The sequence below is a fragment of the Lygodium microphyllum genome, chromosome 3 (genome assembly GCF_053477565.2).
Source record: "Lygodium microphyllum isolate KBCC chromosome 3, Lygodium_microphyllum_v1.1.10, whole genome shotgun sequence".
NCBI lineage: Eukaryota > Viridiplantae > Streptophyta > Polypodiopsida > Schizaeales > Lygodiaceae > Lygodium > Lygodium microphyllum.
Window position 1 is genome coordinate 146,392,315 of NC_141137.1, and position 72,089 is coordinate 146,464,403.

Genomic DNA, 72,089 nt, shown 5'->3' on the forward strand with positions numbered 1-72,089 from the left:
TGAGATTGTTTGAAAGCTTATTGAGTGATTTTTGATGGTTTGGAATGGTTTTGGTATGAGTTATGTGGTTCTGATGCTTTCTGTTGACCTTCTGTAACTCTCTGATGAGCCTTTGTAGACCTTCTATATGCCTCTGTATGTGTTCTGATGGATGAGAGTGTATCTTGGGAAAGTTTTCTAGCCTTGGAAAGAGGTGAATACAAGTGCAAAAGAGCTAAAAGAAGTCAAAGAAGTAGCTGCTAAAGACTCGAGTAAAGACTGGAGTGAAGTGACTGTAGTGAGCTATGAAAAGACACTGTAGTGGCTCTAGTGCCTCTTCATATCGGACATACCTCTTGGGAGGTGCATCCACGACCTAATAATGATTATTGAGAGTTATTATTGAGTGATTGTAGTGAGGATATGATGTATTATTGATAGAGAGAGAGAGAGAGAGTCAGAGATAGCCAAATCTATCAAAACAGTGTGATTGTATGTGAGAGATTGAGAGAGAAGACTATGAAGGCATTGAAGATGAATAATATGTGATGCATTTCCATTCAAAGATGGTGTATTCCTTTGATTTCTTTGTTCTATTGATGGATTTTGTGAAGATGTTGAAGAATATGGTTGATTCTATCAAATCCGTGGGAGATCTACATGATGTTGCATGAAGATTTGTTGTGCCTGGTATTCTTTTCTTCATTGTGATCATATAAACCTAATAAAAAAGCTTGTTGATGTTACAAGATAGATTTTCTTGCAAGAGAATTCCCTTTTCCTTGGTGTTCCTCTTGGGGCTCCATGTTTTTGGTGCGCAGCCGGGGAAACTTGCCATCAACAAGCACCAGAAGAGGCTGAAAATGAAGGAAATGGCATTGCCAAGAAGAGAAGAATTCAATGGATGTTTGTAAAGTTCCTTCTTCCACTGAAGAGTTGGAATTTCTCATAATCAAAGCCCCTTTCCACAAGAAGTTCATCCCACAATGGCGGAAACACATCACCATCATGATGCATGCTCTATGTGGTGGACAGTTTCCTCTTCCTGTTGAAGCAGCAGAAACTTGCATCTTATCATCAAGTGGGAGATTGTGAAGAAGCTTCAGGAGTCTTGGTCTGTGGAGGTTCACAAAAATAAGAAGGAAAAGAGTTGGAATTTATTCGTAGACGCTCAACAGCAAGATACGTGGGATGCTTGGTGTTCTGACAATCTTTTGTTAATCTTTTATTTGTCCAATTAGCAACCCACTGGAAGTTGGTAGACAGAGTGTTCTTTACAACATACACTATTGAAACCATCAGAAGCTGGCATTACTATGATAATGGCACCACTACAATGCTTAGACGTATGCATTTTGACACCTTCAGAACCGAATACCTTCCTTTGTGCAGTGGCATGAAAGCAGAATTCAGAGACGTTGAAAAGGAAGAAGTAGAAGAAATGTTGGCAAGAGAGTCCTCCAGAGACTGAAGCCTTCTGTTATCCCTCTGTGGAGCACTAACGACATAGTGGAGCCAACCCCCTGATGAATGACGCAATAAAGAGGCAAGCGTTAGAACGAGTCCAGAGGTACGTGAGAAGAGAGAAAGCAAAAATCAAAGCTGAGAACGAGCTCGCAGCAGAAGCCGCCTTTGACGCCCTTGCGAAACTCTTTACAGAAGTCCCAATGGCACATCAAGCCCTTCCTCCTGGGATTTTTCAGAGCTCAATTCAGAGTCCGGACGGGGAAGGAGCCAAGAAACTGGGCAAGATACGAAAAGGTGGACATTAGAGTGGCCAAATGTAAGTGACCTTTGGGGCCTTGGGGGGCATTTTATGCCACATCAAAGCGTGGCATTTTTGAGGAGAGAAAAACCGTGGAGAGAAGGCGACAAAATGGCGCCAAAATTTGCGCCCACATCTTGATGGGGCAAGGATAGGCTTGTGTTCTTACCATGCCTCGCTCTTTTCTATATTTTCTAGTATTTGCTAACTTTCCCAAACATCATTGGGCTCCCGAAATACCATTGGACTTACCTACTCCCCCAAACACCATTGGACTTGCTTACTATATATCCTCCATGTTGCTGCCCAATTTTAACAATCATTGCATCTTATATCTCGTTCATTAAGCAAATGCTTGTCAATAGAAAAAGAATAAAAAACAATGATAACATGATTCAAAGTAACCCAAACATCACCAAGAGTCAATTGACACTTTGGTTTGTCAAATATATTAACTAACTCTTTTCTGTTGGGTATAAAATATCGATCATACATACGTGAAATCTCTCCATTTGATAACTTCATTGAAAGAGACCATCCATCCCATCTAATCTCATATCTAGGGCCATCTAGGGCCATGCCTATTAACATAATCAACTAATTTTCTCGATCTAATCCCATAAGTAAGCCTTGTAAATAGCAAGCATTCCATTAAGTTTACAAGGCCTAAATTTTCCCAATCTATGAGCTTATGTTATATTGTTACAAAATCTTTTAGTATCTTTTCGATTTAGAGACTCCATCTTGACTTCACATGGGCTCCTTGTTTTCAATAAAAGAACTGGAAGCTAAAACTTACTCACCTATAACTTGAGATTAAGATTTCTTACATGTTTTGCAACAAGTATTGACTTCCTAAGTTCTTGTCTAGTAAGATAATCCATATGAGTGATTATGAGTTGAGTGCAACATTCCTCATCATCAGCGACTTTCCTGCGATTCGTTCAACCAGCTACCTCCCTGGGTGCTGCCGTGTGGTCCCTGCCATGAAGGACGTGTGCTGTGAAGATGCCTTGGTATCTCCTGCAGCAACCGACGCCGACAGTGGACGTGCCATCAACAGTCCACCTTGATCCTCAACAATATGGTCCAAGTTTTTCTAGCTATACAACTTCTGTTTCTCAGTGAAGTTCATGTTTTAAGTGTGGGGACGTTCGTGGTTGGTCTGTTTAGTAGTCCTAGGTCCCTGTTACTCGATTAACCCTATCTGTTAAGGTCTTAAGTGTGGGTACGCGTCCCTGCGCGTCTACATTGCATACCCCTCTGCATATGCCTCAACCTGCTAATGCCTCTCTGCCATGACTTGCTTTTACCCTGATGAGGTCCCTTCCCACCCATCCGTTCATTTTTCACCCACCCTCGGGGCTGTTCCCTTGCAGTTTTCCTTTATTCCTTGATTTTGTTATCTTGCCATCTGCACGTACCCTACGTTCACTGAAATCCACATCCAAACTTATAGCCCTGTTCATCCCTTTGGATGACCATTTTTCCTTTTTACTCACCCCTGTTCCAGTGCACGGTTTTCAAGTTATTAATTTTTGAAGCATTTTGCACACATTAGCTGGTTTTCCATGTGAACACGTTTTTCTTGCCTCGGAACCGTGATCTGACATCATAACCCTGACAATCACTTTCTCCCTGACATTTTTCCTTTTTACTCCGTGTCCTTTCGATGCACGGTTTGTCCAATATTAATTTTTGCGGTTTCTCGAGATTTTTTCGTGCGTCTTTTTGACATTTTTCCATGTGAACCTGCCCTGTTTGCATCGGAATTCCAATTTAATTTGACAGCCGTGTCCACCGGGCCTTCCCCCACCTTTTTCCTTTTTCCTCCACCCTCTTTTGACTTCTGGATTTTTAATTATTAATTTTTAAAATGTGTTTTCGGACGTATTTTTGAGTTTTTTGCATGTGAACCCCTCCTACTTCAATCGGAACTGCGTTCTAACATGACAACCCTGTGTCATCCCTTCCTGCGGACATTTTTCCTTTTTATTGCATGTCATTCTGGCAAGCGGTTCATCCAATATTAATTTTCGATTCCATTTTCGGGTCTGTTTTTTTGGGTTTTTTCCATGTGAACGCATCTTATCCTAGTCGGAACCATGTTTTGACGTGATAGGCTTGTCGGGCATGTGCTTCTGCACATCTTTCCTTCTTCTTGCACCTCGTTCTGAGGCACGGATCTTCCAATATTCATTTTCGTTTGCGTTTTTGGACCCGTTTTTTGCGTTTTTTGCATGTGAACGCCCTGTCTTTCCCCCGGAACCCCCATTGCACATTTCCTTTGTCTTCCCCCTGCCGTCTTGCACAATTTTTGTTTTTATGACATTTCGTTTCGATGCCCGGATTGGGAGATATTAATTTTTCTTTATTTTTACGTGTTTCGCGCGACTCATCCCGCGCGTGAACGCGCCTGTTTTTTATTTCACTTTTCTCCACGTGCCCCGGTCGAGTCCGCGTGCCCCGTACCGACATCCCGGCGCTATTCCGATCCCGTCACGGCAAATTTTTTTACCCCACCTCGTGCACACGCGCGGGACGAGGGCACGCCTTTCTTTTCTAGCGGGTACCCATACCCATGGGCACCCCTCCCATGGGCACCCCACCCACCCCCCGGGCACCCTCCCCTATCCCCCCACCCCACCTTTCTCTCTCCCCGACCCCTTCCCCCCCAACCACCTCTCTCCATCTCCCTGCGTCCTCTCCCTCCTCCACCTCCCTCTCCCTCCTCGTTCCTCTTCTCCTCCCTCCCTCCTCTCCCGCCCTCCTACCGCTGCTGCCCGCCCCTCTTCATGCCGCCCTCGCCTGGCGCTACTGCCCGCCCCTCGTTGCGCCCGCCATCCGCCCGCCTTCGGCGCCCTGTCTGCCGCCCCCATTCCCCCTAGTCCCACCACCCACACCCATCCCCCCACCCAAGCCCCCCATTCCCCCCAGTCCCACCACCCACACCCACCCCCCTACCCAAGCCCCCCATTCCCCCCAGTCCCACCACCCACCCCCACCCCCCTCCAAGCCCCCCTTCCCCCCCCCAGGCACAACCCCACCACCCCCACCCAAGCCCACAGTCACACCACCCCACATCCAACCCCTCATAGGCCCCCATTCCCCCCACATGCCCCGTACTGCAACCTCCAAGACGACACCGGACGACAACCAGCAGCAACCAACCGAAAACCGCAGACATTGCAGCCCTTATTTTCAGCCCCCTGACACACGAACGGGTGTGTGCGCGTGTGGTTCTATTCCTGTTCAGGTGCGGGAGTCCGTTAGCAGTTGTTCACGCGCGCGGACGCGCGTTAGTTGGTCCGTGCGGTGGTGTACACCAGCCGGCTGTTCACACGCAGCTGACACGCAGTCCATTCCTGGGTATATTCCCGGATTTTTAATTCCAAAACCCGAAAACCCTCAAAATACATTGAAAAATTACAAAAAAATCATTAAAAATCACTTAAAATTCAAAAAAATTACAGAAAAATCTTGAAAAAATCCCAATCTTTCTATAGTAAATTGCAATATTTTTCTAAACTGAAAATTTTAGGAAAAAAATTTCAAAACATTTTAAAATTAAAAATTCTTTTAAAAATATACACAAAATGAAAAAAAAATCATTAAAATGGTAAAAATACCAATTTAATTGCAAAAAAAATCCTAAAAATTCCATTAACTTTTTTTCTTATTTTTGGAATATTTCCTATGCTAAAAATGATGTGTCATTTTATTCCATTATTAGTTTATGGTAAAAATACTTTATTAAATGCCAAATTCATGAAAAATCCTCTTTAATTCCAAACACAAACTGAAAATTCTAGAAAAATCCAGATACCTTGGTTCTTGTTGGATTGCTGACCTACATTTTGGGATTAAGAAGTGCGCATTCATTGCATACACATACACCCACTTCTAGGTATTTTTTATTTTTTCCGCTACCCCAAAATCCACGCTTAATTTTTAACATGAATTTTAAACACCACCATGGCATGCGCGCTTGCGCTAAACACATCTTTTTCTAAATAAAATCAACCCGTCGTTCACTTAGCACGTACTATGTGCACTTCAAAGGCACCTTAATATTTTTAATAAAAATGAATCAGCCATCACAAAAGCACGCACTGGCACAAAAGTGCTCCACATTACCTTAATTTTTAATAGATGAATTTGCATTTAGAGACCCAGTCTGGGTATCGAAATCCGGGTTGTGTTAATGCACCGCTCCAACCTAATAATTTGTAATTAAATTTTAAGAAGGAACCGTCGTTTTCTTGTTAAGGTTTATCACTTAATTAAAAATTCACCCATTTCTTAATAATTCATAAAATGAACCTTTCATTAAATTAATTCCCCCTCACTGCGCTTATTTCCCATTTTTAATGAATTCGTTTCGTGGGATGGGTACGTGAAGTCTTCGGAGTTGTCTCCATGGTCAAACCTGATTATCAAAGTTGTGGTCATGATATGTGTGGGTTATTGTTATGTTTTGGTTCAGTTTCTTTGATACGGTTAAGGGTATGGTGTGTAGTTTTTTTCTTTATTGCTTGATACGGGGATTTGGGTGTTTGCATGTTGCATAGCATGAAGCTTTCGGTTGCATATGTGTAGAGGTCATGTCGAATTTTTTCTAGGCTGTGGTTTGCTTGGGGATAGTTGGTCGAGTCACGTTTTACCACCTTGGTTGATATCTTATCCTTGGTTTTTGTCATCTCTTTGTTTGTCTGTGTTTGTGGTGTGTGTGTGTAACCATCTGAATGGTGCCCTCTCGTACTCCTCCCTCGATTCAGTATGTTCCTTTGGCTGTCCATGATTATTCTTTGTTACTGGATTCGGACGTTGTCGCTAAAGCGGGCTTGTCCAAGTTCGTTAGCCTTTCTTTCCCACTGGTTCTAGATGATCCTACCATTTGTGATGAGTTTTTAACCTCTTACAGTAAGAGGTCTCGTCCAGTCCATGGCACTACTGTTCTTCTGACACCGAAGAGTCTAGGCAAGGCTCTTGGTTTGCCATATCATGGGGAGTCTGTCCCTGCCGCCAGACAATTGTTCACCAATGACGATATTTTGAAGCTGTTGCAGAAGCAGACTCAAGATGTTCTTGATCTGAAGAAGGTCATTACCACATCAGGAGTGGGTGTCTCCATGATTTCCAATCCCCTATGGAAACAGTTATGCCAATTCCTTCAGGACAGGTTCATGCCTACAAAATCCCCATCTCATTATCTTTCCAAGGAGTTGTTTACAGCTTCACAAATGATTTTGAAAGGCATAACCATTGATTGGAGTACCTACCTCCTCTCCAAGATGGATCACCACTTTATCCGAGCTACTCAAGGAAATGTGACTAATGTTACATTTGGGTCCTTCCTCTATGTCTTCTTGCTACATGCTGCCCCTACAAAGGAAGTTCCTTTACCTCCAGTTGATCCTCCAAAAGTCCCTTCTCCGCCTCATAATGAAGAAGATGATGTGATAATTGAGGATGATGATTCTCCTCCTCCCCTTGTCATTCAGAGAAAACGCCTCAAGAGGGTGGTTGATTCAGTGCCTATTTCTCCAGTTCCAGTGACAATTCCTGCCCAGTCTTGCAACAGCTTGCCTGCATTCCTTCAGACGCCAAATCTTTTCAGAGCCCATAGAGATGGGATGCTCGAACTTACTATTCCTTCTGTTCACCACGCCTGGTAAACAGGAGATGCTATTCCGTTCCTGTGCAAGGATATCCAGAGTTCTATTGAACTTTCGATGACTGCTTGTATCCAGCAATTATATTCTTCATTTTATGATGAAGTTCAGCAGTCTAAGGAGGAACTGAATAAGACCACTACTGAGTTTTCATAGCACACTATGGTTGATGCTATCATTTTGAATCACCAACAGGTCAAAGCTTCAGCTCATGCCCAGAACACTAACCAACTGAGGGTGGATCTTTTAGCCTATCTTTCCAACAAACCCCCATTTGATACTTCTTTCTTTGAAGCCTATCATCGTAGATCAGCTTTAGGTCCCCGTCCTTACCATGCCTAGCTCATTATCAACAAATGGCTCATAGCTATGATGCTTATATTTCCCTTTTTCAATCTAACCCAAAGGCCATTTTACCCCTTCTTTTCCAACCTCAAGGATCTCCTCAAATTCCTATCTTTACCCATTGTTCTTTTATTGAAGATTGAGTTTTTCTACCTCCTGATCCTTGTCCTTCCCCATCCCCTGACATTCTATCAACTTTTCCTGATTATCTTTTAACGCCTTTCTTAACTAAATCTCCTCAATTTTCAGCCAATCTATCTTTAATCCATTCCTCATTTTATGATTTTGCCTATCCATTGCTTCATCCTCTTTCATTAGTCCCCCTTCCGTCTCCTAACACTTCTATTCCTAATCCTCCTTAGTTGGTTAGTGGGTATCCAGGTTTTGATCAGAAGATTCTTCGAAGACGAGGCTGGAGTTCAAATGATTCCCTTACTGGACCTCAAATCAATTGTCCATTGATCCCAGGAGAATGGATAAGTGCTAGTCAGGCTTATCAGAATTATCTGCATTTTGCTCAGCAGTATTCTCAGTCTGCAGAACCTTCTGTGCGCTTAACTGCTCATTTTACTTAGTACCTGGCGTATATGCATAGGCATTCTCATAATGATTCAAAGCCTATTCCAAAGTTGTGCATGAATGTTAATGTGAGCATTGATTCCCAGCAACTGGATGTATTGTACTTTCATGCCCTCTATTTGCCTAGCAGATACCTTGTCTTGTTGGAAAGGATGTGCTGCCTTCAATTTTTTCAGAATCCTCCCAAGACATTTGTAGATGAATTCTTGTCCATGGATCGTTTTCGAAATCACCAATCCTTCAAAAAGGATCATCTTCATTGATACCTTTGCCATGTATTGTGGATGATTTTTAATGATAAATCTCTCTTTTTGGAGGAGTCATTCACATGGTTGTGTTGTGTGTAGTGTTTGTGTTGTGGGTTAATTTATATGATAAGATCGTGGTGGTTGCCTATTCGATTTGCTTTGGTGCGAGCTATATTTTGGAGAATTGTGGTGATGGTGTTGCTGGTTGGATAGTTGAAGATGCTGATGATGCAGAAGAAGAAACCTCTTATAACCTTTACAAGTTTGTTGTGATTTCTAGTTTGATAAGAAGTGTTAATGTATCAAGGGTTTTCCTTTCGTTGTATTCTTTATATCAGATATAGGTTATAAGTTGGGGTCGTGGTTGGATGGACTGTTTTTGAAGATTTATTGAAGATCAAAGTTGAGCTCTTGAATGAACTTGTATTCCCTTTTTCCTGGGTCGCGAGGACGCTTCCTTATTAAGTGTGGGGATATGTTGAGTGTTGAAATGACCTATTTTTTGGCTGATTTTTGTTGTTTTTGAGAGCTGAATGGTTGATTTTATGAGATGATTGATTGGTTTGGAAGTGTTTTGAGAGTGTTTGGATAGGTTGGAATGGTTTTATTAAGCTCATGATGTTTATTGGTAGAGATGTAAAGTTCTGATGATGTTCTGATATGTTCTGTTTGGTCCTGATAGCTTCTGTTGAGCTTCTGTTTTGTTCTGTTTTCTCTCTGTAAGGAGGGATGGAGTATTGATTGATAGGGTTTGAGATTGTTCGAAAGATTATTGAGTGATTTTTGATGGTTTGGAATGGTTTTGGTATGAGTTATGTGGTTCTGATGCTTTCTGTTGACCTTCTGTAACTCTCTGATGAGCCTCTGTAGACCTTCTGTATGCCTTTGTATGTGTTCTGATGGATGAGAGTGTAGTTTGGGAAAGTTTTCTAGCCTTGGAAAGAGGTGAATACAAGTGCAAAAGAGCTAAAAGAAGTCAAAGAAGTAGTTGCTGAAGACTTGAGTAAAGACTGGAGTGAAGTGACAGTGGTGAGCTATGAAAAGACACTGCAGTGGCTCTGGTGCCTCTTCATATTAGACATACCTCTTGGGAGGTGCATCCATGACCTAATAAGGATTATTGAGAGTTATTATTGAGTGATTGTAGTGAGGATATGATGTATTATTGATAGAGAGAGAGAGAGAGAGAGAGAGTCAGAGATAGCCAAATCTATCAAAACAGTGTGATTGTATGTGAGAGATTGAGAGAGAAGACTATGAAGACATTGAAGATGAATACTATGTGATGTATTTCCATTCAAAGATGGTGTATTCCTTTGATTTCTTTGTTCTATTGATGGATTTTGTGAAGATGTTGAAGAATATGGTTGATTCTATCAAATCCGTGGGAGATCTACATGATGCTGCATGAAGATTTGTTGTGCCCGGTGTTCTTTTCTTCATTGTGATCATATAAACCTAATAAAAAAGCTTGTTGATGTTACAAGATAGATTTTCTTGCAAGAGAATTCCCTTTTCCTTGGTGTTCCTCTTGGGGCTCCACATCTTTTGGAGTAGCAAGGGTACTGGACTATATTCTGCACCTCTCTCCGTAGCAGCAGATGTGTTTCCTGCAGCTGCTTTGATTAGGGATTGAAAAGAGGGTCGTCATTAGCCTCTAGCAACAAGTGGCTATGTCGATTGGCAATAGAGTAGAAATGAGCTAGGGCTGAATGAAGTGGGGCCCTGTAAACCCAAAACAAAAATTTTGCTTGAATGAAATCGTCACTGAGATACGCAGGGGAAATCTATCTCGTTGTCGCTCGAATGTCTTAGGGGGGGTTACTGACGGAGCTAGGGATGGTGGTCATATCTGCAATGCAAGGGCTTGAAAATGGTCTGCAGCAACATCTCCCAATCTGGGATGATCAGATCTAGAAGGTTAGGCTAAGGATGGACATGGTGATGGAGCTTTGAAATGTTGTGGCTACGATTCTCCTTCTGTCTGCGAAACAATCTTATCAGAAACAGAGGAGGAAAAGCAAGAAACAGGGGAGGGCCACAGCCTCACAGAAGAGGCTCATCGTTGTAATCCGATGATTTGCCCATCTCAAGGAAGCAAAATATATAGCCACACATCTCGCAAAATACCCAAAAGGATTCGGATCCCCAGGAAATGATTTGATTTGCAGAGCAAATAAACACTCCCCCTATCCTAAGAATTATAAATCGTTTTATAGCCAAGAATGCCAAGAAGCACCGATGAGACCCATAGAGCAAGTTCGCCATCATTTGTGATAAAAGAAAAGAGTTTTCTCTCTTGGACAGTCGTCATGTGAACAATAATCAAGCGATCAAGTGAGAGGAGGCTCGCTTTGCTAGGCTGCATGATATTGTCTATCTAGAAGGTATGGCTGCTTGAAGGCTTCTTGAGGGAGGATCAATTAGAGGCTCCTTTTGCAGGAGATTATGGTGTCCGAAGGCAAAGAGATATGTATTGTGGTATCATGGTACACGTAATGGAGAATCATGGTATTATGCTAGGAAATGCATGCCGAGTGTTTATGCTAAGTGTGGTGCACTTGGAGAAAGCAAAGGTGTTCAAGGAGCTTCTAGCACTGTGTTTAGTCTCTTGGACCATGCTAATTGTTGGATATGGTGACCATGTACATGTCATTAAGCTTTGAATTGGTTTTGGTTCATGCAAGATGAGGGCCTTTCCTAAAATGTAGTTTGCATGCTGGGAGTAATGGAAACCATAATATTGTGCTAGGTGCTACATTTGTGAGCATGTATACTACATGTGTTGTGCTTGCAAAAGTGTGAGAAGTGTGTGACGCTCTTCCATCACAGGATTTAGTCTCTTGGACTATAGTCATTGGGGCATACTACTGAATACCATTTCTGGACAACTTGTATTGTTGTTTTCTCTGAATTTGCAGCAGTCATAATGTCTGACACGGCATAGATCACTCAGATTGTGGGAGACAAATTGACCAAAGAAAGCTATAGTGTTTGGTCTTACAGGATTGTGAATTTTTTGATGGGTAGAGGTCTATGGGACCTCATAATAGGTGATGATGAATGTCTAGAAGTTCCTGAACATCCAACTGAAGAGCAAAAAAAAGCGTACAAGGATTGGACAGGGAAGAACATGAAAGTTTTGCATTGGATCTCCATATGTATTTCAGAAACATTGATTCCTCATATAAAAAAGGAAAGTACTTGTAAGGAGGCATGGGAAATCATAGAGAAAATGTATGGAACATGTACAGAGGCTCGTAAGATACAACTCAAGCAAAGATTACATGGTGCATGGAGAGGAAATTGCAGTATCAGTGACTATGTGGCAGAAATCAAGTAAATTGCAGAAGATCTTGCATCCATTAATGCACCTGTTGATGATGATGATTTAGTGTCAGTGACACTAAATGGACTTGAACTAGCTTTCAAATCTTTAGATACCTCTATTTCAGTTAAGAGGAGGCTCTATGCTTGACTTTGAGGAGCTTATTGGACTGCTACTGAAACAGAAGAAATCAAGTTGGGATTGAATGCATCCAACAGTGGCAAAAATGCAGGTGAGATAGTGTTTTCTATCACCAGAGAGGTCGTGGCAGCTCATCTAGAGCTAGAGGCTCTTCACTTGGTCATAGTAACTATGGTTTTGCTCGTGGAAGAGGTAACTTTGGTCGTGGTGACTTCATGCATAGAGGCAGGGGGAGATCTTTCCCTAGAGGTAGAGGATGGTCTAGTCCTTCTTCACAAAGAGATGGCACTTGTCATTATTGTGGGTAGTTTGGTCACTTTGAGAGGGATTGTTATCAGAAATAGAATGCCATGTCTAGGGGTTGTGAAAGGACTCAATATGGCCACTATGCAGGCACTTATGGTAGTACAAGTTATGGACCTAGAGGTGGATCACCTAGAGGTCACCTATTTGCTATGGAGCATGTGCTCGGGAGCATGACTCACCCTCTTCATGAGAATGATTGGTTTTTGGATTCAGGAGCTACAAACCACATGACTCATCATGTGAGTGGTTTGATAGCAAGAAGCAAACGTATAATGATGAATATGTTGCCATTGGTGATGATACTTTACACAAAATTACTCATATTGGTAGTGTGCCACTTGTTACTAAAGATAGGATTGAGGACAAGCTTGGCGATGTACTTTATGTGCCCACAATAACTAAGAACTTAGCATCAGTTGGTCAAATGATAGATCAAGGATTGCAGGTGAGATTCAATAAGTTTGGATATTTCATTGAAGAGTTCCATAATGGGAGAACTGGCAGGGTGATTGCTCATGGTAGAAAGAAAGGGAGATTGTTTGCTTTGGATGTAGGTACTCCAGTGATTCAAAACTCTATGTATGTTGAGAGAGGACATGGGCAAGATAAGGATGTGGAATTATGGCATAGAAGGATTGGTCATGTTAATTTGCAAAGATTGAAGCAAATGCAATCGAAACAGATAGTCCGTAGTCTACCACATTTTGGATATGTGAATTTTGATCATGTATGTGAGGCTTGTCAATTTGGCAAGCAGTCCAGATTTCCATTTCCAAAGAGGGGGAGAATAAGCAGCTATCCTTTGGAAATAATACACTTAGATATTTGGGGCCCATGTCAGAATGTTTCCATGAGCGGAAGATGTAGATTCTATATCACTTGCATTGATGATTTTAGCAGAATGACTTGGGTGTACTTTATGCAGCATAAAAGTGAAGCATTTGAAAAGTTCTTGGAATTTAAATCTATGGCTAAAAAGCAGTTTGGATGCTACATAAAACGTTTGAGGTCAGATAATGGTGGAGAGTACATGTCATATGAGTTTTGTGACTTCTTGAGAGATCATGGTATCAAAAGGCAATTGACATGCAGGTACACACCTCAACAAAATGGTATGGCTGAAAGGAAGAATCGGATTATTACAGAGGTTGCAAGGGCAATGATGAGCCAAATGAAGATGCCATTGTCATATTGGGTAGAAGCAATGCATACTGTAGTTCACATTATGAATAGAACACCTACAACCTTGACTCATAATATGTCACCATATGAGAGAATGTATGGCAAGACACCCATTGTTGCATACCTTAGAGTCTTTGGATGTGTTTGTTATGTTCATGTTCCAGATGATTTGAGAAAGAAGATGGAACCTAAGGCTGCAAAATGCATTTTCCTTGGATATCCTAATGAGAAGAAGGGATACAAATGCTATGATCTAGTGAGTAAGGAAGTATACATAAGCATGGATGTCAGATTCAGTGAATATGAATCATGGTACAAGCCCAAAATTGCAGTGGATGTTTATTCCTATGAAAGCAATGATGATGATGGCTATGGAAGGAAAATTTCAGCAAACAACAAGGTTGAAAATCAGCATGTGGAAGATGCTTCAGGACCTCAAGAGAATGTGGAAAGTAGTGGCGGCTACAGTCCATGGAGTGGTAGATTGAGAAATGCACAAAGGAGTGCAGAAGTTGCAAAAGGAAAGAGACCTATGGCTGAAAGTTCAGAAGAGGAATCTATAGATGACGTGTAATATTTTTGCATGAAATATTAATGATTTTTGACCCTACATGCCCCGCGCAAGAGCAGTTTAAAATAATCTTCCCGTGACTAGAAGAACCCTGGGCTAAATGCTCCACCCTCGCGTGTTAATAAACTCTAGCCACGTTATGCAAAAGAGGCCGAGGCTAAAAAACCGTAGGCCGCACGGGAACATATCTTCAAAGGGGAAAAAAGGGGAATAATGGTTAAAATTGAGGCAAATTTTTTTATTATTAACCCCCTCCCCTCAGCCGATGCATGGCGGGGAGAGGGAGTGTGGGAAGAGCATGAGATGGAGTGGTGTGGAGTGGAGAAGCATGAGGGAGGGGAGGCATGCAAGCCAGCCACGTGGGTGGCTATTCCCCCCCTCCACAACCTATATATGACCTCCCCCTTAAGCTTGGGGGGGAGGGAAGAGAGAGAGGAGCTGCTGCCCTGCGCCATGAAGCCGCCACACGCCATCGCCAGCTCGCTACCGCCCAGGCCGTCGCCTCGCCTCCACCTGCACCATCATCATCATAATCATTATCATCATCATCTTCCTGCTCATTGTCATCTTCCCCCCTCTCCCAATCATCTTCTTTCTCCACATAGGCTCCTGACAAAAGCTTAGAAGCTTCTTTGGAAGCTTCCAATTTTAAGCTTCCTTAAACCCTGTTCTTCCGTGCCTTCTTGGGGTGCTTTAAACCCGCAACCGCAAGGCCGTGTCTTGAGCAGAAGAAAAGATCCCGGGCAGAGAGGAGTCAATACATGAAAGTAACCCAAGGAAGAGTTGCTGAATCAAAATATTTACGTCGTCAATGGCTCCCAAGAAAATGGTGAGAGGCGCACATGCGGGAGCTTCCACTCCGAGTTCACGTGTGGATAACACCCTGAACCTCAATGCCCAGGTTCTTAAAAATTGATTCTGCATGGAAAGAATGCACTAGGCATGTCCAATTCTCGTAGGCAAGTTTAATCATGTTTGGAAATTTTAATTGGTCGCTCGCTGATGTACAAGAATTAGTCGCATGATGTGCATGTGAAATTGCTTGCACTTCCAAGTTGCAATCCTAAATGCATATTGCATAAAAGGTGGATTTGTCTAAATTCATCCTTGATTGCCTCGCAAAAAAGAACGGCGCATAATGCATTTAGGTAATAAGTTCCTAGTGGTGATTCGTATGAGATAATCGTTGATGTCCATTAGATGTTGTCCAAGTAGTTGCATTGCATGAAAGGGATTAATGTACCTTGCAAATTGCATGTGGTGAAAATTGCATTCTAGGTTGGGTTGAAGGACAAATAAAATCAATAATGGTCCCATGGCATTCATATATGGACTTTTTTAATCGAAGTGTGTATTTCGGAAAGAATACAATTTCATATTAAAGCTTGAATTCAATACATTAAGTGAAGGGTTATGAGCATAGTTCTTGATGAAATTCAACATAGGTTTTTATACGAGTTAGCCCTAAATTGTCAATCATTATAGTTTAGGCAAGAAAAAGAAATGGTCATTGTACATTTTATAGTTGCATAGAAGGAAAAAGTCAATGAATCACATATTTGCATGGAATGTTATGTCTTACAACTATTTACACATTTTAGGAAAAATATTAGCGTCTCTAAGAAAAGATCACCTCTTGTTGCAAGACAATTAGATCGATTTAGGTAAATCGCTTGTGATGGCATAACCCACATGGGATCCATAAAAGCATAAATAGTTAGTACGACAAACACCTCAAAGTGCTAGGTAGGGTTTGGTTACGTTAAAAATTCTGCCTAGTATCGCACTTGGGATGCCAAGTCAAGACTTTCGATCCCAAAGGTCCTACCCACATTCACCGAATGTTAGGGTTAGCTGAAAGCCCACGCAAGAACGATCTAGGGTGCTCACCCTAATGATCAGACGACCAAATGCCAGATTTCTGTAAGGAAATTAGAAACCCTAGGGCCAAACGTTGTCGGCCTAGTATGGTTAGGGTTGGGTTGGGGTCGAGAGGACTCCCGAACCCTACATCTTGACCAAAGGTATTCTCGACCAAGGAGTACCGTTTGATGAGAGAACTAATCCTGCAAGTCAGATGCGACTCCTATGCAACAAGTTGCAACGTCACTTGGCTTTGTGTTTAAATCACAAGATAGATTTGCCACTCCTTGGAACAAGGTTGGCAGGTTCCAAGTACAAGTTTAATTTGCAAGAGGATGAGTAGTCATCCTGCTACATCACCCTTCTGTGAGGCTGAGTTGCCATGTTAGGGTAACTATGAATTGCCTAGCAAGCAATTGACCAATCAAAACTCCATATTCAGGATTTTGAGAATTTCCCATCAATATGGAAAAACCAAATCAAAATGGATCTCATGAATTTTGGGAATTTCATTAATTTGGAACTTGGTGCAATTAAACATATTACTGCTTATGGTTGTTTCCAAGATATTGAAAAAAACTCAAAAGGTGGTGTTAATAAACACCTTAGTTTTAATATCCTTGAAATATTCAAGGAAAATCTTTAGTCGATGGATTCATGTAGACTTTCTTTAGCCTTCAATACAACCTTTGGGGGAATTTTAAAATTTTTGGGAGATTTTGTACCTGTCTTCATCCAAGACAAGACAATGCTATCTATTGTTTCCCATCGTTCAGGATCTTTTTTGTTGCACATCCAATATTTATCCCAACAATTAAAATACACCTCTGCATCTGTAGCATTTTGATGACTACAAACTGGTGCCCAATATTGTATACGTACCTTGTTGAAGTTTTTGGAATGTCTATTTGTATCGACCTCACTTTGTGCAACACCAATCCATATTGGATATACTGGATCTGAAGGTCTAACAAGCACAAAGTCATCTTTCTTAACATCAAGCATTGGTTCAAATGCATGTTTGGGTCATTTGCTCAGAGGACCACAATAGTGATCATTCAACTCTTCCAATCCAATGAAGTCATCTGCATTATCTACATCTATATTGGTTACATCACTTTGTGTTCTTGGCAAAAAATCTATGAAAAATAAATCTTCTTGGACATTTGGAGTTTGAAGAGCGTAGATCATATGTTTCCAATAATCAATCACTGGTGTTATAAACTTTGTGAACTCTGCTTCAGGTCCTTGTACATTTGACCATCTTTTCCAATACTTCAAATAATATTTAACTCCACTTACTACTTCTTGATGATCCTTAACGTACTCAAACATGGGCAGCAACATTGGAACACCCTTTGGAAGAGTAGGCTTTCCTGCAAGGTCTCTCTTCCATAATTCAATGCCATCTTCTCTTGGTAACCAATCTGGGGACTTTGGATGCATCTTGTATTGCATGACAGGTGTATCTCCTTGCATATAAAACCGAAATTGACAAGGTTTTGAGTGACCAACAAGTGTATCTTTCGAATCACACAAGTATCCCTCAATGTATCTCTTAAAGTCAGGCACATGTGTCAATAAGAAAGGTGTAGGACTAGTCATCTGGCATGATTGAAAATGTTACATAAGATGAGGAAAAGTTGAAGAAGTAAGTTCTCTGGCAATCATTTGAAATGATGATGGTCATCCTGTGGTGTATTATCTTCCATGCATGATTTATTTTGTGCAACACCTTGATGGTGGTCTAGTGCTTTTTTTGAGTTGAGGGCATTTAGTAGCACAAAGGTTGATCTTGGCATTCCATCTACTTGTAGATCACCATTTGCATGCCTGTGTAGTCGCTTCAAGTTCCTAAAGCACAATGACAATGAGGCAATTGTGAAGTTAGGATCATGAGGCCATAGATCGAGTGAGAAATGTCCATATCTACCTTCTCCATGTCCATGTGTAATCATGCCTGTTAAATAAACTGGTAGTTGAGTAGATCTTTCAGTCTCTTTTGATCAAAGCCTTAACCTGGGGATAGCTATCTTTTGCTGGTCCATTTTATCATGTATGATGCACAAGTTTTTATCTAGATCTAATGCTGAGGCCAAGCGCCAAATGTAATATATGTTCCGACAACTTTGTTGATGTAGCATGTGACATTGACGCTTCTTTAGAAACACATTTCGCTCTTGAAGACACTTTGTTGCTGCAAGTTGCTCTTTGATCTCTGAGCAAATACTACATTTGGAGAACTCACTTGTCTTTGGTAAGGTTACATGCTTGAACTCTGTGTTCCAAATACGATTCAAGGTGGACAAGGACATTTGCTTACATCCAATACCACTCAATGTTGTATTTACTTCGGCCCATATATCTACCTGCTTTAAACATCTGGGATGACCAATTGTGTCTCCCTTGATCCATCTTGCATTGTTCTACTCTTGTGTGGCATTTGCTCTGCATTCTTCTTAACAAAGTCTCTAAGGATGGCTCTTCCCATCTCTGTGTGATCCCAAGCTGCTCTTATTACCCCCTTGTTTCCATGCATTGCCCTCCTCACGCCATGCTCAAATTGTGTTTTGTACCTGTAAAAAGATGTCTTTGGGATTCTATGAATCTCATACCATGCCCTTCCACATACCACTTGTCCATTGAAGATAAAGCTATACTTCCTTGTTCCCAAGTAATCAGTCCTGCATGATGATTCAAACTTGTCATAAACATAGTTTGTGTGGTCTTGAAATTGCAATCCCCAAAAGTATTTACGTAATTGTTGCATTGCTTCTCTATCAGCAAACTGACCACTTTTCTTGGCAACAATCAATCATGGAAACCTGTGAAATGGAGTCCATAGAAGTCCTCAAGTTTGCACCTTTAGGGGCAATAATTCGAGGCTTTCTATTGACCATACAATATGATCTCTTCTGAACAAAAATTGATTTTTTTGCAGAAACATAATCTTCATTGGTATCTTCCATGTTTTTGGCACAAGCATTTGTAGAGACAAATTGCATGTATGATTGTTGTTGTAGCAGTGATGTTCCATGATCAAAGGTGACTTGTTTAATAGGCCATCTTTCCAAAGTGACACAGTGGAGGTTGTCATCTATGTATGTTCCTGTGGTTTGATCAAGGGCTTTATCTACCACCACACCAACATCCTCTTCTCCTAGCAATTCAAAGTTTATCACATCATATGGAAAAGCCAATAATATAACCCATGTCCCAACACACACAGTGTTGCCTTCTGTCCATAGCATCACTCTACGTTCTCTCCAACTTTCACGAATGCTAAGCACATCAATATCCTCAGAAGGTAGGACATGGTGTGATTCGTAATCATCTCCTCTGTCATGAATTGTTATTGAGTTTGAAACAACCATCGCATCTTTCTTTCCCCATTTTGCAAAACCACCTATAGCTTCATGAACCTTCATTGCATCAATTGTTGGGAATGGCAAATACGCTGCTACATTTAAACATTTATCAATAGCCACTGAAATATATCCATCTTCAAGTGTTTCTCCATGGCATGTCTCATTTGGATGTATTGCATGCACTCTACCAAGTGCAACAATCTCATGTTCAACTAGCAAATTCATAGTTTCTCCAAAATAAAATTCATTATTCATGATACCTGTACAAGTGAGAAAATGGAGATTTTATCATTTGTATGTTGTCACCTCTCAGAAAGAAGAAAATAGTGATGAAATTGCTAAATACAATGAAGTATCAAATTTCATTGAAACAAAAAAAGTACTTAAACATTAGATAGAATGAGTCCAACTTCCATAATAGAAAGTATTAATGGAAACATCGTACAGAAAGAAGGGGATAGATTTGACCATATGGCCAAAAGCAAACTTTCTCATGAACTGTGCCGCCCTAAAGTAAATAAGAAAAGTTTCTTCTATTATTTTTAGTTGCCTTGATTTTACTTTATTTTATTAGCTACTCTTTGAGTAAGCAAAAACTTCATTGTGTATTGGGAAAAGATATAGCAGATATTCAAAACTTGTACTATATCTATTCAACATGAGAACAATGATTAAAATTATTTATAATGTGTATAGAAAAAGATTTAGCCACCTGGTCAAAAATCTATTATATGTATTCCATACCATAGCAAATATAAAAATTATTTATGATCCCCATAGGGGAAAACATAGTCAAATGATTGAAACCTTTGTTGTATGTATTTCACATGACAAAAAGGATAAAAGCTCATTGTGGTCTCCATAGAAAAATATTTAGCCAAATGGTCAAAACTCAAGCCAAATATATATAACAAGGATAAAAGTTCATTGTGATCTTTATGGAAAAAGATTTAGCCAGATGGTCAAAACCTCTATTGCAACTATTTTACACAAGACTTAGGATTAAAATTTTTTGTGATATCCACAAGAAAAGATTTAGCCATATGGTCAAAACATGTATTTAACCTAGATGATAGCAATAATAATATTTTTTTGTGATGTCCATAGAACAAGATTTAGCCAAATGTTCAAAGCCTTTATTGTATGTCAACAAGAATAAATAATTTATGTGATCTCCATTGGAAAATATTTGATCAAATGATCAAAACCCTTATTTCATGTATTCCACATGACAACAAGGATAAAGATATTTTTGAGAAACTTTGACCTTGTGCTTAAATGTTGAAACCACAATGACCTCTAAAGAATAGGATATTTCATTCACTATGACACAAAGTTATAAATATTGAGGAAATTTTAGCATCAGTTAGAAGCTATTTGAGAAGGAAATATAATTTTTATCATGGTTAAATATTTATAAATCTTATACTACCTACTTGTTGATGATAGTAAAATGTATCATATTACATTTTATTTTTAAGTTATACTATTTTAGTCTAAATCATGTTATATTAGTATATCGTACTATGTGTATATTATGGAATATATTATCAAAATATATATATTAAATTAATTTATTAATAATTAATAAATATAATTTAAATATATTAAATCATATTTTGTAAGATTATGTATATTAAATGTATCTAATATGTAATGTGTAATATCATTGAGGATTTTGAACCCACCTTAGTGATAGTTCGAGAGTAGAATCTCTAGTAGGGTAGGATAGAGAGTATGTAGGAAAAATCTCTAGCTATGGAAATATGGGCAATATCCCAATGGTGGGTTCTTAAGGAGGGGCGAGGGGGGAAGGAGCTAATCTAGGAGAAATGCCCCTAGTAAGAGTTTGAGGGCAATGTCTTTCTCGATGGAGGTTTGGGAGCAATGCCCCCAGTTGGGGTTTCGAGATAGCGCTCGTTGTAGGGATTTGGGGGCAAAGCTCCCAATGGAGGGTTTAAGCGGTAGGGCCCTTGGTGGGGGTATGCGGGCAACATCCCTAATAGGGGGTTGGGGGTAGTGTCCCTGATGGGGGTTTGGGGGCAACGCCCCTAGCGGGAGTCCGAGGGTAGTGCCCCCGGTGTGAGGGTTTGGGGGCAACGTCCCCAACGGGGGGTCCGGGGGGCAACGCTCCCTTGTGGGGGTCTGGGGGCAAGGCCCCCAACGGGGGGTTCGGGGGCAGCGCCCCCGGTGGGGGTTTGGGAGCAATGCCCCCAACGGTGGGTCCAGGGGGCAGCGCCCCCCTGTGGGGGTCTGGGGACAACGCCCCTAGCAGGGGTTCGGGGGCAGCGCCCCGGTGGGGGTTTGGGGGCAACGCCCCCAATGGCGGGGTCCGGGGGCTGCCGGTAGACCCCGACGGCCGACGATATAGCCATTACGTGATTTTTGAAAAAAACGCGACTTGAAATCTTTAATAAAATTAAAAAGTAGACACAAAAATAAGATCTAAATCTACTCATATTCCGTAACAAGTTATGGTTATTCGAATAGCGTGATACATTAAATGATTCGTTTCATGAGTCGGTCTTTACAACTAATCATGACGTTTTTCAAAATGAGTTTCTCTTCCCCTCCCTCTCTCTTCCACGCAACTCTCTAACTTGAGCGTTTTCTCTGTTGCGTTTTTACAGTTGCAGGTTTTGCATCTCTGATCCTCTGTGTTTTTATCTCTGCTCCTGTCGCCCCTCTCTTACTACAGGTGTTGCAGCCCTAATCTTTGGCGGTTCTATCCTCCTTCTCTTCTCTGACTACTCTCCACTGTTTCATTTTGTCAAACTGAAACAGATTGTGCAGTGCAATTTCTGGTTCGAATCAGGGTATTATGACCAAAACTACGTGTGTCTTCAAATCAGAAATCTTGCTCCAAGGCAGCAATTCAACAAGGTAGTGAATGATCACCAGTCCACACCGTGCTTGCTCCTACTTCATGGGTGATTTTTGTTACATTGGCACACATTACTGACCTACTAATTATAACAGGTTTTCAACTTTTCCCTACTTCATTTCTGATTTTGAGTTAAACTACATTGATTATGACCATTTCAATCCATACAATTACTACAAATCACACTACTACTCTTTTGTATGATTAGTATTGAATAATATTAAGATCAAACACCAAAAGCATAATCTAAATAAGAATCATGTATGAAAACTAAATGCAATATGTATTTCTGTAGCAATGAGATTAGGCACTCACTCTTGAGAATTCAATGTCTTCTTCTTCTTCTCAATTGGTTGATTGATCTCCTGGAGCGCTTGTATTTTTGTTGTCCAACCACTACCTTGCAAGTGATAGCTTCACTCTACGTCAATATTGAAAAGATGACTTCATACACTGTTGAAAATACTCTTTTTGTTGTGAATACACTATATAGAACTTTCCATTATACTGTATTTTCATAGTAAAAGTATTACCATCAGATTTTATGGTTACACTCTTTATAATTTTGCAATAAGCATATGGCTATACAATACTTACAAATACTCAATATGATTTTGCCATAGGATGTAATTTGATTTTCTAACAACATATATCATTATCTTTCATCAATTTATAGATTAGACCATATGGTCAAAAAAATTCTTGCAATATAAGAAGTACTTTTTGTTATTTTATTCAATACAATTTGAGATTTGACCATGAGGTCATTTTCTTATAATATAAGAAGTAATTTATGTTCTTTTTTCCAATATACTGTGAGATTTTGCCATGTGGCCAAATCTTCTCCTTAAGGACTCTTGTAGTATCACAATATCTTGTAACCAATCAAGCACTTTGTTCATTTTACTACAAGAATGACATTTTGCCATTTGGTCAAATGCTTTCTTATATTATTAACCCTTGCTTACTTCCAAAAGGAAAGGCTAGTTTCTACTTAGAATTCCTTACTTTCTATAATTTGGCCATGTGGTCAAATCTTGTATTTCAACAAACAAACCACTTTTTTGGAATTTGATCCTAAAAAATTAAGACTAAATCTATGGTGGGTTCAATCACACAAATTTTGGGTATGCTAGATTTGGTTGTATGGAAAAATGTTCTAACGAAAACTTCTTCTATATTATCTCTAAAAAAGGAAGACCATGTTCTACTTGGAACTCCTTGATTACCTACTATATTTATAGGAAGTCTCGCCATGTGGTCAAAACTTGTTGTGCAACAAACAAACCACTTTGTTTCCATAAACCATTTCTTTCATTTCAATTTTTCATAACTTCCTATAAATATCATATCATTTTGCCACAAATTAGCCACTTTTTCCATTCCACTACGCCATATGGTCAAATATTTCATTTTGTTATCAATGCTAGAATCCAAGAATCCCCCATTCTTGTTTTGTTCAGCCATATGATCAAATCTAATCTCATAAATCTTACAAACCATGAGACCACTTTTTCATTCCATTATAAAACAATATTTGGCTATATAGTCAAATCCAATTTCACAGGATATTACAACAAATGAATCACTTTCTTCATATGGTTATGAAACTAGATTTGGCCATATGGTTAAAACCAGTCTATAGAAATCTTCTTATCTTGTAGGTTTTTCCATGAGGTCAAATCTCCACCTTTCAAGTGTTTTTCACTTTATCTTATATTGATATCTATGGGATTTGCTACATAGCTATATTTGTTTATATGTGAATCTCATATCATAATAAACCGCATCCTCTCTTTAACTAGACTTTAAGAACCCTATGGTAAAAAGCATGGCAAAGTTTCTAATCTGATAGATAAGTCTTATGACTAAATAGGATTTGACCACATGGCTAAAACCAATGACAATGTTTCTACAATATAGCTCATTTCAAGGGAAACTTACATGTGCAGTAATTAAAATGTTAACTTTGGGCCAAATGGAATTGTGAGATTGCTACATAACCACATTGATATATAAGTGGATCTCATATTGGACTAAATCTCATTCTTTGATTAAATAGGATTTGACCACATGGCCAAAAATCTTAGCAAAGTTCCTAGAGTATGATCCTTGCATAGGAAATTTACATGGAGAAGAAATCCAATATTAACTTAGGGACAAAATCATCCATGACATTTTCTACATAACCACAATGATTTTTCACTATATCTCATACAACACTTACACTCAACATTTCATTATCACTTGACCATTTGGTTAAGCCCATGGTCAAGTCTCACTATTAATAGAATTTGATCTTCTCACCGAAGTCCATGGCAAAGTTTTTACTATATGATTCTTGCAAGAGAAACATAATTAATGCTAACTTAGGGCCAGGATAATCCATGAGATTTGATACATAAGCACACATATTTATGGTTGGATCTCATACCACACTTAATCTCAAATTTCAATATTTCATTTTATGGAAGAGTCCCTTTAGAGTACATTTGTCTTGTATTTTGTAAAATCTTGTATTGTTGTGTTTTTAATTTTCAACTTAGAAATCTTATACATTTATTTGGGTTTTGTGAATTTTTAATATTTTTAAATCCACTTTTGTCTAACAACCTTTTCTCTTTGTAGAACTATCCAATGGCAAAGAAAGATAGCACATCCAAAAAGGAGACCCAAACCATTGATGGAGTTAGTGGTGGTTTTGTGTATCCATGGTATGTGGATGTTTATGATAGTCAAGGAAAAAGGGCTGACAATGTTCTCTTATTCACTTTGAAGAGTGATATTGCATTTTTTTCAACAACATGGTGTCATAGAGAAGATAACAGATGGATGTGCTGGGAAAGAGGGAATACCATGTAATCTTGTTAAGATCAAGGGGAAAAATGTAGTATACAAACTTGATCCTTTGTCATTTCACTTTGGCCCTATTAAAGAGGATGAAGAATACTCTTTGAAAACAATGGGATGGACCTTATTTGAGGAGGTAAAGGGCACAGAAGACATTATATTAGCATTCCAAGCTGTTCAAAATAGTGAGCTACATTCCCTATCAAGAAAATGTGATCGTCCCAACAAAAGAATGAAGCTCCAAGATAAACAAATAGACTTGAGATCTTCACCTTCTCCTCAAGAAGAAAATAATTCATGGAATCCCACAAGCTCAAAGTCAAAATCACATCAACAAAGTTCCTTGTCACAAGCTCTTGTTGTTAGTATGGATGCTAACACTACTAAGAATGATGCCACTTTACCTTCCATGTTAAAAGTTACACCTGCAAAGCCAATAATTTCTCTTGAGGTCAAGGGAGTAGAAAGAACATTCGATTTTCCTGAAATAGTTAAGAAGAAGAGAAAGAAGAAAGAATCAGGATTTCACATGTTTGAAAAATTATTTCCATTTGGTCCAACAACACAATTTCCTATTCTCGTTGATAGGTGTTATGAGGCACCTCCTTTGTATGCTTATAGGTCACTATGTTGGGATTATGTAGAGAAGCTAACCATGTATTTCATAAAGACTCCCATGAACCCAACAATAGCAGCATACCTTATGCCTTTTGTACAAGACAACAATGAGAAGAGGCCCATGCATCGTGATGAGGTGGATGCTAATAAGTTGGACACTTATAGTTATTGGATTATATCAGGGCTTCACTCAATTCATGCAGCAAAGATATATATTCAGAGTAATACTACACATTGTCTAGCAGCCAAGCATTTATACACCACAAGAAATGCTAGAATATTAGTTGATTGTCCTGCAGAAATGTGCATTGAGCTTTCATGAATGACAAATATGGAATCACATAATGTTATGAAGAATGCACGTTATGTTGAGCAACTTCAACAATTAAGAGATCAGTGGGCTAGCATTTGGTTCTCCACCAAAACCCCAACAAGGGCTTTCTAAGACAAGCTCTCAAAGAGTACCATGGCAGGTAATCACATATAAGCTTACCTTCTTTTTTTGTGAAGATTAGTATGATGCTCTTTCTTTTGTTCTATGCTCACTATTTTGATCTTTTTTTTGCAGAGATTTGTGGCATACATTGGAGAAAATTGTGCATCTAGAGATTGCCATATGATTGTTAGCTCCCAAGAAATATTTGATAGTTGGATCAAAATCATGAAGAGATACTCTAGAGGTGAACTTATAGCCCAAGAGGAGAGTTCGAGAAAAAAGGGAAGGCAACCTTCTCCTGCTGCATTTTGTTGCCTTGTGGGTTTAAAGGATGGAGACATCCTTACACTACAAGAGTAGATCAATGAAGGTCATATCCTTTTTCTTAGAAACAAATGGGATAAGGAAGATATGATTGACATGGAAACAAGGGCTAAGCAAATCAAGCAAGATAGGGTCCTAAAGGAGGAATTAGTCACTCTTTTCAATGCTTCAGTTCTAGAAAGTAGCACTGTGATGAAGACTTGGGAAGAGCTTGTTGATGATTATGATATCAATGATGAAGTTTACACAAAGATTTTGGGCATTTGCAATGATTGGGTATCAAAGAAGCTCACACGTGGAGCTGATGCAGGGTCCCTACCAAATGGAGCAAAAGATATTGTGAACTTCCTAATCGGAAAAAAGCAAAATCCTCTTCAATCCTCCACTACTTCCCCTTGGCGTGTATATGTTGTCGGATGCAATCTAGAAACCTTTGATCTTATACATAATGTTTATAGAGATCCAATTACCATTGGGGTTTTTGTTCTAGATGCAGCACATGGGATTGAGGGAATGAAATGAGACTCTATAAAGTTTGGAAAGGTTGTATCCACTCTACTACAAATGACATGTGAACCTAAACAATTCATGTTGTTATCATTTCTTGATCGAAAGCAAATGGCAGCTTTGGAAAATGCTCTTGAAAACATTTCTTGCAAGTATCGCATGCTAGTTGGTAGTGTTGACTTCCTACCAATGGATAGAACGTTTACTTTTGGATCTATAGATTCTTTTGTGGTCTTAACATTAGTGACCATGGAGAAAAGCTTCATCAATTTTGAACGATATATAAACAATGTCAACAAGCCTTCCATTTTAGACTTTGAAGGCTTGGACAAGGAGTGCAATGATGAAGATCTTGAAGAAGAACAAAGGATTGCAAAGGCCATTTTGAGAAAGAAAATGAAAGTTATGGAAACTACAATCAAAGCATTCAATGATGCTCATGAGGTTGTATTTGATGTATATGCAAGTGGACTTGTATCTAAGGTGGCATTGATAAATCATATGAAGACTATTGCAGTGGTTTGCAACACTCAAGAGCAAAGAGAGGTTGAAGCACAATTGTGGAGGGTCCATGAGCTACTTCAGGTGTTTAAACTCTGTTCCTTCTCCTTTCATCAAGGAAGACACATTGATGTAATTTTGATTTTTTTCTTGAGAAGTTACTTCCATTAGCATTTGCAATATTTTTTTTCTTTGATGATATTAATTAAAGAAACTATGTCTTTGGTTTTTTAATTTTTTATAAAAGGTACCAAGTATGTTTGGTTTAAAAAATCTATTTAAGTAAATATTTTACCAAATCAGTATTAAAGAGCTCATTAAAATTTATCATCCTTTGTAAGGATAACTATTTAATTGTAATCTAGCGTGTAAGAATACTTATCATAATGAAAAGTTTGAGCTAGCTATGCAAAATTTACTTAAATCTATTTTAAATCTTATTTCAATTAAACTCTTATATGTGTTGTGTTATGATCTTGTCATGTTAGTTTTGGTTAGATTTGTCCACATGGTCAAATCTCTTATCTCTTATAGCCTCTTTTACTACATCACTAGTGTATGTCTATGCATGTACCTTAGGATAAGAAAGCCAACAATATATTGCACACCCCAAAAAAGATTCGTTGCACCTCCCAAAGGAGTTTTATCTCAGTAATAAATATTGCAACAAAGATTTCTCTCCAATGTATCTTTTGAGATGTGTATATGGAATATTAAGATAAAATCCTTGTTACAATTCGTGAGTTTAAATATCTATGGGATATAACTAGTTCAAAAATAGAATGGTTAGTCCTTAAGAAGAAACTATGAAAACTTATTCAAATAGAGTATAACTTATCTCAATTAAATTGTCATGTGTCACTTATATGTGACATAGTTTTGGTCACATGGTCAAAAGTATCATGTTTAAATTTTCTTTTAATAATTAGGACTAATAAAAATATTCTTTGTACATGCCATTTTGAAGGCCTTTTTAAAAACTAAGTATGTTAAATATTATAATGATAATATAATTTGTGCAACTAATTACAAGAATCTATTGTTAGTATCTCAAGTATACTTATAACTAGCTAAAAAGTAGGTATGGAAAAATGACTTTATTAGAATAGATTTTACTTCAAAAAAATCATCATATATATTTTTTTCACCTCATGATATTACTTTTGATTAGATTTGACCACATGGTCAAATGTTTCTTTTCTTAAGACCATTTTTAAAGTAGTACCTATTTATGTATTTATCAATTTGAAGTTAAATTGCTTTAGTGTTCTATGCCAGTTTATAGCTCAAACATTAGGTAGAATGATGAGGAAGTAAATGAATCTAATGTGCTTCTTTTTCTTCTTTGTAACTTCAACTAAGATATCTATGGTTGGATATCTAACAGATTCAACAACATTAGAGCACGATGATGTGATTGATGTTTCCTTGATAAGAAATGCAACACAATTATGTGTAATACTTGATCTCAATGGTCTTCTTTTACAACGATGCTTTGCTAAGTCTAAAAGGTTTTAAAGCTTTCAAATGGGAAAGCAATGGCTTGTTCTTCGACCAGGATGTATGGAGTTTCTTGAAGCCTTATTTGCAAGATTCCAAGTGGGAGTTTGGTCAACAATTTTACATAAGAATGTCATGGCACTTATTAAGTGCTTGGAGATCCATGCAAAAAGGAATTATCATTTCTTCATGATTTGGGGCCAAGAACAATGTCATAGACATCGACTCAAAATCATATATAGGCCAGATAAGATGGAAATAGAAGCAATGTTCAAGCCTCTGAAGTATGTATGGGATCAATATGGAGATGTTTGCCAGCATACCTAGACTATTCTCATAGATGATAGTCCTTACAAAGGATGTCCAAATCCTGTTGAGAATTGCATTTATCCCAAAACATTTGATATTGATCGTGAAGACTCTATCTTGATCAAAGAACTTCTACCATACTTGACTCGCTTAAGCAAATACCATGATGCACGTGAAGTCATCAAGTTTGATCAATATGGATAGGATCTAGTTCAATATGGACATGAATTGTATGCCCAATTCAAGGTTGTCATTGATGAATGGACTAGAGCAGAGAATGATGGTATTTCATCTTCATCATCAGCACCGCACGAGACCGTGATTGATAAAGATGGTATATATGTTCAACCTTCAATTACTTGTTGCTTCAAGAGACCATCTATTATACAAACATCCTCAACAAATGCCTCACGTCATCCGTCTCTTACATTGAACAGCTCACAATTATCCATGTTGAAGCAGACTCCTTTAGTCTCTACTTTGAAAGATATGGAAGCAATGCAACTTGCTCATGAGTTAGGATATCACAAACATTTCATAAATGGTAGTGCATCTAAACGTTTTATACAAAATCTACAAAATTTGTATTTTTCCAATATACATGATGTAACAAGAAGGCGCTGACTCTATATGGACTAATTTTGACTTTCATAATAGATATATCCCTTACATTAAAGGCTTTTGCATGGCTATGAAATATATGCTTGTTAGAAATTTAAAGTGTTTTATGTAATTACCTTGGTGTTTCTAAACACCACCAATATCAATGAGAGAACCTACTTGATGTTTTTTATTGTTTCAATAACATTAGTTAATTGTGTTGAAATTTTTTATAAAGTGGTTTAAGTCCTATTTTGTACTTTATGATAGTCTACTATACAAACATACTCAACAAATGCCTCGCATCGTCACTTACATTGAACAACTCACAATTATCCATGTTGAAGTAAACTCCTTTAGTCTCTACTTTGAAAAATATGGAAGCAATGCAACTTGCTCATGAGTTAGGATATTGCAAACATTTCATAAATGGTAGTGTAGCTAAATGTTTTATACAAAATCTACAAAATTTGTATTTTTCCAATATACATGATGTAACAAGAAGGCGCTGACTCTATATGGACTAATTTTGACTTTCATAATAAATATATCCCTTACATTAAAGGATTTTGTATGGCTATGAAATATATGCTTGTTAGAAATTTAAAGTGTTTTATATATTTACCTTTGTGTTTCTAAACACCACCAATATCAATGAGAGAATCTACTTGATGTTTTTTATTCTTTCAATAACATTAGTTAATTGTGTTGAAATTTCTTATAAAGTGGTTTAAATCCTATTTTGTACTTTATAACCATCTACTCTATGTGAGGTGCCCACCCATCGGCGTTCCAAGGCACTCTTTTAGCGGTCTATCGAGAAACGAATCTAAGCGTCGCTGCCCGGCACTCCCAAGGAATGTTCCGAGTTTTGTCGCCTAGGGTTTCCCGAATCCGCCTCGCAACGGAACGTTCATGACCGAACCCACTAGGATCGACCTGAAATTCGAGTTCCTAGTTGTCAAGGTCTCCTATTAGCATTCTAGCGTCGGGTTTTGGACATCCTACTTTACGCAGAGATACCCAATCCGAAGCAGATCTATGCCGCACTTGGTTCAAAGAGAATGGGAAATGAGAGGGATGCGCTGCTCAACCTCTCTACCCATAGGGCATAGTCCCATTCCGGTCCCCTAAAACGACATGAATCGGGTTCTAACCTATCAATACCTAAAGGTCGAATGACGATAAAAACTTGTGAGAAGCCTCCCAGTTCTCTAGGACCACCCTGCCATAGGACGGACCCGTCGGGGATTCCGCCCACCCGCTTCCCTTAATAGCTTTAGTTTTCTAATTAGGTCCTACCACATTTATGTGTGACACTCAAAATCAGCTTCATTAATTAAGCCTTTTAGGGAACAAGGTTCACAGACACGAAAACAGAGCAAAGCAATCTATTGACAAACAAGATCAAACAAGTTCCTTAACTTATCTTCAAGTTAATCTTTGTCTCCCGCCCATACAGGAGAAATTATATTTCGCTTCTGTCCAACAGAAGTATCCCTTCTGCCCTGCAGAAGTAACTGGTCCAATTCACATGGCACCAAAACTCAATCCTTTATCTAGAATAGGATCTCCCAACATGCCCAGATGTTGGGGGCCACGGAGGTCTTCAACTCCATTCTTGACCTAGCAAGGGGTGTCCAAAGCTCCAACTGACCCACAAGCTGTCTAGGAGCGAAACATCATTCCCGTGGTTGGCCTTTTCACCACTCGACCTTCGGCCCATGAATCGAGCAGTGCCCTCTCGGGTTACTACGCGGTGCGACCATGGAGGTGATCCACCCGTACAATATATCCTTCCTTAATTAAATCCTTTAAGAATCAAGCACAAACAAGGCATTCAGCCTAATATCATTTTCTAAGAAAACATTCCTTTATTCCCATGGCAACTTGTCATCACAGACCCTTGCCATGCATTTACCATAAATCACAAGCACTTGGAATAATCATCCAAACAATAACTAACAACCAATTGAATGTAAAAACATTTAGGATGTTGTTCGATCAATCAACAAAACCAATTGCATTCTTTCCAAACAATGCAAGAATAGACGATATAACATTTCCATCGTATATTTGCTCCCTCCCTTGGGATCTAAGAGCAATACCATGCAAACATGTTCTTAACACTTCCTTCCTTCGGCTAGGGCATATGTTAAGGGTTCAAACACTATTCATGATGTAAGTTCTATAGGTCACTTACCTTGATTGATAACCCAACCCTGAATTTGGATTGGCAAAAGTCATCCTTATCCAACGGATTTCAAGACATCCTAGCTTTAACCCTTATGATCAATTTCTTGTACTAGCTCTTAGTCAAGTCATGAGGCAATTAGAAAATTATCCTCATATATCAAACATGTTATAGGCATAACGTGTAAATACTTAATAAGATAAGTGCGAGATGATCTCAAGTAATTAGACTCTAATAGACCGTGCATTGAGCTAGAATCTAGTTTTTCTTAATATTCGGGCTCTTAGGCTAAGTACCTTTGAAGTATCTAACTTTCAACTAGTACTTTCTATTCTTGATTCTCAATGTCATATTCTTTTAGTAATTATGCTATTTATAACCCTTGACTATACTTTAATCTAGCACTTGTATGCCCAATCTTTTAATGTCATTCTTTTTTACGACTATGCCATTCATAACGCTTGACTGATTCTTCCTTGTAATTGCTCTACTAGCAAATAAGTCATATATAACTAGGTGCAATTATCTTCCCTTGATATATGCACTTCACAAACTCCATCTTCCGAGTAAGCGAGATGAAATTTATCCTTTCCCATCACCTATACTCATGCAATAGTATGGGCTTAACGTATCTCATACGAGAATCAAAGCAAGCATCTATCAACTTGAAAATACATTACTTACAACCAGAACTATAGTTGGATTGACAGTGATGCTTTTGCTCGAAGCCTTGTTGCTGGTTTTTTTTTGCAGGATTGTCATCCGCACGCGACATTCTTTGCTTGGAGGCCATCGTCCGCAAGTAGACTCAAGAGATTAAGAAGGTAGAATAGATTCAAGATGGAAGAGCGTAAGAGAAGATGGTTAAGTCAAGGATCAAGATAGAGGAAATTGAGCCAATTCTCTTCCTTGCAGCCTCTCGGGCTGACTCTTCTCTCTCTCTCTCTCTCTCAAGCTCTCTTTCAAACTCTTCCTCACAATCTCTTGGAGGAGTATCCTCCTCTCTACCTCTCTCTCGCAGCCTCTCGGGGTCTCCTTATGCTTCCTATGCCTCTCCCATGCCTCATATTTATAGTGAATTAGAGAAGAGGGCTTGTGGTTGAGAAGTGGAGCTCTTTATAGAGGGGGATCTTGGAAAGATCAGTGATCTGATGCTCAGATCATAAATCTGATGGTTCCATTGGCTCCGAAAGGGTGATAAAACCCCAAGACACTTGGTTAGAAAGCTCTCAGTTCACTCCTTCTTCTTTTCTCTGTTCGAAGTGCTGTCTACCGCCTGTAAATTGCGATCGCGGCGCGCGCGATTTCGCCAGTCACTTTTCTTTATTTTTCTTTTTATAAAATCTTCAAACTAACTAAAAAATCACTTATCTTTTCTTTTAAATGACATTTAGTTCTAAAAATCTCCATATCTTTTTTTAAAGGATAATATCTAAAATATCTAAAATATACTAGCTTTTGCCCAAAATCTAATGTTTTTGGACCATCCAAACTATACTCATGAACTTAGTGATTAATATAACTCATAAGTCTCGTTCACGTTGTAATTTACGTGAAGGGTAGCTACGGTCTTTGCCAATTCGAGAAAAATATCGAATTTACGACTCTTGATTTTTCTAAATAAAATATTTTAAATTAAATAAAAAATTATCAATAATTAATATTAGTTAGTTTTTACCTTAGTTAGTCTTTAGTTAGTAATCTTACTAACTTATTAATTGATTAACTAACTTACGAACCAACCAACTAACTTTTATTGTGCGGAGATATTACACTCTACAAGCATACTCAACAAATGCCTCACATCGTCTATCACTTACATTGAACAACTCACAATTATCCATGTTGAAGCAGACTTCTTTAGTCTCTACTTTGAAAGATATGGAAGCAATGCAACAGGATATCACAAACATTTCATAAATGGTAGTGTAGCTATCTACAAAAGTTGTATTTTTCCAATATACATGATGCAACAAGACAATGACTCTATATGAACTAATTTTGACTTCCATAGTAAATATATCCCTTACATTAAGGGCTTTTGCATGGCTATAAAATATATGCTTGTTAAAAATTTAAAGTGTTTTGTGTAGTTACCTTGGTGTTTTTAAATGCCACCAATATCAATGAGAGAATCTACTTAATGTTTTTTATTCTTTCAATAACATTAGTTAATTGTGTTGAAATTTCTTATAAAGTGGTTTACGTCCAATTTTGTACTTTATGTCTTAGCTAACAAATAAGTCTTGATTGATAATAAAATTTATGTCTATTTCTTTGGAAACACAAACCATTGGTTAAAGGTTAAATCTTTAGTCTTAGAAAAATCATAAACTTCTAGCTTGGTATATAAATCTTTATTTTATGATATGAAAATTCATTTAGCTAGTTAAAGTGTGAAGCTAGTTAATTTTGGCCAAAGTCAATATCCATCTTGTCCATATATTGTCAAGATAGATAGAAATTTTGAATAAAAGATATTTATATATCATGTATATACATACAAAAAATGTAAATGGGGTGAGCAATTATTTGACATACTTGTGTCCATTGGTTTACACAAAAAAAGAACCATCACATCATAGGTTATCCAAACTTATTATGATATGATATTAGATCAAGTTATTAAACCACACCTAGTTAGTGGCGACTCTTTTAAGGTCCTAGTTCATGAAACTTATACATGTCACTTTAAATGATGCTATATCTAAAAGAAAAAACTCGTATTATAATATCTTCAAATCCATAACATTATAAATTTTGGCCATGATAACATATTTTCATACAATGTTTAAGGCTCTTGTATTCTAAATTCTCTCTCCACTCCATCAAACCTTTGTATTCTTACATTAAACTTGGAAATTTCCTAGGTATATACTAGTTAAGCCTCCTTGATGTTTCCACCACCATACAACATCATATTTTGTTAGTATGCTAGAAAAGATAGAGGTGAAATCCAAATCTCATAACAGCCACATAGCTTACATTCATCATTTAAGCTCTCAAGAGGTGATCTCATATTTGTAACATACAAAGTTCCCTTTAAAGATAAACATAAACATAGTGCTCTCTTTCATTCACAAAAGTAAGACATTCATTCAGAGTGGGACTTGGGAAATTCCCAAAATCTCTAATATGGTGTTTCAAGTTAGGGCGACAAGGTTGCCCAGGATTTACCGTCTTAGTTTAAGGAACCTAGGTTTTTGTTAATTTGGGTTAACAGGATATAAACCCTAACCCAAGGATAAAAGGGTAAACAAACAACAAAACCCTTGGGGATCTTGCCAAGTCGCAATTGATCCTAGATCGAATGTTGGATGCAGTTAGGAGCACTGTTTGTACTTCTCTGCTCAAGGAACTAAAGCTGGAAAAATAATTAATGCTTCAGGTTGAAGGCCTAGAGGGAGAGGCAGCCTCAGTTATCCCCGACTGTCTGCCTGACCCTATCCAAGGGGGTTGTTAGCCGCACCGGGTACGTAGACCGAACCCACCACGAGAGGTCTCTTGGTGGGTGCTACTTGGAGCAGGAGGACGCTTGGGTGCCAGGGGGGGCTCTGGCCGTAAATCCCTTGCCTCCGGGTCCTGCACAAGAGGCTGACGTGACTCGGGATTGGATCTCAAGGTCCGCATACTAGTCTACGAGCAGAAACTTGGAATAGCGATCCCTGAGGATTGCTGGAATTGCCTTCGGGCGGATTATGGATTAGCCTTCCGGCTGGATTATATGATGTATTCCAAAGACTGATGATAAATAAGATCAATTATTGAAAAGGAACTTGCTTGACATTGTTTTCTATGTCAGTGCTTAAGTTACATGAAGGAACCGGTGATTAATTGGCTAATTAAGAAAGCTGTTTTAACTTGTCGAACTAAATGTGGTAGGTAATTAGATAACAAAGCACCCTAAGGAAAATGCGATGGATGTGACCATGGGTCCGTCCTACGAAAGGGTGGTCCCGGTTGGCCGAGAACTTTTCTCGAATGAATTTGACAGCAAGGAACGATGACCTAGAATCTAGAGTACTAGAGTCTCGATTTATGCTATTTTAGGGGAACGGAATGGGACTATGCCTTACGGGCAGAGAGGTTGAGCTTTGCATCCCTCTCGTTTCCCATTCTCCTTGAACCAAGTGCAGCATGAATCTGCCTTGACCCTGACTTTTCTGTGTAAAGTAGTTCGTCTGGGGCTCGACGCTAGTTACTTCTAAGGAACTTGACCATTAGGAAAACCCTGATTTAGGTCTATCCTAAGTGGAAACGGCCAGAATGCTTCCGCTTCATGGCAGACTCGGGAAGACCTAAATCACAAACCACGTGACATTCCGTTGGAGTGCCGGGTGGCGCTTTCTGGACTCTCTTCCTAATGGGCTACTAAGACATGTCCTACAAGCGAACAGGTGGACACGTTACATGATGAGTATGGCATTTCGCATGTTAAAACACCTGGTACTAGAAGTGTAGGAAAGTATGTGCCACCACATGCTAGATCAGATGAGACACATGGTAGTGCACCTGAGAAAGGGTAAGGTATCCAGTTGATAGATTGACTTATAATGGGTTCATGAAGATGCATTATGCATACATGGTTTCTTATGTACAACATGTGCAACCTACTTGCTTTGAAGAAGCAATAGAGAGCAAAGAGTGGAGACAAGTAATGGATGAAGAGATGGATGCACTAAGGAAAAACAAGACTTGGGATTTGGTGAAACTACCTCATGGCAATAAATCCATTGGATGTAAATGGGTTTATAAGTTCAAATGTAAGTCGGATGGTTCTCTTGAAAGGTATAAAGCAAGGCTGGTTGCAAAAGGATATGCACAAACTTATGGTTTGGACTATGAAGAAACATTTAGTTCAGTAGCTAAATTGACAACAGTGAGATCGGTAATTGCTTTGGCTTTTATCTATGGTTGGAAGCTTTATCAAATGGATGTGAAAAATGCATTTTTGAATGGCAACTTAGAAGAGGAAGTGTACATGGATCAACCAGAGGGCTATGTGGATCCAAAATACCCACATTATGTATGCAGGTTGAAGAAGGCTTTATATGGATTGAAGCAAGCACCAAGAGCATGGTGTGATAGAATCAGCAAATTCTTATGCAGTATGGGATTTTAGCAGAGTAAAGCTGACTATCCACTTTATGTGAGGCATACAGAAGATGGTATGGTTGTTGTGGTCATCTATGTTGATGATCTCATTATTACAAGTACACTTGAGAAGGAGATTACTGAAGCCAAGCATGGGTCATAAAGAGTTTGATATAAAGGACCTTGGTTTGTTGAGATACTTCTTGGGTATTGAGGTTATTGACACACCTCATGGTATATGGATGATACAAAGGCAATATGCATTGGAGATGTTGGAAAAATATGGCATGATAGGATGCAAACCGGTTGATATACCATTGGATCAAAATGTTAAGTTGATGGATGATGGATCTTATGTTGAGGATGTCACTATGTTCAAAAAGATGGTTGGTAGTCTTATCTACTTGACCATTACAAGACCAGACTTGAGTTATGCTATTGGATTGATAAGTTAGTTTATGCAGAAACCATGCAAATCACATTTGGATGTAGTGAGAAGAGTTCTTAGATATGTAAAGAAGACAGCTGGATTTGGCTTGTTTTATGAAAAAAGAATCAAGCCTACACTGTTTGGATACTCAGATGCAGACTAGGTAGGTAGCTCTATGGATAGAAGATCTACTAGTGGCTATGCATTCTCATTTGGATCAGCCATGGTAAGTTGGAGCAGTAAAAAGCAACCTACAATTGCTTTATCAAGCACTGAAGCAGAGTATAGAGGCATTGCATTGGCAGCATGTGAGCACACATGGCTGAGATTGATCTTACATGACATGGGCATAGAGATTGATGGTGGAGTCTTTATGTATTGTGACAATGTTAGCAGCATTATGTTGGCAAAGAACCCAATCTATCATGCAAGGACAAAACACATAGAAGTGCACTATCATTTCATTAGAGAAAAAATCATTGATGGAGAGATTGATTTGGTCCATGTGAAAACAAATGACCAAGTTGCTGATATCTTTACCAAAGCATTAGGTAAAGATAAGTTTGAGTTCTTCAGGAGTGCACTTGGAGTCTTATGTGTGCAAGCTCATTCTGAGCTTGAGGGGGAGTGTTGATAAATATGACATATCCTAAGTCATATCCTATGGTTGTATGTATCTAACGTACAAGTGTATGTAAAGTGTCCTTAAGTTTGGGGTATCTATCTTTTGAGGATACCATTTTGTGGGTGTGGACTGTTGGAGAAATAGAAAAGAAAGAATGAAGAGAAGAAGATGAACATGAAGAACTCTTGAGCCTCCATATCCCATGCCACTCTCCGTTGCGGATCTCTCCCCCTCTCTTTTCAAGTTTTAGTGACCAAGACACACATTTTATTAATGAAGTGATTGCTCACTTGTTATCCACCTTCTTGATAATCCACAAAAGTCCCCACCGGTCAAGCTAAGTCCATGAACAAGATCTTGGTGAATGTCCTATAATAAAGGTAGTCTCTGCTTCACACATAGTGATTGGGATACCAAGCTCATGGCAACTTTATGGGCATATACGACAGATTATAAAATGGCCAAAGGACAAACCCCATTCAAATTGACCTATAGACCTGAAGCGATTCTATCAATGGAATTCTTTGTTTCAAGCTTGAGAATAGCAATCCAGAGAGATGGGAGGGAAAGAAAGCATGGACAAATCAGTTGTGGAGCTAGAATCCATATCTGAGACTTGTCTCATTGCAATACATGCCCTAATCTATGAGAAGACGTGATGTAAGATTTGGTTTGATAAGCACGTCAAACAGCAAGACTTCGAGCAAGAAATCCTAATCTTGTTGTACTTTTTTAAGGGACACAAGCAAAAGATGAAATTCAGGGGATTAGGACATTTCAAGGTTCACAATATCAATAGAATAGGCAATGTCGAACTCAAAACCCTAGAGGTGCAAGACATAGGCTTTTTCAATGGAAGTTGCATCAAAAAGTATTACCCTCTGTCACATCCACTCCATGAAATTCCAATAATAGAATTTCCAATTAATGTGAGAGTTGCAACCATAATTGAAATAGAGGATGAGGATGAGAAGATAGTAGCACCACCCTACTTGTGTAGTATAACAATGACTGCTCAAAAGGCATACACCTTTGACACACAAATTGATGATGGAGTTGACTCTAATCTCTTAACATATGATCACTAGATTGCCATGGGTTGACCCTAATTGCAACCAACCAATGCAAAACTTACTCCATTTGGGGGGCAATCCTATCCACTCTTGGGGAGATGCAAACTAATGGTTTCTATCGAGACTGAGAGCCTACCCATCATCTTTTATGTGCCACCTAACAAACAAAGTATTGGCAAGGAATCAGTGTTGGATCTGTGTTCAAAAAACAAGTTTACTATAATGTTGACTACAACTTGCAATGCATCCACCTTGCCATAGAAAATATTAGAATAGTAATGGATTTTCGCAAGGGCACCATAGCCATTCAAAAGCTTGAAGTGCCATGGGTAGTTAATCCTAGTGTCAATCCTAAGGACGGGGGTAGTGCACCACATTGTACATCCACTGTGAAGTCCCACCACCATCTAGAAACCACATCCAAAGCTATGGACCAAACACTCAAGTAGGTTCCCAAACATAGACCACAGCCTCGCAAAAGTCAATCATTAGGAACTCATAGTATTCATGCCCCACACTCTAGACCTAAATGGAGGAGTTGACGCTCCTATGGTTCACAGGTGACTAGGCTACGCTAGGTCCCAAAAGCCCTATTACATACTCAAGATTACTACAAAGGCAACACCTTGGTGTGGCTGCCTAAACTCACAAGTGGCATGTATGATCCTCAATCTCATGATCCAAAAAATAAGGTCCTGAAATGTAAATCAAAACAAGGTAGGAAAAAACCAAGAGGAAGGGCAATCAATCCATGAGTGCTCCAATGGTCTATCGACCAAAAGCTCAACCAAGCACCAATGAGCAACCACTCATCAATGAGCTCCCACCTAATAACTATGATGTAATCATCACTGCAAAAATCAACGAGAAGGCATCAACCAAATACCAAACCCAATCAACTTCTTAAATCATGATCACCAAACCCAATGAGAATCCCAGAGTGAAAATATCACGTACCAACTTGTCCAGTCCAACTAAACCAAAGCCACCCTAGCACGCTTTAAGTCATCAACAACAACAATACATTCTTGAAGTGACTTTCAACATGTCTCTAGACATGGGAGATGACTTAGTAATGTGCATCCAATGATTGGACTCAACTTTCACATTGTTTGCTAGAAGTTATGAACGCTTGGACCTAGGGCCTCCTTGATGAATACATAGCAAGTGAGGTACATTCTTTGCTGTGTTCTTGGGAAGAAAATGAATTCATCTTCATTGAGACCTCCACCATTGCAAAAGAGATGATTGCCAATGAAATATCACGAGAACATGCCTTAAGCCAATGCTTAATCACATGATTCAAGAAGGACAAAATTTCCATGCCATCATAGCAACTTGTCGAGCCCCAACAATTAGTGGAATCTGAGTCCAAATTATAATGTAAGTGGTATACTCTACTTATTCAATGGGTATAAGAGGGTTATCCTATACTTTATGAGTGTCACAAAACCACTGCACCTAGGGACCACCCTTGCCCCTCCCCCACCTCACAACTTAGGGCACATCAAGGGCATGATATTTTGATAACTCTGTCTCCCTAAGTCACTCATAGCACGTTTCTTTACATGAAGTGTTGAGATATCGAGCTCCACTCGTGATACGCCAGGGTGACCGTTGTATATTTATGTCACCGACTTGTCAGTTGCAGACACGGTTGGTACACCGCCCCTGAATAATAGCTACATGATAGCTATCCTTATCTACTCTAGTTCGTGGCTCAGTTAGTATGCCACCTTAGTTAGTTGAGTTTGGTTTGAGACCCATATCTAGGGTTCTTCTATTTTTTCTTTGTACTTGAGTTCTTTTGGCTTACACAACTAAGAAGAGGAAAAACTGTTTTCAGCCTCCACCCTTGTGTGTATTCCCCCATTGTGCAAGCAAGAAAGCTACAAGTGAGACTCCTTCCTTCTCTCCCACAATCTTGACATGGTATCAGAGCCTTGTTCGTGGTAAGGAGCTCAAGAAAGCAAGCCAAGCTCGCGGTGTTCTGGTAAGAGGAGCAGTGTTGCTTTCATTTTCTGTTTTGGGAGCAGATCTCTGCAGGTAGCACAGCCGAAAAGTGCAGGAGTGCATTGTCTCAGGTTGAGACGCCCTTCGCGGTGAAGCAAGAGGGCAGTATATGCTGCGGGACAGGGCTTTAGCCCTGGGCGACCTTATTTTTTTTATTTGAGGCCATTTCGGGGCCTGTTTTGGAGGCGGAAGTTTTCTGCACGCACTCAGGAAAAGGCCCAGTTTTATGCTGTGCAACCACTGTTCTACAGGTCGGTGAAAAGTTTCTGTAGAAATTGCATCGTATGCTTGTGCACAGAGACATTGGGAGTTACAGAATCATCCTTGGTTCCTGTTTATGCAAAATCGTCACTAGGAAGTGACTGTGTGGTCAAATACCACTTTCGCCAGTTTTGCAGATTTGCCCTTGTGAGGGTGAAGCTGAGTTTTTGCAGTGACAGAATTTTTCGCAGTGTTCTGTAATGGCGTCTGATTCTCTCTCACAGATTGTCACTGAAAAGCTTGACAAGAACAACTTCCAAGCATGGAAGTTTAGAATGACGAATTTCCTTATGGGAAAAGGATATTGGGAATTTGTTGCAGGAAATGAAGAAGAACCAGTTCTTCCTGATGTTCCCAATCAACAGCAAATGCAGGCATTCAAAGCATGGCATGAGAGAGCCAGGAAAGTTATGTACTGGCTGTCTATCAGCATTTCAGACTCTATGATTGTGCATATTCAGGATGCAAGTACGCCAAAGGAGGCATGGGATACTCTGTCAAAGATGTATAGCACAAATACGCAAGCCAGGAAAATGCAGCTCAAGCAAGAGTTGCACAATGTGCAAAGAGAAAATATGAGCATCAATGACTACCACATGAAGGTGAAGAAGATTGCAGATGCACTTGCTTCCATTGGGTCGCCAGTGGAAGATGATGATTTAGTTTCTGTGACCTTGAATGGTCTAGGAAAGGATTATGCGCAGTTTCGGACATCCATTTCCGTCCGTGAAAGATTTCCTGATTTTGAGGAGTTGATTGCTCTTCTAATTTCTGAGGAGCAGAGAAATGGTGGTGCATCTTCTTCAGGAGGAACTTCAAAAGAAGCTGTCTTCTACTCAATCCTTTGGAGCAGAATGTGAAGCTGAGCACAGATGCAGGTGAGCTTCTGGAAGACCCTACTATGTACAGACGCATAGTAGGAAGCTTGATTTATATGACTATTACCAGGCCAGATTTGAGCTATGCTGTTGGATTGGTAAGTCAGTTTATGCAGGCTCCAAGGAAACCACATTTGGATGCGGCTAGACGCATACTCAGGTATGTGAAGTCCACATTGCAGTATGGACTATTTTATGAGACTGGGGTTCAGATACAGTTGCATGGATACACTGATGCTGATTGGGCTGGTAGTATTTCTGATAGACGATCTACCAGTGGATATGTGTTCTCTTTTGGGAGTGCTGCAGTCACTTGGAGCAGCAAGAAACAGCCTACAGTTGCCTTGTCGAGCACAGAGGCTGAGTACAGGGGCGCAGCAATGGCTGCATGTGAGGTAGCTTGGCTGCATAAGCTACTTTATGATATGCATCAGTCTACAGATGGGCCAGTTGTCATTTATTGTGACAACATGAGTAGTATACACCTGGCAAATAACCCAGTCTATCATGCTAGAACAAAGCACATTGAGGTGCATTATCACTATGTGCGAGAGAGGGTTTTACTAGGTCTTATTGATCTAGTTTATGTCAGCACAGAGGATCAGGTAGCTGACATATTCACGAAGGCATTGGGCGCAGAGAAGCTGCGCAAGTTCAGAGACCTGCTTGGTGTGCAGGAATTGGGATTGAGCTCGAGGGGGAGTGTTGAGATATTGAGCTCCACTCGTGATACGCCAGGGTGACCGTTGTATATTTATGTCACCGACTTGTCAGTTGCAGACACGGTTGGTACACCGCCCCTGAATAATAGCTACATGATAGCTATCCTTATCTACTCTAGTTCGTGGGTCAGTTAGTATGCCACCTTAGTTAGTTGAGTTTGGTTTGAGACCCATATCTAGGGTTCTTCTATTTTTTCTTTGTACTTGAGTTCTTTTGGCTTACACAACTAAGAAGAGGAAAAACTGTTTTCAGCCTCCACCCTTGTGTGTATTCCCCCATTATGCAAGCAAGAAAGCTACAAGTGAGACTCCTTCCTTCTCTCCCACAATCTTGACATGAAGAGGGTCCTCAAGTGTGGGATAACACTTTAGGCTTGCCTATGGTTTGTGACCCATCTCCTAGTTCCACCACCACCTGCACAATGCACTGCACAGTAAGGTAGACACACCCCCTAGGAAATACACTTTTCTTCTTTTCAGGTACATTGTGCAGTGGCGCTGCAAGCCAACAATTGCAGAGGCCTTTTTCAATCACCCATCTATCTTCGACATCAACAATCTTCAAAACTTGCTTCATAGGACATCTCCAATATGACCTATCTCCCCACAAGTCCCAAGAACCATTCCACACCAACCCTCAACATTGTAAGCATGTACCATCAAGTGCCATGGGACTAGCACTCAGCTAGGAGGGTAATATTAACCCTTGGAAGACTAAGATGGGAAATCCAAGAAGTTGGAAGCGAAAGAAAATCCCAAGGCAAGAGGAAGACAGAGATCAATGACGCAATAAGGAAAATTGGAAGACACAAAATGCAAGAAAAAGTCTAAATGTAAGGGGAAGGTGACAAGAATAAGCGCACCTTAATATTCTTGCAACAAGAGTGCCATGACATTGTACTTTATTTTGTAAAAGAGCGCTAGGTTCTTTCCCATATAGGTTGTAAAGAATGAGAGGCATAGGTTAAGGTTAATGCTAATAGGAAGGAGGAGGAAAGACATTAGAGGAATGCACAAAGGCCAAGACTAAAAAGGGGATGGCCACCCAAGGCGGAGATGTGTATAAAAGTCAAAAAGTGAATAAAAAAGCTCATTCTTAGTGTGTGGCTAAACTTTCTCTCTTCTTGTTTCTTGCTTCTTGCTTCTTGCTTCATTCTTGTGATTGAGAGAGGGAGAGAGTGTGTGTGAATGGTGCACAGATCGGTCGCTGTATGCTCACGTAGTGAATCCCGGAATGTCCCCAAGAACAATGAACTCTACTTTTTGCACAAGTTACAAGGTAAAAAGCATGAATGACAAGAGCCAGAGACCAATTGGGTGCAATCTCCCCCCATGCCTTGTGTGAGCGCTTCACAAAGCATGTATTTTATGTATATTCCATCTTCATGCTCAATAATAGCCCAATTTACAAAAATATATCAAGCTTTTAGCTTTTGAGTTTGCTTTTACAAAAATAGGAATAAAGCTAATGGATGGTGCCCAAAGAGTCTGGCACGCCCAATACAATGTCCAAATAGAAATAACATATCCATGCGCATGAGCGTATACAAAATAATAATAAATAATCGATGCCTCAATAGACATGACAAAATATAGGCGTGGCGCCTATCAAAATATAATCCATAGTTCGAATAGTCACTAGACTCCAATGCTTTCCTCCGCCACTGCTGCTATCTCTACACATCAACTGAAGCATTCACAATCGTTAGTAAAATAATACAATTAAACCGACAAAAGTGAATACGTAGCAGTCTTTAGCTACATAAATAAATCAACTGGTTAGAAATAAATCCTAACCTTAATTTATTACGAGTGCGCACTCTAAACTCATAAACGTTTATTAATTTAATATGCATTTTGCGGAATCACCCGCTATGGAATCACCCATGTACACACTAAATTAATGAAACGCCCGAAAAGGACAGGCGTCCCCATCAATTTCTCGCACAAAGAATCCACTTTGTGTATGAGCCCCGGTCATCAAAGTTTACGGAATCCACCGTAAAACCTCACGGAATCCACCGTGAAATATGCCTCCTGGCATCATACCCCCGGGGTGGGATAGCAATTGACCTCAATTGCTATTAGCTCAATGTGGAGCTAACAGAGTGGAGAAAGCATTTAAGTCTCTAGCGTGCATCCATTGTGCTTCCTCTACAGGATGGTTCTTAAATTTAACTAGATATCTAGAATACCTTCGGCCAGTTCTAGTGGTCATAAAGTTAGTGTCTATAATAGCTTCTGGTTCAAGTATTTCAGTCTCTTCCTCTAATAAAGGTGGGTTTTCATAAACAGGGTGTACAGGTAATTGGCCTCTAAATGGTCTCAATAAACTAATGTGAAATGTATTGTGAATTTTCCAATGAGATGGTAATTCTAACTTGAATGCATTATCATTAATTTTATGAATGATCCTAGATGGTCCATAGAATCTGGGGGCTAATTTGACAACTGGATGTCTATCTACACTTTGCAGTCTACGTTTTTCTATTCTCAAACATAATCATCAACTTTGAAATTCATGGCTTGTCTTTTCTTGTTGGCTTGTTTGGTATATGATTGTTGGGCTTTAGCAATCATATCTTTAACTTCATCAAATATACTGTTATGCATACTAGCAATATCATCAGCACTTTGAATTCTATTAGACAAAGATGCAACAGGTGTAGATAATCTATATCCATAAATGACTTCAAACGGTGCTTTCTTTGTAGATGTGTGTGGTGTATTGTTATATGCAAATTGTAATAAATGCAAATGAGTGTCCCATGTCTGAGGTTTAGAGATAGTATATGCACGTAAAAGATCTAGAATGGTGCTGTTTGTGGCTTCTGTTTGTCCATTAGTTTCTGGATGAAATGCAGATGAGAAATCAATCTTTGTGCCTAGGTTAGCAAACAGAGTAATCCAAAAGTTGTTACAAAATCTAGAATCACGATCTGAAATAATAACTTTTAGCAATCCATGGTTAGTAAAAACAGTTTTCAAAAACAACTGTGCTGCTTGTGATGCTGTTAAAGTTTTCTTACATGGGATGAAATATGCTTGTTTACTAAATCTATCTACAATTGTCCAAATCATATCATGGTTAGATTTAGTATTAGGTAAACCAGTAATGAAATCCATAGAAATTTGTTCCCAAGGTTTAGATGGAATAGACAAAGGCATAAGTAATCCATACTGTTTACCATGATGTCTCTTAACTCTTAGACAAATCAAACATTCAGAAACGAAGTTAGATACATCAGCATCCATATGCGGCCAATAAAAATCTTCAGTTAACATACGTAAGGTAGATATGATACCTCTATGACCTTGATATGGGGGACAATGAATTTCATTCAAAACAAAAGATCGGAATGGAATGGTAACACACAATCTCTTTTCATAAAACATAAATCCATCATTATATGACAATGAATCAATAGGAATGAAATTATTTTGAACTAATTTATTCCAATCAGAATGAAAAGTAATATCCTAGTGATATGTATCTTTCATAGCAATCAAAGAATCAAAAGATATGACAGAAATATTATGAATGGTAGGTCTTCTACTCAATGCATCAGCCACTACATTTTCTTTTCCAGGTTGGTATTGAATGATAGGATGAAAACTTTGAATAAAGGAAGCCCATTTGATATGACTGTCAGATATTTGGGGTTGGCTAAGTAAATGTCTAATACTTTGCTGATCGGTCTTTATCATAAATTCTGAACCCATTAAGTAGTGTTTCCACTGTCTTAATGCTTGTACAACTGCTAATAGTTCTTTGTCATATGTGGAATATTTCAGATCAGAGGGTTTCAGCTTACAACTAGAATATGCTATAGGATGATTGTCTTGCATAAGTGCGGCTCCTATTCCTGATCCACTAGCATCGGTCACTACTAGAAAGAATGGTCTATTAAAATCAGGCAACTGTAGAACAGAGGCATGGGTTAATGCATGTTTTAGTGAGTCAAAGGATTTCTGTTGATTTTCGGTCCAATGATAAACAATTCCTTTCTTCAGAAGTTTGGTTAATGGTAAAGCAAGTAATGAAAAATTATGTACAAACTTCCTATAGAAACTAGCAAGACCAAGAAATGAGCGTAACTCATGCACATTTTTAGGTACAGGCCAATTCAATATTGCATCAATTTTCTTAGGATCAACTTTAATTCCATCAGATGATACAATATGACCTAAATACTCAATTTCCGTTTTAAAGAATTCACTCTTTTCAGGATTTGCATACAGTTGATTTTCTTTCAATAACTGAAAAACCAATGACAAATGCTCATAATGTTCTTTCTCATTTTGACTAAACACCAAAATATCATCAAAGAAAACAATTACACAATACTGATATTTTAAAAAGATACGGTTCATCATTCTACTAAAGGTAGCAGGTGCATTAGTCAATCCAAATGGCATGACCAAAAATTCGTAATGACCAAACTGTGTTCTAAATGCAGTCTTGAGTATGTCAAACTTATCTAGTCTCACCTGATGATAACCAGACTTAAGGTCAATTTTACTAAATATAGCAGATCCTTGCAGTTTGTCCATAAGGTCATCAACTCTAGGAATAGGGTATCTATTCTTTACAGTGATCTTATTTAAAGCTCGATAGTCAATGCACATACGATAGGTATTATTCTTTTTCTTGACTAACAATATAGGTGCACCGAATGGAGAACTGCTAGGTCGAATCAAACCTCTATTTAGTAATTCCTCAACTTGACTCTGGATTTCTTTTTGCTCTATCTGGTTATGCCTATATGGTGCTTTGCAAGGTGGTTGTGTGCCAAGGATCAAATCTATCTTATGGTCTTCTGGACGTGAAGGAGGTAAACCTGGTGGTAGGTCTTCTGCAAAACAGTCCTTAAAATATGCAAGAAATTCCTTATGCCTAGGGTGCATATGATTTTCCTTTACTTGCAATTCATTCACCCAAATGAGATAGGATTTACTACTCTTGCATAATGCACGTTTAGCTTGAGTATGCGAAAGCAGTGGAAAAACATTAGATGCATGCATACCATATAATGTAATAGATTTTCCTTGAAAATTAATATTCATTGAGTGTGTGGAATAATCTATATCCGAGTTATGCTGGTGTCGCCAAGGCATACCTAAAATAATGTCACTCGACTGTAATGGAACAGCTAAGAAATTTCTTCTTTCAGTGTATGGACCAATTTGAATCTCTAAGTCTTGCACTTCCTGTGTACCATTATATCTAGTGCCTAAAAATGCAGCTTTTATGCGATAATGCGTAGGTACAGTCTGTAATTTCAATTCTTTTACCAATTTTGCTGAAATAAAATCATGAGTGCTACCGTCATCATGCAAAATAGTCTTTTCCTTTCCATGCACCAAACATTTCGTAGTCAATAATGAATGTGGAGTAGGCATACCTGGTAAAGTATCGGAAGTAGTAGTAGTGTCGTCCTCATCTTCAGTGAAGTCAGGCATATCTTCATGGTCGTCTTCATCCATTGCTCCAAGGTAGTTGATATGAGCTGGTGGCTTCTTTGAATGACAATTTGCTGCTAAATGTCGAGGCTGGTGGCATTTATAGCATACTATTGGCTTGGCTTTGGTTACATTGTTTGCAATGGCGGAAAGTCTAGGTACATTAGGATTTGGCTGTGGAATAGGCTTAGGATTTTGATTTACATTGGATGGTAATGCAGGTGGTTTTGCCCAATTCTTGCGGAAAGATGATGAAGAGAAACGACCTGGATTAAATCTTATAAAATTGGAATTGAATTGTTTAGATCCATAATTACCATTGGCTTGGAATTGATGTGGTCGTCTGACTCTATCGCGTAGCTTATCTTCAGTGTCGTGAGCTAGTGAAATGGCGTCTTTAAGAGTAGCAGGCTTGAACATGTTAACTTCAGCGTAGTAATGCCCAAGGAGTCCAGACATATACTTCCGCTTATGTGTCGCCTCTCGTACGTCTTCAAGCATGCATAGCTGGAGGAGTGCATTCCAAAAACGCTCTGTATATTGAGGTATAGGCTCATGATCCCGTTGCTGGAGTAGATCCCATTGCTTAATAGCTTTCTTATGAAATTGCGGTGGAAGGAAATTCTGCATGAAATTCTTCTTGAAATCTTCCCAAGTAACAGGACAATCTATGCTCTTGCATACTACAGTCCACCAAAGTGATGCTCTGTCTACTAAATGATTAGTAACACACTTGATTTTATCTTTTTCTGCATAGGTTTCCTCATGGAAATAGTCATCAAACTGACTAATGAATGCTAGAACAGTCTTTCCTTCTCGTATGCCATTGAAAGTATAGAATTTGAAACTTCGTTTACTTATCTTTGATTCCTTGCGAATGGTTTGAGCTTCAAGAGTGGCGTCAATGGTACGTCGAATCAGATCTTCAGCTTGAGGTTCTTCTTTGTCGGTAGACGCTCTTTGTAATTTTGCCAGTTGCGCTTGCAATGCTTGCCTAGCCCTTCGTTCTTCTTCCAATTGCATCATTATTAAGTCCAACTTTTGCTCCGTCGTAGGCTCAGGTAAGTCGCCTTCAGCCATAAGATCATCCGTATGTGGTTCCGTCATCCTGTAAAACTCAAAAGACCTTTCTCACTCAAAATCAAGTTAGCGGGATGAGCGTAGCTCAAGTTCGGGGTTACAAGGCTTATGTGTTTTTGGGTATTTCTTTCTCAATCTTTAGAAAATCTGCGATTTTTCCTTCTTCGTATGTTGAAAATGCTTCAACAAACCTGCGTATGGGTAGAATACCTTCCAACGAACAACTTTGCAGTTCGGAGTTTCTGCATAGGAACAGTCCTTCTAGGAGTTTTGAGCACAAGTCAGTTCTGACTCCAGTTGACTAGTCTGACTTGCAGAGTTGCAAACTTATGTGACTTGCAGAGTTGCAGACTTACAGAACTTAGCCGACTTAATGAACTTGCAGAACTTGATCACAGATTACTTGCAGAACTTGTCCTCTGTGGTGTGACCTGGAGTTTGATGACTTGCAAGAGTGATTTGCCTTAGTTGACTTAAGGAAATAAGAAGCTTTAGTGTTTCTGATCAACGGCGTTTTGGAGGACAAGAGGATGTCCACGGCGCAAATTTCGACCGTCAGAACAGCCCGCCGTCCTCAACAATTGATTCATTTTTTATGAGGCTTAAATCAATGAGCTAAAGCTTTTGAAATTTTAAGGTTGAAGCTTATTTAGCTATGGAAGATATGAGCTTATCTCTCTCTGTTTGACGACTTGATGAAGGAGATGTAGGAGTGGTCCTCCGCCTGGATAGCCTGGTCCTTCGCAATCTGATGACAGAAACAGGGGTTCTTGATCGCCAGAAGTCTGCCTGTATCGACAGTTCGCGACGAGATTGACCGTAGAGCCCGATCGTTCCAGGAGCTCCGCCTTCGCACGAGATGGGTAGCGATTGGAAGCTCTTGATCTCAGCTCTGCTCTGATACCACTGGTGCGCAGATCGGTCGCTGTATGCTCACGTAGTGAATCCCGGAAGGTCCCCAAGAACAATGAACTCTACTTTTTGCACAAGTTACAAGGTAAAAAGCATGAACGACAAGAGCCAAAGACCAATTGGGTGCAATCTCCCCCCATGCCTTGTGTGAGCGCTTCACAAAGCATGTATTTTATGTATATTCCATCTTCATGCTCAATAATAGCCCAATTTACAAAAATATATCAAGCTTTTAGCTTTTGAGTTTGCTTTTACAAAAATGGGAATAAAGCTAATGGACGGTGCCCAAAGAGTTTGGCACGCCCAATACAATGTCCAAATAGAAATAACATATCCGTGCGCATGAGCGCATACAAAATAATAATAAATAATCGATGCCTCAATAGACATGACAAAATATAGGCGTGGCGCCTATCAAAATATAATCCATAGTTCGAATACTCGCTAGACTCCAATGCTTTCCTCTGCCACTGCTGTTATCTCTACACATCAACTGAAGCATTCACAATCGTTAGTAAAATAATATAATTAAACCGACAAAAGTGAATACCTAGTAGTCTTCAGCTACATAAATAAATCAACTGGCTAGAAATAAATCCTAACCTTAATTTATTACGAGTGCGCACTCTAAACTCATAAACGTTTATTAATTTAATATGCATTTTGCGGAATCACCCGCTATGGAATCACCCATGTACACACTAAATTAATGAAACGCCTGAAAAGGACAGGCGTCCCCATCAACTTCTCGCACAAAGAATCCACTTTGTGTATGAGCCCCGATCATCAAAGTTTATGGAATCCACCGTAAAACCTCACGGAATCCACCATGGCACGGAATCCACCGTGAAATATGCCTCCTGGCATCAGTGAAAGAGAGGGAGAGTGTGTGTAAAAGAGAGTAAGAGATTGTGGTGAAGCTCTTCTTGTCACCTCTTCATCATCATCTTCTTCTTCTCTTCTCCTTTCTTACAAATGGCTATGGAGCTTGGAGATGGAGCTTTCTGTCAAGATTGTGGGAGAGAAGGAAGGAGTCTCACTTGTAGCTTTCTTGCTTGCACAATGGGGGAATACACACAGAGGTGGAGGCTAAAAACAGTTTTCCTCTTCTTAGTTGTGTAAGCCAAAAGAACTCAAGTACAAAGAAATAGAAGAACCCTATATATGGGTCTCAAACCAAACTCAACTAGCTACGGTGGCATACTAACTGAGCCACGAACTAGAGTAGATAAGGATAGCTGTCATGTAGCTATTATTCATGGGTGGTGTACCAACCGCATCTGCAACTGACACGTTGTGACATAAATGCACAACGCGGTCACCCTGGCATATCACGAGTGGAGCTCGATATCTCAACACTCCCCCTCGAGCTCAATCCCAATTCCTGCACACCAAGCATGTCTCTGAACTTGCGCAGCTTCTCTGCGCCCAATGCCTTCGTAAATATGTCAGCTACCTAATCCTCTGTGCTGACATAAACTAGATCAATAAGACCTAGTAAGACCCTCTCTCGCAATAGTGATAATGCACCTCAATGTGCTTTGTTCTAGCATGATAGACTAGGTTATTTGCCAATTGTATACTACTTATGTTGTCACAATAAATGACAACTGGCCCATCTGTAGGCTGATGCATATCATAAAGTAGCTTATGCAACCAAGCTACCTCACATGCAGCCATTGCTGCGCCCCTGTACTCAGCCTTTGTGCTCGACAAGGCAACTGTAGGCTGTTTCTTGCTGCTCCAAGTGACTGCACCACTCCCAAAAGAGAACACATATCCACTGGTAGATCGTCTATCAGAAATACTACCAGCCCAATCAGCATCAGTGTATCCATGCAACTGTATCTGAACCCCAGTCTCATAAAGTAGTCCATACTGCAATGTGGACTTCACATACCTGAGTATGCGTCTAGCCGCATCCAAATGCGGTTTCCTTGGAGCTTGCATAAACTGACTTACCAATCCAACAGCATAGCTCAAATCTGGCCTGGTAATAGTCATATAAATCAAGCTTCCTACTATGCGTCTGTACATAGTAGGGTCTTCCAGAAGCTCACCTGCATCTGCGCTCAGCTTCATATTCTGCTCCAAAGAAACTGAAATAGGCTTACAGCCTGTCATCCCATATTTGGACAGCATGTCCAATCCATACTGCCTCTGCAAGAGCTGTATCCCACTTGGTGATCTAATCACCTCAATGCCCAAGAAATAACGCAGCTCTCCCAAATCCTTCATCTCAAACTTCTGCTTCAATAGCATTTTCACATGAAGGATATCTTCATCACTGTCCCTGTCATAATCAAATCATCAACATAAATGACAAGTAGCATAATACCTTTCTCTGTTTTTCTCACATAAAGTGAGAAATCTGCATTGGAAATCTGAAAGCCAATAGTGACAAGATACTGTCCTATCTTGTCAGACCATGCTCTAGGGGTGGCTGCTCCATATAGACCTCTTCTTGCAAATCACCATGCAAGAAGGCATTCTTTACATCCATCTGATGTAAAGACCATCCCTTTGATGCAGCCATAGCAATGACTGCTCTTACGGTTGCCATCCTTGCAACCGGACTGAATGTTTCTTCATAGTCAATGCCATATGTTTGTGCATACCCCTTGACTACTAATCTTGCCTTGTATCTGTTCACAAAACCATTTGCATTGTGCTTCACCTTATAAACCCACTTACAGCCAATTGCATTCTTACCTTTAGGCAAAGGTACTAATTCCCATGTAGCATTTGCTTCCAAGGCATCCATTTCTTCATCCATGGCTTTCTCCCATTTTTCTTTTCCCATGGCTTGCTCAAAAGAAGTGGGTTCTGGTTCCTGTATCACTTTGACCATATATGCATAGTGAATGGCTGTAAATCCATCATATTTCAGCCTATCCACAGGATACCTAGCTCTCGTAGACCTACGCAAAGTAGGTTCACTCCCAGGTGCTCTCAAAACATCCCTGGTCTTCCTTACTCCAAGTGTAACAATAGAAGGAATACCCAACTCATCATCAATGCTCTGTTCTGAGCCACTGGATTCACCATCCACATAAGAGTGACCTGCATTCACATCAAACATGGGCTAATCAACCTTCTCTTTTTCTTTTCGTGATACGTGCATACCACTATTTGCATTGCTTTGAGAAGATTCTCCTGATCTCAATCTGCCTGTCCATGGCGAAGAATGTGAACCACTGCTAGAGGACGCTCCAGGTCCACTCATATTTTGTGACTGCTGCTGTGAATTCTGTGTAGCATTATCATTTTGTGCATCTACATCATCAATCACATTTACTGGTTTATACCAGCTACTCATCTCATCAAATACAACATCTCTGCTCACTGTAAACTTACGAGTAGAAGGGTTATAGCATCTATACCCTTTTTGCTGCAGAGAGTAACCAATAAAGATGCACTTCTTAGCTTTTGGATCCAACTTGGATCTCAACTCATCTGGCACATGTACATAGGCAATGCAACCAAAAATTTTCAAATGAGAAATATCTGGTTTCCTACCAGTATACCTCTCCTCTAGAGTCATCCCATGTATTGCTGCAGTGGGAGTCCTGTTCATTATATAGACTCCTGTAGCAATTGCTTCAGCCCAGTAAAAATCTGGCAAGTCTTTTTCATTGAGCATGGCACGAGATACCTCTCCAATATGCCTGTTTTTCCTTTCTGCAATTCCATTTTGTTGTGGGGTATGACTGCATGAATATTGCTGCTTTATGCCATGCTCCTGCAGGAACCTTGCAAACTCATTTGAGAGGTACTCTCCCCCTCCATATGACCTTAGGCATTTTATTTGCAGGCATGTTTCTTTTTCAACCATAGCTTTAAGAGTTTTGAAATGCCCAAAAACTTCACTTTTCTTTTTCATAAAATACACCCAAACTTTTCTGCTATAGTCATCAATAAAAGTGACAAAATAATGACAGCCTCCAAGAGATGCAGCTTTAGTAGTCCACACATCAGAGTGGATTAATTCCAATGGCTTCTCACTCTCTTGAACATGTCTAGGAAATGGTTTCCTTGCCTGTTTTCCAAATTGACAGGCTTCACATACCTTATGCATTTCTGCAACCTTGAATTTAGGCAATCCTGCAACAATATTGTTGAGAATCAGCAATCACACTCAAACAGCCTCTTTGTATGGAGTCTCAGGGTCAAGGATATGCAGGCTAACTTATCCCATATGCACAATGGTGCCTACTGCAGTTTCCTAGTTTCCTATAAAGCATTGTACTTGCTTTCTTTCTTAATGCAATGATAGTACTCTTTTCATTTCAGTAAAGTGTCAATGTCATTGTCCACATACACAAGATTGTGTTTATGAGTCCAAGTCTCAATCTTGGAACCTAATTCACTTGTGTAACAAACAGTGTCCATTCCATCATGAGTCTACACTTCTCCTTCCATCCTCCATAGCTTCCGGTTATGTCATGCTCTAGATCCCGCATTTCTAACAAATATTTTGGGCCTGCATTGATTTAAGTCGCTGTACATTAACATGACCAATGCGTTTATGCTAGATATCAATATCTGCAACTACACCGGTCCCATGTGCAAACATTACTGCACTCAATTCAGACATATCTGCATCCAACGTAAACATTCTGCCCTTCTTCTTTCCTTTTGCTATCAAGCGACCTTTATTTTTCATATCCTCAACAAAGCATCCATGAGGATTAAATCTGACCTGCAAGCCCTGCTCAACCATTTGACCAACATAAACCAGATTCTTGGTGATATTCGGAACATAAAATACATCGGACAGGTATTTCTTTTTCCCATCCTGCATAGACAAAGGAATTTTTCCAATTTGCACAATAGGATGTGCAGTATCATCACCAGTCTCCACAAATCCTGGTTTTTCCATTTTCCTTGCATCCTCCATCCATTCTGCATGACTTATCATGTGGTTTGATGCACCTGAGTCGACATACCATACATCATTGCTTTCTTCTACACTTGTCACAGAATTGTTCATGTGCTGCACCATAAACAAATGCTCATTTTTGTCATCACTCTGTCTACTAGAAGATGCATAATTCCCTTGTTGCAGTTTTCCATTCATGATGTCATTCTGCTTTTTATAGCAGTCTTTAGCCATATGACCCATTTTACCACAATAGTAGCATTCAACATTACTGTTTGCATTTTGGCCTCTTTGCCATCCACCATGACCTCTTTGGCTCCCCCTGCCTCTAGAGTTACCACGTTCTCCTCCATAGGACTGGTTTTCTTGAGTTTGCTGCATATTCTGATTTCTACCACGGCCTCCAAATCGTCCTCCTCTACCTCTGCCTCTACCTCTTCCAGCATTTGAGTAGAAGACAGCTTCTTTTGAAGTTCCTCCTGAAGAAGATGCACCACCATTTCTCTGCTCCTCAGAAATTAGAAGAGCAATCAACTCCTCAAAATCAGAAAATCTTTCACGGATGGAAATGGATGTTCAGAACTGTGCATAATCCTTTCCTAGACCATTCAAGGTCACAAAAACTAAATCATCATCTTCCACTGGCGACCCAATGGAAGCAAGTGCATCTGCAATCTTCTTCACCTTCATGTGGTAGTCATTGATGCTCATATTTTCTTTTTGCACATTATGCAACTCTTACTTGAGCTGCATTTTCCTGGCTTGCGTATTTGTGCTATACATTTTTGACAAAGTATCCCATGCCTCCTTTGGCGTACTTGCATCCTGAATATGCACAATCATAGAGTCTGAAATACTGATAGACAGCCAGTACATAACTTTCCTGGCTCTCTCATGCCATGCTTTGAATGCCTGCATTTGCTTTTGATTGTTAACATCAGGAAGAACTGGTTCTTCTTCATTTCCTGCAACAAATTCCCAATATCCTTTTCCCATAAGGAAATTCGTCATTCTAAACTTCCATGCTTGGAAGTTGTTCTTGTCAAGCTTTTCAGTGACAATCTGTGAGAGAGAATCAGACGCCATTACAGAACACTGCAAAAAAAAATTCTGTCACTACAAAGAACACAGCTTCAGCCTCACAAAGGCAAATCTGCAAAACTGACGAAAGTGGTACTTGACCACACAGTCACTTCCTAGTGACGATTTTGCATCAATAGGCAATAAGGATGATTCTGTAACTCCCAATGTCTCTGTGCACAAGCATACGATGCAATTTCTACAGTAACTTTTCACCGACCTGTAGAACAGTGGCTGCACAGCATAAAACTGGGCCTTTTCCTGAGTGCGTGCAGAAAACTTCCGCCTCCAAACCAGGCCCCGAAATGGCCTCAAATCAAAAAAACAGGGTCGCCAAAGACTAAAGCCCTCTCCCGCAGCATATACTGCCCTCTTGCTTCACCGCGAAGGGCGTCTCAACCTGAGACTATGCACTCGCAATTTCTGGATGTGCTACCTGCAGAGATATGCTCCCAAAACAGAAAATGAAAGCAACACTACTCCTCTTACCAAAACACCGCGAGCTTGGCTTGCTTTCTTGAGCTCCTTACCACGAACAAGGCTCTGATACCATGTCAAGATTGTGGGAGAGAAGGAAGGAGTCTCACTTGTAGCTTTCTTGCTTGCACAATGGGGGAATACACACAGAGATGGAGGCTGAAAACAGTTTTCCTCTTCTTAGTTGTGTAAGCCAAAAGAACTCAAGTACAAAGAAATAGAAGAACCCTATATATGGGTCTCAAACCAAACTCAACTAACTACGGTGGCATACTAACTGAGCCACGAACTAGAGTAGATAAGGATAGCTATCATGTAGCTATTATTCATGGGTGGTGTACCAACCGCATCTGCAAACTGACACGTCGGTGACATAAATGCACAACGGTCACCCTGGCATATCACGAGTGGAGCTCGATATCTCAACACTTTCTTGAAAGTGCATCTTAGATCATGCAGCTACCGATAGACTCATGGGAGGAGACAACTTGATTGGATTCAAAGGTAAGCTCATTACATTTGTGTGTGGAAGCATGTACACAACTATGTGAGAGGTAGCCATAGCTCTTGGCTTGAAATGCTTGAAGTAATAATTGGTCTGTGGGTCTTGGCAATATGCTTGCAAAAGCGACGACACCCATCTATTTTCACATTTATATTAAAAAACAAGGGGTGGAGTTCCCCTTCCTTAGCTGCTTTCTTTTGACATAGCAATAGCATCAAGAGCTTCAGATAGTTATAGGTTTCCACAAAGGCTAGATCTGGGAAATTCTAAAAGGTGTCTATAAACTTCTTAAATGAAGGTGCCAAGTCTTGCTCTTGAAACTTGAGGTAGTCCTTAGGTCAACTGCTAGCTTTCACATTGAATACAAGGGGAAAGTGGTACCTTCCATGTGTGTTGGGGTTGTATTCAACACTATGCATTCCTTAGGTCAACTGCAAGCTTTCACATTGAATACAAGGGAAAAGTGGTACCTTCCATGTGTGTCAGGGTTGTATTCAACACTATGCATTCCTGGGTAGAGTAAATGCATAGGATCTCTTGTTTCCTTAGGAAATGCTCCATAGAAGCCCATCCATGCCTCATCGCTCTCTTCCAAGATAGTCTATATCCAAGCTGGTTGTGACTCAAAGCTAAGCACGATTCTAGGCTTTTCAAACACCTTATTTTGCTAATACCTTGCCTCCTCTCCTTAGCATGAGTCAAGATCTCGCATCTTTTGATGTAGCCTAATACTGCCCCAATCTCAAACACCTACTTCATGACATTCATTTGACAGTATCTGCTTGAGCTTTTCCATTTTATTGAAAACAAATGTCATTGGTGCATCCCATGACTCCATTATTTTTAGGGTCAAGAGCTCTTCTTCCCAATATATGCTAACTCCTTATGGTTCTCTTACAAAGGACATCTCTGGCACCTATTATGGCTCTACCCTAAGCTTCAATTCCACTTCACCAAGCTATTTTTGCCTCCACTGCTTTGGGTCTCTATTTACACCTGAAGAGGATGGCTCTTCGGGTGAGCGCTCTAGATTTTGTTGTGTGTGGGATGGTTTGGGAGCATCTTCCACATCCCAATTAATTGGTGCTAATGAAGGGTTAGGGTTCTTGTGAATCATGAATCCCAATCTTACTAGCTACTCCCTTGTGAGGCCTTCTTAAATCCTGTTGTGCCACTTCATCTCGAGTGAGCTCATACTCCAATAGTTATGTTAGTGGCCCCAATGTTTTTTGACAACTTTCTTAACCACTTGGAGTTTTCTCTTCAATCCCTCCATTGTTTCCTCTTCTTTGAGGTTCGTGACTTCTATAAGAGTCTTTATAAAACTCTTTTGTTGGATTCTCATTAACTTTTCTACCAGCTAGGCTCTATCTTTTGCTACACCTTTGTTATGATTATCCTTTGTAAGTTTGTGAGCAAGGTCCTGCATAGGCCCTAAGCTTTCTTCCTCCCATTAGTCAATATTTTTCCTTGCTTGTTCCAACCCTCACTCTTGCCACTTTTTTAGGGCTTCTAAAATGCTGATGCATTCTTCCTTGCTCCATTGGAGGTGCTTATTCTCCTGGGCCAACACATGGCTATAGTCCTCTTGAGAACTTCCTATATTTTTCTTCCTTCAACTTTTTAATGGCTTCTAGCTTTTCTTGCTATGAATCTTCTGCTATTTTCCTCCTCTCTTCTTTGGTGGTTTTTTTCCTCTATGTATGTATCCTTTATTTCTTTTTGCTGAGTGTGGTTTGGGACCCTTCTTCTTCTTGTGTTTGTTTCCACCATCCTTGATCTTTGGATCCCACCTTGCTTATCATGTCTTTTGCTAAGAACATTACTATATCCTCTTGAGCATGTGTTATCACCTCTCTATCCATGTTGAGCTCATTCAATGCTTCATGATGGCCTTTAGTACCCCTCCAAATGCAACTATGGTTGCTCTCCTAGTAGCTTTTTCCCTAGCAAACTCCTGGCTTCCCATTGTGACCTCTTCAAACTATGGGCTCACAAAGAAATGTGGCTACTACATGAATGGTTCTCCTTGTGTATGCGTTTAGATTCAAATCTTTCAAATCTTATGTAACCAAATCTTCAAACATATTAAGGTGGATCGTGTCCATCATAGCATTGTGGCAAGCACCTAAGAACAATGTGTGGATGAACTTGGCCTATAGCTGTAGACCAAGGTGGTCAAGGATCGCCTCAAACTTGATGCCATCATTGCCCATTTACTGCTTTGTGAAATTTAACTAGGCCACATCATATTTCTTTACCTTTGATTTGTAGAGCTATTGTGGTAGACCTAGGACTCGATGCACAAGTCCTTCAGGTGTCTTTATCATGATGGTCCTTATTCTTTTGTTTCCATCATTATTTGTTAGAAATTTGATGCATTTTGGGTGGTTAAATTTGTCTCCAAATTTCTCCACATACTTAGACAAGGAACACAATTCCACGAGTTCTTTGTCTTTTTGTTTGTCATCCACTACTTGTCTGAGGTTTTGTATCTATCTATACCTCAAATCTCCATTTCTTAAGATATTAGCATTCATGTTGTATTTTTCTTGCTTTGCATCTATAAAGAGGATTTGTGGCTTCTTGCATCTCTCCAAACAACCTTCTCATTGACCCCTACCATTTTTTATATGTCTTCTATGAAAAGGAAAAAACTAACATGAGAGGAATCTTTGAAATATTATATGATCTTACATCCTTTGCTTATCCAAAAATTAAGTGTTGCTTCCCTTATTACATAAATTGCTAATAGTGATATGCAATGACTAACTTTGAACACTTGATAACATTTGATGAACACTCCCTCCTCTCCTTGGAGAGTTAGCAATGCTTCCTAGCTTGCAAGGGGTGAGTGGGGAAAGAATGAAATATGTACATGGTGACTAATGGAGATGCACAAGAGAATCGAATTTAAGGAGATGGTGTCAACCAATCATAAAAATGAGGATGATATTCCATGACAGCATAATGGTCCATGTTAGTTGGTCTAATGTCCATATGCATTATATAATGGTCCATGTCAATTGGTCTAATACCCACACGCATTATATAAGTGAGAATATGTGTGAGGAAATCTCTCGTGTTCAGGTGGCTAGCAATATGTAGCTCCTCCTCCTCACATAGTGCTCTATCAAAATACAGATGTCGTAACACATGATCTTCCAATGGGGTATTTTGAGTGATGGCCAGCACCCAAAAGGAAGTGGGTGTAGTGTAAGTGGGGTCATACTCAGTGGTTTCGATGGCTTGTTGTTGTTCCAGATCAGTCATTATCTGACAATAAATTCATTCCCATTGTGCACACAAAGTGAACCACTTGTGAAGGAATGCATGTTCTAATGTGGCTAGCTTCTCTACGTATGTTATTTCTATTTTTGAGGCTTCTACACAGCTACGCTTAAAATATGTGATTAATTAACCATGTATGACTTGCTCTTTGCTAATTTCTAGTTCTTTGGCAATATAGGTGTGCTTATTGAAGATGAATTCACACTCTTCCCAAGAGCAAGGGCGGTCTCTTTACTACTGTTGCACTGTCTTTATCTAACAAATCTAGGTCCAAGTGGTCATAGCTATGAGCAAATAGGGTGAACGTATTGTCAAGTTAGCAAATGTTGTTGACTATACTATCACCCATATCTAGAGCCATGTCTATTGCGAGTTCCACTATGGAAGGGTTGAAGTATGTGGGCAATAACTCAGTAGGAGGTTTTGGTTTAACATCACTCATCAATGATGTACTTATACCTAAACCTTGCTAAAGGATTTTCTTGATTGTCATTCGTACAGTCTTAATGCCTACATATAAGTAGTAGTGATCTTTGAGGACTTTCCCTATGGGGTAATGGGATCAGAAATGGAGATGGTTGACGAGTGTTCTTGAGATAGAGAAGAGCTATTTTCAGGTCTAGATAGTTGGTATTTGTTCGTGTAGCTTGCATTGATATTTGTGTGAGGCTGCTATACGGAAGCCCAATGGTCACTTTAACACTAGTGTAGCTAGTAGCATGAGAATGAATTGACTTCCCTTTGGTCTATGCAACTGAGTGAGAGTGATCATGGTGGGATTCTTTGGTAGCCATAGCCAACAGTTTCCTTCATAATACCCTTGTGCGCGCAACGAGGCCTTGGGAACCCATCACAATTTTACATGTGTTTACTTGCATAGTGACAACTTCTTCGTTGGGTTTTTTCATAGTGGGTTTGAGACTTAAGTGGCCTTGATATTGGATTTTTGTAGGAAGGACACTTTATGTTAGAACCACACTTGGCGTGGATGTTTTGACCAAGGGTTAGCTCGCTTTTGCATGTTTCTATTTGGCCGTCTAAGCTTATTGCAAGTCATGCAATATTTGTTTACCCCTCTCACTAGAGTTGGTGGCAAATGAAAACCTCAATGGTGGTGCAACCCTGGGTGCCCTTACTAAAAGCTGTTATTATTCTGACATTTGTGAGAGTGAGATGGATATGTTGGGCCACGTAGTTAACATTACATTGAGTTTATTTCTTGAAAGTTCATCCCAACAATGTTTCATGTCCCACTCCCTCACTGTTTGGAAGCACATTAAAAATAATAGGAAGGCTTTCAGTATCAATGGTGATTATGACTGTGCACTTTCCTAATAGGAGTATGGTTTTCCCCCATACAAGTTAATTTTGGCAAGGTCAAGATCAATTGGGGTTGCCCGTGGCCCAATTTTCATACATGAGTATGTTATTATCAACACCTTTTTCAATAAATGCATCAAGAACATGGTCTTTTTGGGTTGTAACACGTAGCTGCAAGTAGGTTGGTGCAATGGTTTCCTCATCTTTAGGGTCAACTTTAATAATTGATAATACTGCTCATATATTTATGGGTGGCATCACCATAGGGGGCTTGTATAGTGGGTGCATAGTTGGGTACTACTTCTTAATGCAACTTTTGTTGAAGAAGCATATGCCCTCTCCATCTAGGGTTTCAAGTTCCACATTGTTGGTTCTACTAATCCTAATTCACGGAACTTGATTTTTTTCTTATGGACCTTGATCAAATAGAGTAACACTAGGTCACCTTTTTCAAAATTATGTTATTTGACATGCTTGTCAAACTAGACCTTCCTTCCTGCATTTTCACAAATGATTTCAGGAGTGGTGATAAGTTGTGTTTCCATATAATCTTTCTAATTTAGCTGAGCATTTGGTCCAAGCCTCTTGGCCTTCCATCTCTCTTGCCCAGCTATTTGTAGGCTCAACAAAGAATTCAACTAGAAAAATTGCTTCCATTCTGTAGGTAAGCTTGAATGGCATTTGTCTAGTAGCTTTTTTTAGGAAGTGTGATATGCCCACAAGGCTACCATTAGTTTATTATCCCAATCATTGAGAAGTAAAGAGATTTTTTGTCAGTACATTGACAAAGACTTTATTAGTTAATTAAGCTTAACCACTGGTTTGGGGATACTATGGTGATGACTTTTGATGGATAACCAAAAAGGTGAACAACAAATGCTTAATGACCTCATTAATGAAATGTGTGCCCTGATTGCTAACTAGTTCAATGGGGTAGTCAAACCTAAAGATGACTTGCTCCCAAAGAACTTAGCAATGATCCTTGCATTGTTTCTCCTCGTTACCCTTGATTCAGCCCACTTTGTAAGGTAACCTGTGTGGCTAATATGATGTATTTCACTTCGGAGTACTAAGCAGTAGGACTAATGGATCTAATGCGGTCAATGACCCATTTCTCAAATGGTTGGCATGATATCACTGGCATCAACTCTTTTTTATGGGAAATTTTGTGTGCTAGCACTTATCACAATGCTTAACAAAATTAGCACCATCATGAAACACCGTAGGCTATCACAATTGAGATTGCAAGACCTTTTATATAGTGGCGTCTCCATTGAAATGACCTCTTGTGATTCCACCATGTGCTTCAATGAGCATATCATGCATCTCATTTTCACAAACATGCCATTCACAAACATCCTTCCCTAATCAATAAAGTTGTCCTACAATCATTTGATAAGGTTGAACCTTCAAAACGAGATGCATGTACAATGGTATCTCCAATGAAATGACCTCTCCCAATTTCGCCATGTGCTCCAATGTGAGCACATCATGCATCTCATTTTCACAAACAAACCATATTAATAAACCAACCTTCCCTAACCAATAAATCTATCCTATAATCATATTTTAAGAGTGACGCTTAAAAATGAGACAAATCTCTACATAGTGAGTTGCTTGCGGCAAAGCTCATTGGGAAATCCATGTTATATTCATGAGGTTGGCACAACACTACCCCCATGAAAAATTTTAAAGCATCAAGTGCACAGCTATCATAGGCTTGTTAGCATTCCTCTGTCCATGCGAACACAATCATCAACTTGTATAGGGGTCTACAATGAGTCCATAGTCCAACACAAACTCTCGATAGTATCCAATATGACCTTGGAAGCATTGAACTCCCTTGTAGTTTGTTGGAGGTGGAAGATAAAAGATCACCTTCACTTTTGAGAAGTCTGCAACAATTCCATTCCTCGATACCACATATCCTAAGATATAGTGGTGTTTTACTCAAAATTAGCACTTCAAGCCACATTGTCTACACCATTCAAAGACTATGCAAGGTTTCCCCAAGTGTTCTTCCCAATTGGTATGAACACATAGGTCATCAACAAATGCTTCTAACCATTTTATGAGAATATATTTAAAGATCTCATACATGATATGTTGGAAGGTGGCAAGGGCATTGGTAAGCCCAAATGGAATGACTATATAAGCAAACATCCCCATTCAGTGTGGTGAATGTTGTTTTTTGCCTATCATCTGGGTGGACTTGCACTTGATTATAGCTTGAAAATTTGTCGAGGAAGGTGTATGCCCCCTTCTCCACCACTCTCTCAAGCACATGCTTGGAGTACAACAATAATGGATAGTTGTCATTCTTAGTAGCTGTGTTGACTTTTTTGTAGTTTACACACACTCTGATCTTACTGCTCTTTTTTAGTACAATTATAATGGGTGATACATAGTCTGTGTGCTTGATTTCATAAATGAATTGTGAGCCCAAATATTATTAATGTATTCTTTCATAGTATGAGCATGATTTAGATTCATGGCATAACTGGTGTTGCACTAGGGACCATAGGGATTTTGTGGGTAAACTAGAAGGACTTATAGCTTATTTTCTATTCCTTGATTTGTTGAGCATCAATTACACCCTTCAAGATCTGACCAATAGTAATTAGGGCCAAAAATGCTTCAAAAACGGCACTTGTAAGAAAGTGATTAAGTTTCTAATTAGTTGAGGTTTAGGAAGAATAAAAACTCTAAATTTGGTTGTCCAGATGTGATTAATGAGAGAATATTTGGTTCATTGAAGAGGTTGGCCATTAATTTCCCTCATCTTTTAATCCAGGTCAGGGGTCACCTTTTCGGCCGTTTTTGTCTTAGAACTCGAGAGATTTTGTATTTTCGATATTTTTGTATGAAATTCGCATCTGTTTGCTCCCGCGTTTTCTTTCTACACACCGTTCTCTTTTGCCATTGTTTTTGTTGCACTTGCTTCCTATCACTGTGAGATTCTTGCTCGGTTCATTTGCTAGAATGTCTAGCAATACCTCTTCAAATAACACAGGCGCAAGCACATGTAAATACAAGCTAACTGTTCAACTAGATCCGATTTACACATCTTGGAGAAGTATACATCATCGAGTATTGATAGATGAGATCGAAGCCAACAGGTTGCAAACACAAGGAATGAAGCATATAGATTTGTGGGTGGACGGAAATATTTATCCCAGGGATCCTTCTACGGGTAAACCACCTCATTTTTTCAATGTCCATGACTATATATGTGGGAGCTTTCGCTCGACCGCCAAGACCCACGGACCGCTTATTGTTCAAGCGTTCCAAGCGAGCTCTAATGGCTATCTCTCACCTAGCCGACGCGCCGTCGATCCTACAAGTGTAGTGAGCTTACCTTGATGCTTGATCGAGTACCCTTCTCTCTCTTGCACTCCGGTAGCTCCACAATTCTTGATGCTAGCTCAAGCATCCTCAAGCCTCCTCCATCTCCAAGCTCCATCCTCCATGAAAGGTGAGAAGGATCGAAGCTTGCACACGAGCTATGGCGGGAGAGCAAGAGCAAGAAAGAGAGAGACAAGAAATGGGAACTCCAACAGTCACAATGTGTGACCGGGCCTTCCTTTATTTACTAGTCACTAAAAAATGAATGTAAAGAATAAAGTGACGTGACGGGCACCCGCCACCTGCAGTGTGCAATGGCGGGTACTGTCAGTGTAGTAATACAAGGGGCGGCACGGCGGAGGCACCTTTACCCCAACAACCTCCCATTTAAAGGCGAATCTGCCCCAGTGAGAGAGAAAGAAAAGAAAAAGACAGTACAACTGTACATAGGTACAAGGGATGAGGAAAGGCAACATCTCATCCAACGCCCATCAATCTCCTGAGGAAGGCAAAGCGCTCAGTAGTGAGGCTTTTCGTGAGCAGATCTGCAGGATTCTCGTCAGTGGAGATCTTGACAAGGTCAACAGACTTGTCCTCCACGACACCACGTATGAAGTGATACCTCACCTCAATGTGTTTTGTCTTCGCATGGAAGACCGGATTCTTAGCCAACTGAATGGCACTCATAGAATCCGAATGCAGTGTAGGTATAGCATCAATCCCAAGGTCAGCAACTAGACGGCCTAGCCATATGGCCTCCTTGCAAGCCTCAGTGACTGCAACATACTCGGCCTCAGTGGTAGACAAAGCCGTACACTTCTGAACCCTGGACATCCAAGAGACAACACCTCCAGCATAGGTGAATACATAGCCAGAAGTGGACTTCCTACTATCTGCATGTCCTGCATAATCGGAGTCAGTGTACCCCATGACCCCTGTATCCTGGCTGCCATAGCAAATACACATATCTGTTGTGCCCTTCAGGGACCTCATGATACCCTTCACGGCATCCCAATGTTTCCTACCAGGTGTAGCCATATAGCGTGCCACAACAACAACTGCAAAGGCAATATCTGGATGAGTGGCTATCATGGCATACATCAAACTGCCCACGGCTGAAGCATAAGGGATCTGGGTCATCTCCGCCCTCTGCTCATCTGTCTGCGGACAATCGGCCTGTGATACCTTCACATAAGAAGGTAATGGATAGCCAATAGGCTTTACGTCCTGCATGCGAAAGCACTCAAGGACTTTATGAATATACTCCCTCTGTGACAAGTAGAGGAGTCCCTGATGCCTATCGCGTCTAATGCGCATACCAAGTATGTGAGAGGCCTGTCCCAAATCCTTCATCTCAAAGCTCTTCTTCAACTGAGATTTAAGAGCATCTAGCTCATCATGAGCTTTCCCTGCTATCAGCATATCATCCACATAGAGTACCAAAATAAGCAATGAACCATCACGGGCTTTCTTCGTGTAAAGACACGGATCCATAGCACTCCTGCTATAGCCCTGTGACTGCATAAAGGCATCAAACTTATGATACCATTCCCTAGGTGCCTACTTCAAGCCATAAAGACTTTTCTTCAACTTGCACACTAGGTGCTCCTTGCCAGGTTCTGCAAAGCCCTTAGGCTGCTCCATATAGATCTCATCATGCAAGTCTCCACGTAAGAAAGCCGTCTTGACATCCATCTGATGTAGATCTAAGTCAAGCTGAGCAACCAAAGCCAAGACCAAGCGCAGGGTGGTCATCTTAACCACAGGAGAAAAGACCTCATCAAAGTCTACACCATGCTCCTACTTAAAACCCTTTGCTACCAATCTAGCCTTGTATGCCAACTTGGGGTGTCCAGGGGTACTTTTTAGCTTGTACACCCACTTGCATGGCAAAGTTTTCTTGCCCTTAGGCAAGGAAACCAAATCCCAAGTCTCATTCTTATGCAAGGAGTTTATCTCAGACTGCATAGCCCTCTCCCAGGAGTGATTGTCACCCCTGCGCATAGCCTCATCATAAGTGAAAGGCTCTCCTGCATCTGTAACCAAAATATAATGCATAGAGGGCTGAAATCTATCAGGTGGACGTCTGTCTCTAGCAGATCGTCTCACTGCAGGCTCTGCTGCCTGCCCAGCTGCCTGTCCAATACCCTGACCATGAGCATCTGCTGTAGCTATAGGCTGTCCAACTGGCTGTGCAGGAGCTCTAGGCTCCTCTTGAAAGATCACTCTGCGGATCTCAAACACTTTCTCAGGCTGCCTGTGCATCTTGTCTTCATGGAAGACTACATCATGGCTGCGTACTATTTTCCGCACCTACGGATCCCATAGGCGATAGCCCATCTCTCCTGAATCACCATAACCAAGAAAGATACATTTAATGCTCTTTGGATCCAACTTACTCCTCTTGTCCTTGGGCAAATGGCAGAATGCCTCACATCCAAAGACACGGAGATGCGCATAAGAGGGTGGCTTACCAGCCCAAACTTCCTCTACAACCTGGAAATCCAATCCACTAGAAGGTGATCGGTTTATGACATGCACTGCCGTACTAACTGCCTTAGCCCAAAAGCTCTGTGGTAGGCCTGCATGGCTAAGCATAGAGCAGACACGCTCCTGAATAGTCCTGTTCATGCTGCCAAATTTGACTCTTCCAATAAGAGTAGTTGGTACCATCCAACTTTGTGATGCTAAATATGGCATTATCAGTCGAAGAGGATGCAATAATGCAGGCTGGAAATGCACAGACAATGTAAAACTGCTGGTTGTTTTACTGCAGAAAATGCCCAAAATCCACTTAAATGAGCTCCAAATGGCGAGAAAAGTGTGCCAAAAGATGCTGCCCACTTAGTACTAGGTGCGGTACACCAAATCAGGATATTTCAGCATAAAAAATACTGCTCAATCCACCAATAAATGCTTGCTGTAATAAATTTCAGAATTGCAATAATGAGAGCAAACTGTCCCAAAACTGGATCTAATGTCAACTAAATAATGCTAGGTCCAAAGCCGACATAAAGAGGACAAAGCAAAGCCAAATGATAGTGAAAATACATGAGCATAATACCGAGAGATGTCAAATAGCATCTGCCAGTAAGAGGCACACCCCAGACAATCTAGGCAAAATATAGAACCAACTGCCAAAACCTGACACAAATAGGTGTCTGCTCAAAAGAAAGCGGATCCAAAATTGAGACTCAGCTCATAAGCATCCTGTGAACCAAGACATATACTCAATGCAACATCCAATTGTCGGAGTATAATCCCAAAGTCTCAATACATCCATAACTGCTCAATGACATAGATTGCTCCAATAGCATGTAATCCCTGCTCAAGGTCAAGTAAGCATGCAAGATGCTCCCACTGGCACAAAAGGCGTACAATTGAGTTAAGGGCTCAAGCAACCCAAGACAAAGTACCAGTGACAAGTGACCAAGTCAATGCGTCATATGCTTCCCAAGAGCATGACATACATGAAGCAACTGATGTAGCAACCACTAAGCAAGACATAATCCCAATGGCAAGATCTCTGTCAAGTCAATACATCCAGTAGCAAGCCAAAGTCAATATCTTTGTGAGTCGGAAGTGCTCAAAACATCCAAATCGGAGCTCCAAAATATCTGTCAAGCATGGACGAACTAAGAGGCATCAACCACGAACCAAAGCATGTAATGCATAGAGCTTATCCGTCAAGTACAGACAATAGGCATAAGCGGCCCAAATGCCAGTCAAGTCGACCAAACTGCCAATGACAAACCAATAACAACGGAGCAAATGCGATGCTCAAAAGCATTTCGAAATCACGATCATGAGTTCGAAGTCGATCCCCAAAGTGTAATACATCATGACATAACCCATAGCATGCATCCGGTATCAATAGAGAAGCAATACATGTGACAAATGAGCTTCAGCCCGCTCATGTATAGCAGCTCTAAACAGTCCAAAACTGTCAATTTCCAGCCCAAAAACAATGCCAAATCATGGGAAAATTGAATGCATACATTCCCAAGACATTAGGCATCATGTAGACAGCATACGGGCATCAAACAAGGTAACCGGAGTAGAGTATAAGCATCAAATGCCAATGCCAATTGTGGTTGCCCTGTTTCCAGCACTGTATAATAGTAAATAATAGTCCCAAATCAGCCAATATTTCAGGCCAAAATCATGGCATAATCATGTGCATACATTCCCAAGGCACTAGGCATCATGTAGACTGCATACGGGCATCAAATAGCACAACCGGAATGGAGTATAAGCAACAAATGCTAATGCCAATGGTGCTGCCCTATTTTCAGGCTGTTATGATAGTTTATGACAGTCCCAAATCTGAAGAAATCAGCCCCGAATGATCAAGACCAATGCCCAAAGCTTGAATGACATCAAACATGAAGTCTATAGCCCTCTTGATCAAGATAGAGAGCAAGAAGCAATGGCCAAGTGTGGAGCTGAAGTAGACGAGTGCTAACAGCCTGGAAAAAAATGGTGCAATCTGCCCTGTTGGTGCTAAACTTGCTGTTGCTCCACATGGGCTGAAAAGGGGGTAATGGGGGGCTCAAGAAGGCCCTATCAAAGGCCTCTGACAAGCCTCTTTAAGCCTTGATAGGTGTAAGGCACAATATGAGGAGAATAAGCTTCAAGGGTTTGAAGCCATGGCTGCCCTTGTTGTTTGCAACCTGTAGACTGAAATAAAACCCTGAAAGAATGATCAAATACCTCAGTATCAATGCCTAAGGTGCCTCAATAGGCCGAAAAGGTGCTCGGGAAGCCGGGGAGTGACGGGAGCTCGGGGAGATCGGATATGGCTACCGGGATGGAGATCCAATGCGTGAAGGGAGTCGATGCGAAGGTAGAGAAGCACTAAGTCGAGCTCGAGAAAGAGGAAGCCAAGCTCTGATACCAGTTGAAAGGTGAGAAGGATCGAAGCTTGCACACGAGCTATGGCGGGAGAGCAAGAGCAAGAAAGAGAGAGACAAGAAATGGGAACTCCAACAGTCACAATGTGTGACCGGGCCTTCCTTTATTTACTAGTCACTAAAAAATGAATGTAAAGAATAAAGTAACGTGACGGGCGCCCGCCACCTACAATGTGCAGTGGCGGGTACTGTCAGTGTAGTAATACACGGGGTGGCACGGCGGAGGCGCCTTTACCCCAACACTCCATAGCCGCGCGCACAAGAGAAGAGAAGAGGAGAAGAGAAGAGGAGATGGTGAAGAGCTTCACCCTCTTGATCCCTCACTCCCACACACACTCACTCCCTCACACTCTCACACTCCCTCTCTCACGAGCACACGCAAGCAAGAAGGAGAGAAGAAGACTCTTTTTGCCACACACCAAAGAATGAGCTTCTCATTCACTTTTCAACTTTATATACAAAACCCTAAATCCCTTTTGGGCAGGCATCCCCTTTTTCCCTTTTTTACATGGCCGGTCGTAGCCTAGGTCCTTTCTCCCATTTTCCACCACTCTAATTTCATCCTATTCCCAACTAATGCGTACAATTTGCACAGAAGTGAGCTTGGCGCTCTTTTACAAGGATTCGAGAGCGCTTCCATATTTAATGGTGCGCCTTTTACTCTTTTGTCGCCTCGAGGCAACACTGAGACTTTCTGAGGGTCGTTCCCAAACATTTAAATTTTTTAGGGTCTGGTTACCAGTCAAGGTGCCTTTCTGGCTATTTCCTTTTTTTTGTTTTCCGCTCCTCTGTGCTACGGGAAACACGGTAACATTTTCCTTTTTTCCATTTTCCGCTCCTCTGTGCTGTGGGAAACACGGTAACATTACCCCCCTCCTAGCAAAGTGCCAGTCCCATGGCACTGTGATGGGAACTAGTGGCTAGTTAGGGTTGCTACGAGGCAGAACTGGTGGGGGCATGACACCTTCTTCCAAGGTGGTTGTGTGAATGAGATTTGATGGAGTTTAGTGACGATGACCAGGAGGGGTTCCGACATGCTTTAGGCTCCATGAAGATGCTCGGCTTCTTTCACACAGTTGTGGCATTCGTTATGTAGCCGGTCATCCATTGAGCATTAGAAACACTTGAAGCAATAAGCAATCCCTTAGGAGGATGGTTTGGAGGGATTTATTTTGGAGAAGCCCCCCCCAAACTCTGTCTTGACAAAGATATAGTTTGTCTGCGTATTGAAAATCTATGTCATTGATTTGAAGGTCTTTGTCTTTGAGTTGAAGGTCTTCAGTACGGCATTGAAGATCTTCAACCCTGCATTGAAATTCTTCAGGCTGGTGGAATCAATAAGTGATCCGTAGATCTTGAGGCATTGGGCATGCATCTTTGGAAGATGAGGTTCCAAGATCTATGCCAATGGCAGATCTATCTTGACTTGGTTCAATTATGGTAGCCATCAGCAGGCAGATGGCTAGATGCCGGCACATAGAAGGAAGTTTTGGTCATTAAAGGATGCCGTGGGTGATCCTCTTCAGCGGAGTAGCTATTTCTTGAAACTCAAACATAACCTGCAAGAAAAGTTGTGCACTTCCTAAGGGGTGTGTCTGTCTCTCCGTGTAGTGTGTGGTGCCCGTGGTAGTGGAACTGCGAGATGGGTCTAA